Source organism: Mirounga angustirostris, unplaced genomic scaffold (assembly GCF_029215605.1).
Source record: "Mirounga angustirostris isolate CCGP_5_RB_7025 unplaced genomic scaffold, mMirAng1.0.hap1 SCAF_5, whole genome shotgun sequence".
Classification (NCBI taxonomy): domain Eukaryota; kingdom Metazoa; phylum Chordata; class Mammalia; order Carnivora; family Phocidae; genus Mirounga; species Mirounga angustirostris.
The window spans coordinates 96,317,488-96,378,435 of NW_026991713.1; the positions used below are offsets into that span (position 1 = coordinate 96,317,488).

General features: G+C 47.3%; 3 protein-coding genes across 16 annotated transcripts; 2 read left to right on the forward strand and 1 right to left on the reverse strand.

The window, feature by feature from the left end:
* Positions 1-1,703: 1,703 nt before the first annotated feature.
* COPS7A (COP9 signalosome subunit 7A) lies at positions 1,704-9,351 on the reverse strand. 3 transcript variants are annotated; one of them, XM_045873963.3, is made up of 8 exons: positions 9,197-9,351; positions 8,513-8,717; positions 6,538-6,613; positions 6,215-6,303; positions 4,794-4,996; positions 4,022-4,127; positions 3,707-3,858; positions 1,704-3,534 (listed from the first exon to the last, which is right to left on the reverse strand). In XM_045873963.3, exons 2-8 carry the CDS (start codon positions 8,672-8,674, stop codon positions 3,495-3,497), a joined length of 828 nt encoding a protein of 275 aa, XP_045729919.1. In that variant the 5' UTR covers positions 8,675-8,717; positions 9,197-9,351; the 3' UTR covers positions 1,704-3,494. The 3 variants fall into 3 exon arrangements, with proteins under 3 accessions (XP_045729919.1, XP_045729918.1, XP_064447711.1); XM_045873962.3 differs by having other exon boundaries at positions 9,170-9,329; XM_064591641.1 differs by having other exon boundaries at positions 9,084-9,324.
* A 20,613-nt stretch (positions 9,352-29,964) lies between these two features.
* PIANP (PILR alpha associated neural protein) lies at positions 29,965-36,905 on the forward strand. The gene is made up of 6 exons (XM_045871106.3): positions 29,965-30,087; positions 32,487-32,546; positions 32,825-33,336; positions 34,097-34,178; positions 35,001-35,222; positions 35,548-36,905. Exons 2-6 carry the CDS (start codon positions 32,530-32,532, stop codon positions 35,567-35,569), a joined length of 855 nt encoding a protein of 284 aa, XP_045727062.1. The 5' UTR covers positions 29,965-30,087; positions 32,487-32,529; the 3' UTR covers positions 35,570-36,905.
* A 4,196-nt stretch (positions 36,906-41,101) lies between these two features.
* Positions 41,102-60,652, forward strand: ZNF384 (zinc finger protein 384). 12 transcript variants are annotated; one of them, XM_045873964.3, is made up of 13 exons: positions 41,103-41,301; positions 41,513-41,574; positions 42,446-42,505; positions 48,372-48,442; positions 48,727-48,964; positions 49,200-49,247; positions 49,446-49,779; positions 50,642-50,734; positions 54,392-54,616; positions 55,321-55,503; positions 57,032-57,110; positions 58,590-58,748; positions 59,320-60,652. In XM_045873964.3, exons 4-13 carry the CDS (start codon positions 48,377-48,379, stop codon positions 59,683-59,685), a joined length of 1,791 nt encoding a protein of 596 aa, XP_045729920.1. In that variant the 5' UTR covers positions 41,103-41,301; positions 41,513-41,574; positions 42,446-42,505; positions 48,372-48,376; the 3' UTR covers positions 59,686-60,652. The 12 variants fall into 12 exon arrangements, with proteins under 12 accessions (XP_045729924.1, XP_045729920.1, XP_045729930.1 ...); XM_045873965.3 differs by lacking the exon at positions 41,513-41,574 and having other exon boundaries at positions 41,114-41,301; XM_064591642.1 differs by lacking the exon at positions 41,103-41,301 and having other exon boundaries at positions 41,310-41,574; positions 42,348-42,505.
* Positions 60,653-60,948: the final 296 nt, after the last annotated feature.

The following is a 60,948-nucleotide window of genomic DNA, read 5'->3' on the forward strand; positions in this document are numbered from 1 at the left end:
AGTCCTCTCTCTTGTCCTGTACTCAAAAGTTTCACCTTTGCACATCCTTCTCATCCAGATGGTGACCCTGGGCCTCTGTACCTGTCCTCCAAGGCCCTGCAGTAAGAAGCCTCCTCAGCTAGTCCAAGTTGGCACTAATCTGGGCAAGTCTGCTTATATAAATGGGACTTTTCAGCTCAGAGCTGAGTCAATGAGGACAATGAAGGCATATTTCTGGTCCACATCCTGGGGATTCTTATTCAGTAGGAACTGGGGGGTGGGGGTCCAGGAATATGCATTTTCAAAAGTTCCCCTGATGTTTCTGTTGCTGGTGGCGCACAGAAACACTGCCTGTGGTAAAGAACTTCCAATATGGCTTCCAACGATCCCTGCCTTCTGACAGTCACTAGGCTGGACCTGGTGATTGGTAAAAGTGATGGGATACTTCTTCTGTGATTAAGTTTCAAGACTGATTCTGCTTTCCTGATACGGTCTCTCTGGCTCTTGCTCTGATGGAGCGGGCTACCTGGGCTGCCTCTGACCAACAGCCAGCCCAGAAATGAGGTCCTCGGTCCAGCCACCTACGAGGTAGTGAACCCTGCTGATACACTGAATGTGGTTGGAAGGAGGTCCTTCCCATTGGAACCTTGAGATGACATGGCTCCAGCTAACTCTTTGATTGCAGCCTTGTGAGAGACCCTGAGGCAAAAAAGTGTGCCCACATTCCTGAACCACAGAAACTGAGATAATATACGTGTGTTGTTGTTGTTAAGATTTTATTTATTTGAGAGAGAGAATGAGTGAGAGAGAGCGCACACATGAGAGAGGGGAGGGTCAGAGGGAGAAGCAGACTCCCTGCTCAGCAGGGAGCCCGATGCAGGACTCGATCCCAGGACTCCAGGATCATGACCTGAGCCGAAGACAGTCGCTTAACCAACTGAGCCACCCAGGCGTCCCTATACGTGTGTTGTTTTAAGCCACTAAATTTTAGGGTAATTTGTTACACCATATTAGATAACTAATACATTGCCTAGACTGCCCAAAGCTCCCTTCTCTACCCATCCATGTTGGAAAACACACCTAAACAGAGAATTTCCAATCTCTCTTCAACAGGATTTCATGAATACTGACTGTAGACATTATCTTTGCTCTTGTGCATAAAGATTTACACCAGCCCAGTCGCTGATTTTAGCTTCAGACACTTTGGCTTAGTCTTTTAATTGTCACCGGTTTCATGGGCATGAACTGTGAATTCTCATAAAGGCAAGTCCTCTTGCTCCTTCTCTTACCATAGTGGTCCAGCTCTAAGACCACTTAAGACTGCTGTACATCAGGGGACCAGCGTGTGAGAGTGCATCAGTGGTGGCAAGATTCTTGGTCAGAAATATTCTGGTGCCCTGAGTTTGGTTATACATGGAATCTCTAAATCCTGAACCAAGTTTCAGGGTCAAAAAACTGAGCCCCCAAATCATCTGCTCCCCCTTCTTCATGCCTTGGTAGCCAAGAGCCCCACCTTTCTAAGGCAAAGACAAATTGAATTTGCGTGTCCTCAGGGACATGTCAATGGTCCCCCTCCCTCTCTGGGTGTTAACCAGGCAGTCCCAGCTCAGCCCACACTTAGACTTTGGAGTCATCCACTGAAGGCTGGAACTAGAGAGCTCAGAGAAGTTATGGAGCCATTAGCTGGAACTAGCTTACAAGAAAACAGGACACTAAGTTAAAAGTTGGGGCAGGGGCAGAGGGAGGGGGGGACAGGTTCTAAGTGCCAGGAATTAACAACTTCTACACATTGGAGGGTGTGGGAGGAAGAAGGGGTTTATTGCAGAGGTAGAGACTGAGAACCAAGACAAAACAGGCTCAACAAGCTCGTCGAGGACAAAGGTAACCAAGAAGCTAGAAGTGTCAACTCCCAAAGTAGGGCCCCAGTAAGTCTCCACGGCCCCCTCAAAACAAGAGGCTCGCCCAGCCCATTTTTAATCAAAACCTCAGGATCCCACCCCACTTTCTAGTTCTGTGACTGAGACCTTTAGCACCCGCAAAGAGTGGTCTGTGCTAAATCTCCACCTAGAGAAAAACACAATCCCTGGAGAGCAGCTCAGTCAACACTGGGGCCCTCAGGAGGCAACTGCTTCACGTGCAAGTTCGGGGGGCGGGGGGGTCAACTGCCCCTTACACTAGAGCTTCCCAATTCTAAAGAGTGCACAGCAGTGCACTAGACCAAGGACACCAATTGTCCCAACACAGGAAGCAGACAGGAGCCTGCTGCTGCTTACTGCAGATCTCTGAGTTCTGTGTGGTTCTGATGCAAAAGCCGAAGGTTATTATCAATTCTTCCCCCTTATAATTCTGTAAGAAGGAAGGCAACAAGCTGAAGCCCAGCTCCTTGGGAGCACAGCCAGCGACAGTCATTTTGCATGTCCAGTGCTCTGCACATGTTGGTGCTCAGGAAGTATCCGCTGCTTCTGAATGAGAGCTGGGATACTGAGCAATTTGTCCAAAGTCCCACGACTCAAGATCTAGGTCTCCTGGCTCCTAGGCCAGGACTCAGCACCTAGTATCTGGTTGTCTTCTTTTTCCAGCACTTTGCTTTAGAGTGGACGGACAGTGAGCCTTCTTCCCATCCACACATATCAAAGACAGAAGATACCCATTTCCGGGCATGTTTGTAGATAGACTTCTCATAGATTTATTTCGGTTTCATGTTATATATAGATATATGTATATATACTTTTTTTTTTTTAATACAATCTATATATCCCCTTCGCTTCCCCACCAAACTCACAAAAGGAAGTATAAATCCTTCCCGGATTGCCATCAGGCTTTCCAAGATAGCCAGGGGTAAGAAAGAGCCATCTCTCAACATCTCAAGAGACAGCTGCCCTTCTTCGGCTCTGGGGTCATTGAAGCAGCAGCATCCCCAGGACCCAAGGGGAGGAGAGAGGAAAGGAAACAACTCTGGTGTGACAGGATTCTAGGACGAAAGTGTCCAGTGACTCCCAGAACGGCAGACTGGCTCCCAGAATTCTCCGGGTGGGAACCAAGGTGGAAGGCCTATGGCTCTTCAGATGCTGCCCAGATAGGCTGGGGGTAAGCAGTACAAATCGGGGAGTAGGCATGCAGGGGCGCAGTGGTCCGAGAAGAAACACACGTGGGTTATGCTGGAGAAGCAGCAGCGCCCCCCCCAACTCCATGACGTATAATAAACAGGGATAGACGCTGGCCGCCCCCCCCCTTAAAGAAATAGGGAGAGAGCACGGCTGGGAGGGGGAGGGAGACAATGGGACACATAATAAAGTCACATAAAGCAGAAGTACCAACAAAAACATGACTTGTACTTGCCTCCTCCCTAGAGAAGGTGTGATCTACGCTTGGGGGTCAGGAGAGAAGAGGGAGGTTAAGGGTCATGAACCTAGGATTATCAGTTGACCAGGGGCACAGGAAGGCTCTTGGAGGACTCCTAAAGGACAGGCAGGAAGCTAGGACCCCGCATCCCCAGGGAAGAAACGACAGTCCCTTCAGTTCGACTTGGACCAAATCTTGGCGCTCCCTCGGAGCCTGGCAAGGGGAAGAGAGAGAGAGAGAGAGGCTGCAGGGAATCCCCTCACCCCTGCGGGCTCCCCCCACTGTCTACCCCCATGCAAATGACTACAGGGGGTGAGGACAGCCAGGTCTCTGAAGTAAAGGCAGGACACCCCGGAAGCAAGTGGTCCCTGCCACAGAGGCTCACCCCTTGCCCTTTGAGGCTTTCTTGCTGGGCTGGCGCTGGTTGGTGCCGGGGGCGGGTTCCCTCAGCTCAGTCAGGTGCTGCTCGGGGTCCTGAGATGTAGCTGCGGCGGCAGCTGCTGTTGTAACTTTAATGGTTTTTTTAAGGTTGGCGACCTACCCGGATGAAAGAAATGGGGGATAGTAAGGAAAGTCCCAGAATCGGACCGTCCCTGCCTACCTCGTCTGTTTGCTACAGCCACGGTCCCAACCCGTCTGCACAGGGCAACTGGCCCAGGCGGCGGGAGCTTGGGTCTGTCCCGATCCCTTGCCCGCTCACCTCACTCTCGATCTGCTGCTTCAGGCCTAGCTGCTGCTCCTTGTGCTGGTTGGCGCGGCTCACCTGCTCCTCGATGCCTGACAGCACCACCTCACAGCCCACACACCTGCGAGAATCAGGAGAGGAGACGCGTCAGCGGGAGGAGGCTGTGAGCACACACTCACGAAAACAGACTCAGAATAGCCTGCATACAAACCCCTTGTCTGAGTTAGGAACCCTCGCCAGGGCACCTGGAAACCACGTGCAACAGTAGTCCCAGGAGCCACAAAGACACTCAGGGTGGAGGGGGGGGATAAGAGAGGTGAAGTGCCTGGAGTAAAGTGCAACATGCGAGAGGAGGAACTAAAAACAGCACTGGGTAGATGCCGGAGAGAAGGAAAAAAAGGTATATTGAAGTCAGACAAGAACACAAAGAGAAAAACGGAAGTGGGAGAGACGCATGGCCTACAGACAGTGCCGCTTACGGACGGATGGGATGAATCCAGCTTAAAGACAAGTGAGGATCCAACACCCCGGTGAGGATCCTCTCAAGAGTACTGCTCCCCCGCCCCCCAAGGACTATGCCAAGGACACTGCTTCCGGCCTCTCGCCCCGCAGGCCCTCCTCTGCTCCCTTCTGCCCTCAGAAGCTTTTGGAGGAATGAGCTACCTCCCTTCATCCTCTGGGATTCCACCTCTGCAGCCCAGCCCAGCCCTCCCCCCCCCCCCTCCCAAGGGCCTCCCCCTTTCCCGGAGTGAGGAGGGAAGGAACAGGGCCAGGGCACCCGTCTCACCACTCCTGCAGGGTTCGAGCAATGGCACTGAGGTCCTGCCGCTGGATGTCCCGCCCAATGCTGTAGTCAACCTCCAGCCGCTGATTGCGCTGGTCCAGGGAGCCCCGAAGCACGTCGGCATACACCGCCTCGATGACAAGGTCTTCCAGCTGCCGCACGTTCCGCAGGGCAAGGGCCTCCAGCAACACTGCATATGGGATACACTGGGGTGCAGGGAGGTCGGGCAGGGATCTGTGAGGCTCTGCAGCACAGAAGGGCTTCCAAGATTCTTCCCTCCTTCCCCCCAGCCTCAGCTCCCCTGCCTAGTCTCCACTCCTACTCCTAAAGGATTTCCTCTAAAAGGCTGGTTCTAAGGCAAAATAAGTGAAAGTATTGCCCCCTGAAAAATAACACCCCGAGAAGGACAACTGCAAATAAGATAGAAGATTTACGTTCCCCTACCACCCTTTACCTCCCACCCCACAAGGGAAGAAAGTGACATCTGCCTGGGTGTCAATCCTCTGGCCATAGCTCAGGACAGCACACAGACCTTGGTCCAGATAAGCCTGACGTAGCGGGAACAGGTGGTGGGGGAGGGCTCTAAGTTACTATTTATCGTTTATACCCCACTTCCTTCCACAGAGGCACCTCATGACAGAGAGCCTGGTTTAGGTAAAATCAGGAGGACCACAGGAGAGTCAAGTAACAGCTGAGAGAATGCAGGTGGGTGGGAGAGGGATATTTAATAAAAAACTGAACCTAACTGGAACTACAGAGATACTTCTGGGTTATACACTTTTGACTTTAGGAAATAGAAGCCTCGCACTTCACCAGAAGAGAGAGAGCCTTATTCCCAGATCTGAAAATTGAGACCATTTAAGTGGGACTTTCTTTTTTTAAGATTTTTATTTATTTATTTGAGAGAGAGAGCATGCACACGTGAGCATGAGTGGGCACAAGCTGGTTGCGGGGGCCGTGTAGAGGGAGAGGGAGAAGCAGACTCCACGCTGAGCAGGGAGCCCGATGCGGGGCTCGATCCCAGGATCCCGGGACCATGACCTGAGCCAAAGGCAGACCCTTAACTGACTGAACCACTCAGGCGCCCCTGTGTGGGACTTTCTTTAGTGAGGAGGAAGGTGATTGCTAAACAAGTGAATGGCACCCTGGTTGCTATTTTGACCCAAGATGCAAAAAATGTTGAATGAAAAACAAAAACAAAACAGAAAACTAAGAGAATAATATTCAGCCCGAAAGGCTGCAGGTAGTGGAGTTCATATATAGACCCTGGAGGGACATGGTGGGGTGGGGAAGGCAGAAAAGCAACACTGCGGGCAAAGGCTGTCTGACTGCAAATTCCCTTCAGACAGGCCCTTCGAAGGGACATTCCCCTTTGGCTCAGGACTGTCACTGTCACTTTGGGGGGGGACGGGACTGTCACTCACCTTGACTTTGGCAGCCAGGGTGACCACTGATAGGTGTCGAAGCTTATTCTTCTGAGCCTCTGTGAGTGGGGGAAGATTTCGGGCTTCAGCTAGGAAAAAAGGACAAAGCATAGGAAATTCTGATTACACTTTTGTGGGAAGTCCTAGCCTCTCTCCCTTGCTACTGCTGCTGCTTTTTTTTTTTTTTTTAGTTTTCCATGCCAATTCAGGTCTTGACCCTGACCCTGTGTACCCCAGGAGCGTTTCCCAGGATTTCTTCTAGTCCTTCCAGAAACTGCCCTTCTCCCACCTCCACTACTCCAGAGCTCCAGCCCTCTGGTTACCTAAGTAATCAGCATATGTCCCGTAAGCAAACACTGTGAGCAGCCGGAACGTGGAAGCGAAGTCACTCTCAGCCAGCTGCAAGAATATGAAGGAAGAGGTGACAGGATGGGCCTCTCTCCAGCTTCCCAGCCCCACTCCGTTTTGAATTCCACTTTCTGGCCCCATCTTTCCCCTCTCCCATCGGCTCTCCCAGCTCACCAAAAGGACTTCTCTGCCTCTCTGATCACTCTCCCCATTGAAAGACCTGATTTCCACCTCCAGACCCTTATTTACACTACCCCCGCCCCAATCCACCATGCCCTCTTCTTCCATATGTCTTCATTCTTACCCTAAATTCAGAATTGAACAAATTCAGAGTGTTCAGTAGTGTGTGTGGGCATGTGCACACCCAGACATTGCAAATTGTGTTTTGGTCCTTAGAGTGTGTTTAGTATTTCTGAATCTGAGTATCATTAGGCAGTCTGCTGTCCTTGCCAATTCACCAAACACTCCTGCTTAGCCTCACTCATCTCTGACCGCTGCATGGCCTCAGCAGGTGCTGGAATTTGTGGCCTCTGCGTCAGACCTGTAACACCCAAGAGGCTTCATCACCCACGCCAGCTCACCCAGATCTCATCTCCTATCACTGATCACTCATTCTGGCACTTAATCGATCAAACCCTTCGGTTGTTACCCAAGAATATCTTTCTTTCCAATAAGATTACAGACCCAGGCCCTGGTATCCCAACCACTTAGGTCTAGCAAAGCTGGGCATGTATTCAGTTCTCAATAAATACTTGCTAAATAAGTAATTTACACATCCATATCCATTCATCTTATCTCTGCAACTGAATGTAAGTTTTGGAAGAGTAATAAGCACTGCGTCTTGTATTTTCTGGTATTCCCAGATGACTAGCAGAGAGATAAATAAGCACCCAATAAATGCTTCTTTTTCTTCACCCTAATGGACCCTCTTTAGTTCCACTGCAGAGGAAAGCAGGGAAAGAAGGCAGCCAAAGTGTTCTCCATATACCACAGAGTGATCCCAAAGGTAAATCCATTGACTCAGTCAATCACTGGCCCTCAAAACTTTACCATAGTTTGCCCACATACCAATAACATCTCAGGACTTGGGTTTATTTCATACATCTTAGTGATGCACCCACTCTACACTTTAAACTCTTTACTCTGCCACTTTTTTTTTTTTTAAAGATTTTATTTATTTATTTATTTATTTGACAGAGAGAGAGACACAGCAAGAGAGGGAACACAAGCCGGGGGTAGTGGGAGTGGGAGAAGAAGGCTTCCCACTGAGCAGGAAGCCCAATGTGGGGCTCGATCCCAGGACCCTGGGATCATGACCTGAGCTGAAGGTTGACGCTTAACGACTGAGCCACCCAGGTACCCCTTTACTCTGCCGCTTCTATGTGAACAGTTCTCTCTGCTGTGTTCCTAGCATCTTGCCACAGTCTTTGCGGGGAAACACACCTTCTAACACTTCTAGATTAAGTGAATTAACAAAGGGTACAAATTGGGGAGAGGAGGGTATGCCAATTTCAGGTTCGTTCTTTCCATTTGTACTGGACTTTACACTTCCCATAATCTGACCTGATTTCTATAATTGAGGATGAGGGACAGTATCAGCTCTGATTTTAAAAGAGAAAAACAGAGGCCCTAAAGTAAAAGTGACCTCATCAAGGTGACATAATTTTATTAAGAGCTACTACCTTGGCGGAGACAGGCTGGAATCAGGTCTCCTTTTCTGAATCACATGCTCTTTTGCTTAAAAAATGAAAAATAATGGGTTTTACAGATGATTCATCACCAAAAGAAAGAGGTTTACTTGTCTCCTTATTTTTGCAGCTGTTAATTAATCATCATCGTATTCTTGTTCAACTGAATGGTTATGGAGTTGCAAATGAGCCTTGCCCACCCATTCTCAAATTCAAACTTAGCCCCAAGCTTCCCTGTGGGCTCTCCAGGCCAGGAACCCACCTCTCTAACATTAGGCATATCCAGCAGTTCCCCAAACACGTAGACCCCAGGAGCCTCCAGCACCTGGTGGATGAGTGTGGCCAGCGCTGCCCCCTTGGCCGACTTGGCCAGGAGCAGAAATTGCTCCTGGTTCTGCCCTGTCACCTTCACCTCGGCACTCATGGCTGCACTGAGCTGGGGGGACCTGGGCTCAGGATATCTGGAGCTGCAAGGAAAGAGAATGTGAAGCTGGAGGCCCCTGAACACTGGGAGGGCGGGAAGCACAGGGAGGCTGGATTGCAGAGGCACTGAGTCACTTCTGCAAATGAGGAATGAGAGATGGAGCAGTCTAAAACTCGGATCTAGAAGTCCTAAAATCGGCCACTTTGATGGAAGCCTGGCTGAGACAGGGTTTGCCACGCCCCCTCCCCCATCCCTGGGCCTGATCCCAAGCCCCACCACGTGCACCCCATTGAACCCCAAGGCACAGGATGTAGTGGGGGAAGGGGTGTCACATGGTGTCCACCCCAACAACAACGCTCCCTCAAATTTCCGTGGTGCCCCGCAAGTGCTCTCAACCACGTGACCTCACCCTCACGATCCCTCCACGTGGCTCCGCCCCCTCCCTTAAAGAGGCCGCCCAGGGACCGTGGGCTCACGGCGACTGCCCCGTCGTACCCTGGGTCAGACTCTGCGGGCCGCTACCTGGAAGCTTCGTCTTCCAGCACACCGGGCGGGGCCGCCGCTCCGTCACCTCCGGCAGCCGTTCCGAGCCTTTCCTGCCACCTCCCTGCAGAGTCGCTCTGGCCGCTAAACTCTATGGCTGGCTTCCGCCTCGTACTTCCGCTCTTACGAGGCCGGTTTCGGGCGGGCCATGCCCCTCCCCCGCCTTCCGACGGCTGAAGCGCCTGCAAGCGCCTGTCATTCTACTCTCTGATTGGCTGTTGAGGAAGAATGACGGGCGCCTTTTTTTTTTTCCCTGCTCTGTTTCAATAAAACTTTATTGACAGATGAGCCCTGGAAGGTAAATGCAGAGGGAGAACCTGTCCTGCAGGTACCGGGTGGTTAGGTGTCGGCTCAGAGCTGCCCGAAATCTGGAGACTCGGGCTGCACAGGGTGCCTGAGGCGACAGGAAAGCTGTAATGGGAAAGAGAGAGGGAGGAGGGGAAAAGGGAGGGAAGGAAATGAGGAGAGATAGGAAAGAGACAAGAATCAATCAAAGAAGTTTAGCGTCAGGGATCTCCGGGCTATTTTAACCACTACTTTTTTTGAGGAGCAAGAGGAAAGAAGTAGAAAAAGTAAAGGAAGGGGCGCCTGGGTGGCTCAGTTGGTTAAGCGACTGCCTTCGGCTCAGGTCATGATCCTGGAGTCACTGGATCGAGTCCCGCATCGGGCTCCCTGCTCAGCAGGGAGTCTGCTTCTCCCTCTGACCCTCCCCCCTCTCATGTACTCTCTCTCTCTCAAATAAATAAATAAAATCTTTAAAAAAAAAAAAAAGAAAGAAAGAAAAAGTAAAGGAAGTAATAATAGATACCATGTATTGAGTGCTTACTATTGGTCAGGCATCTTTTGAAATTGTATCCCATTAAATCCTCATAACTATACTGCATCCCCAGTATGACTCCAGGACACGGTTTATCATGACTGCATATACTTGTAGAGCGAGGCTTTCCTGTATATTGCATCTCTTAATTCCTGGGAGACGAAAAATCCCTAGGTGTAAGGAAGGCATCTCTTATTATTTTCACTTTAGAGATAAAGAAATTGATGCTTATAAAAATTTAGAGATTTGCCTGGAACTCAGGTCTCTTCAAGCCCGAAGCCAACTTTCCATGTTACCATGATACTTTAGGGAAAATAGTAAAAGACTAACATTTCTATAGTGTTTTACACTTCATACTGGGCTGGCAGAAGGTCAAATAAGAATAAAGTTAATGACAGCTTGGAGGTCGTTGGGTTAGGCGCTGAACGAAGAGGTTTACTTAATTCATTTGACGCTTATAACAATCTATTATTATTTCTATTTTACAGATGGAAAAACTGAGGCCTAGGGAAATTAAGTAATTTATAAGCAATGGAAAGAGGAGACAGTGAGAAAAAAAAAGGGAACAAAGGAAGAGACTATCACAGGACTGGTAGACTGCTGGAGTGGAAGGGACTTTAAACTCAAAGTTTATGGTCCACATGGCTTGGTTTATGGTAGCAAATGAGAAGCAAAAACAGAAAGGAGATGGAGGCGGGGAGAAGGAGAAAAAAAGGAGAGGAAGAGGCAGAGAAAAAAGTAAAGAAGAAGAAAATAATGGAAGAGATGACACATAAAAGTGAGGAGAAGGAATCAAAAGCATAATAAAACATCCAAAGTTTGAAAGAACCAAAGAATTAATGAGTCCAATCTTATCAATTTAAAGAGGGAAGAAAAAGAAAAACATGAGGAACAAACAAGAGCCCACATATGTTCTATTATGTGCCATGTGTTTATCTGTTCAACTTTTCTTTAAGACTTTATTTTTTTTAAGAGCACTTTTAGGTTTACAATAATATTGACAGCAAGGTACAAATATTTCTCATAATAATTCCTGCTCCTACACATACACAATCTCCCCATTAACAACATCACTCACCAGAATGGTACTTTTTTTTTTTTTTTTACCAAGGATGAACCTATATTGACCACATCATAATCACCCAAAGTCCATAGTTTATCTAAGGGTTCAGTCTTGGTGGTGTACATTCAATGGGCTTGGATAATGTATAATGACATATATCCATCATTATCATAGAGTATTTTCGCTGCCCCAAAATTCTCTGTGCCCTACCTGTACATCTCCCCCCACCCCGGCCCCTTGTAACTACTGATCTTTTTTCATTGTCTCCACAGTTTTGCCTTTTCCAGAATGTCACAGAGTGGAAATCATACATATGTGGCCTTTTCATATTGGCTTTTTGTACTTTAAAATTCCTCTATGTCTTTTCATGGCTTAATAGCTCATTTCTTTTTAGCACCACTAGTCTTCCATTGTCTGCATGTACCACAGTTTATTTATCTGTTCACCTACTGAAGGACATCTTGGTTACTTCCAAGTTTTGGCAATTATGAATAAAGCTGCTATAAACATTCATGTGCAGGGTTTTGGTTAGACAAAATTTTTTACTCCTTTGGGTAAAAATCAAGGTGCGTGATTGCTGGATCATATGGTAAGAGTATGTTTCTTTTTTAAAAATTTTTATTTATTTATTTATTTATTTATTTATTTATTTGAGAAAGAGAGTGTGTGCACAAGAAGGGGGAGTGGCAGGCAGAGGGAGAAGCAGGCTCGCTGCTGAGCAGGGAGCCCGATGTGGGGCTTAATCCCAGACCCTGGGATCATAACCCGAGCAGAAGGCAGATGCTTAACAGACTGAGCCATCCAGGTGCCCAGAGTATGTTTCGTTTTGTAAGAAACCACCAAACTGTCTTCCAAAGTGGCTGTACTCAGCAGCAATGTATGAATGTTTCTTTTTGTTCATTTGTTTGCTTGCTTTTTTCTTTGTTTGTTAGGGAGAGAGAGGGAGAGAGCATGAGCGGGGGGGGGGGGGGGGTAGGGGGAGAGGGAGAGAGAGAATCCCAAGTAGGCTCCATGCTCAGTGTGGAGACGGACTCTGCCAGATCCCACAACTCTGAGATCATGACCTGAGCCAAAATCAAGAGTCGGATGCTTAACTGACTGAGCCCCCCAGGCGCCCCTGAAAGTTTCTATTGCTCCACATCCTGGCCAGCTTTTAGTATTGTCGTGTTCCAGATTTTGACCATTCTACTTAGATGTGTAGTGTTATCTGTTGTTTTCATTTGCATTTCCCTGATGATATATGATGTGGAACATCTGTTCATATGCTTGCTTGCCATCTGTGTCTTTGGTAGAGTATCTGTTAAGGTCTTTGACCCATTTTTTAATTGGGTTGTTTGTTTTCTTATTTTTTGAGTTTTAAGACTTCTTTGTATATTTTGGATAAAAGTCCTTTATCAAATGTGTCTTTTGCAAATATTATCTTCCAGTCTGTGGATTGTCTTCTAATTCTCTTCTTTTTTTTTTTTTAAAGATTTTAATTAATTTATTTATTTGTCAGAGACAGACAGAGAGAGAGAGAGAGCACAAGCAGGGGGAGCAGCAGGCAGAGGGAGAAGCAGACTCCCCACTGAGCAAGGAGCCCGATGTGGGTCTCCATCTGAGGACACTGGGATCATGACCTGAGCCGAAGGCAGACGCTTAACTGACTGAGCCACCCAGGCTTCCCTAATTCTCTTCTTCTAATTGTTCTATTGCAGAGCAGAAGTTTTTTTATATTAATTAAGTCCAGTTTATCAATTATTTCTTTAAGAGAGTGTGTCTTTGGTGTTGTAGCTAAAAGGCATTACTATACTCAAGGTCATCTAGGTTTTTTCCTATGCTATCTCCCAGGAGTTTTATAATTTTGCATTTTACTTTAGATCTGTGACCCATTTTGAGTTAAATTTTGTGAAGGGTATAAACTCTGTGTCTAAATTCTTTCTTTCTTTCTTTCTTTTTTTCTTTCTTTCTTTTTTTCTTTTCTTTCTTTCTTCTTTTCTTCCTGCATGTGAATGTACAGTTGTTCCGGCATCATTTGTTGAAGAGATTGTCTTTTTTGGGCGGGGGAGGGGGTGAATCCAACCATTTTATTGAGGGGCTTCAGATAAAGGTTGAAGAGCTAGGAGGACAGTGAGATCTGACATCCTCAGCCAGGCCAGGATATCCCCAGCTTCACAGTCGCTGAAAGTGAAGAGATTATCTTTGATCCATCTTTTTGCCTTTGCTCTTTTATCAAAAGTTACTTGACCATATATATGGGGGTCTATTTCTGGGCTCTTTATTCTGGTCCATTGATCTGTTTGTCTGTTCTTCCACCAATACTCCACTGCCTATAGCTTTATAGTAACTCTTGAAATCAGACAGTGTCACTCTTCCAACTTTGTTTTTCCCCTTCAGTACTGTATGAGCTATTCTGGGCCTTTTGCCTCTCCATATACAATTTAGAATCAGTTTGTTAATATCCATGAAATAACATGCTGGGATTGGGATTGCATTGAATCTATAGGTCAAGTTGGGAAGAACTGATATCTTGATAATATTGAGTCTTCCTAGCCATACACATGGATTATCTCTCCATTTATTTAATTCTCCTTTGATTTTGTTCATCAGAATTTTATAGTTTCTCTCATATAGATCTTATGTGTATTTTGTTAGATTTATACCTAAATATTTCACGTTTGGGGGGTGCTAATGTAAATGTTATGTTTTAAATTTCAAATTCCCCTTGTTCATTGTTGGTATATAGAAAAGCAACTGACTTGTTTTTTTTGGTTTTCTGTTTTAAGATTTTATTTTTAAGCAATCTCTATGCCCAACTTGGGGCTCAAACTTACAAACCCCAAGATCAAGAACCCCTTGCTACACCCAGTGAGCCAGCCAGGTGCCCCAAACCTTGCTATACTTGTTTATTAATTCCAGGAGGGATTTTTTTTTTTGTCAATTCTTTCAGATTCCCTACATAAATGATTATGTCATCTGCAAACAAAGACATATTGATGTCTTTGTTCCCAATCTGTATGTTTTATTGCCTTTTTAAAAATTCTATTTTATTTAAATTCAATTAATTAACATATAATGTGTTAATAGTTTCAGAGTAGAGGTCAGTGATTCATGAGTTGTGTATAACACCCAGTGCTCATTATATCACATGCCCTTCTTAATGCCCATCACCCACTTACCCCCTCCCCCCACCCCCTCCCCTCCGGCAACCCTCAGTTTGTTTCCTATGATTAAGAGTTTCTTGGGATGCCTGGGTGGCTCAGTCGTTAAGCGTCTGCCTTCGGCTCAGGTCATGGGTCCCAGGGTCCTGGGATCGAGCCCCGCATCAGGCTTCCTGCTCAGCGGGAAGCCTGCTTCTCCCTCTCCCACTCCCCCTGCTTGTGTTCCTGCTCCCTATCTCTCTCTCTCTTTCAAATAAATAAATAAAAAATCTTAAAAAAAAAAAAAAAGAGTCTCTTGGGGCACCTGGGTGGCTTAGTCGTTAAGCATCTGCATTCGGCTCAGGTCATAATCCCAGGGTCCTGGGATCCAGCCCCGCATCGGGCTCCCTGCTCGGCAGGAAGCCTGCTTCTCCCTCTCCCACTCCTCCTGCTTGTGTTTCCTCTCTTGCTGTGTCTCTCTCTGTCAAATAAATAAATGAAAAATCTTAAAAAAAAAAAAAAAGAGTCTCTTACGGTTTGTTTCCCTCTCTGATTTCATCATTTTATTTTTCCCTCCCTTCCCCTATGGTCCTCTGTTTTGTTTCTTAAATTCCATATATCAGTGAGGTCATATGATAATTGTCTTTCTCTGATTGACTTATTTCACTTAGCATAATATCCATCCACGTTGTTGCAAATGGCAAGATTTCATTTTTTGATGGCTGCATAATATTCCATTATATATATATGTATATATATGTATATACACCCACCCCACATTTTCTTTATCCATTCATCTCTTGATGGACATCTAGGCTCTTTCCATAGTTTGACTATTGTAGACATTGCTGCAATAAACATTGCGGTGCAGGTGCCCCTTCAGATCACTACATTTTTATGTTAGGGGTAAGTACCTAGTAGTGCAATTGCTGGGTCATAGGGTAGTCCTTTTTTTTTTTTTAACCTTAATATAGTAGCAAGGATTTCCAGTATAGTGTTGAAGAGGAGTGGTGAGAAGGGACATCCTTATCTTGTACCTGATCTTAGTGAGAAAGCTTCTAGTTTCTCACCACTAAGCATGATGTTAGCTGTAGGGTGTTGTTGTTGATATTCAATCTTTAAAACAACTCTTTGAGGTGTTTACTAATATCTTAGCTAACCTGTGAGGACACTGAGTATCACAGAAGTTAAGTAATTTATTGAAGGTCAGTATAAGTGGTGGAGCTGAGATCCAGATGCAAGTTTGTCTGATTTCGACACTGTGTTAAGAAAGAGAAGAGAAAGGGGTGCCATCTGGCTCAGCCATTGGAGCATGCAACTCCTGATCTCCGGATTTGAACCCCACATTGGGTATAGAGATTATTTTTAAAAATAAAATCTTAAAAAAAAGAAAGAGGGGGCGCCTGGGTGGCTCAGTTGTTAAGCGTCTGCCTTCAGCTCAGGTCACGATCCCAGGGTCCTGGGATCGAGCCCCACATCGGGCTCCCTGCTCCGCGGGAAGCCTGCTTCTCCCTCTCCCACTCCCCCTGCTTGTGTTCCCTCTCTTGCTGTGTTTCTCTCTGTCAAATAAATAAATAAAAATCTTAAAAAAAAAAAAAGAAAGAGAAGGAAAAGCAGAAAGGAAAGAGAGAAGGGGGAGAAAGAGATAACCTGAGATCTAGTCCTGATTCAGCCTTAAACCAGCTGTGACCTTAAAGCATATTGTGCTATCCTTTTCTGTATCTACAAAGTGAGAGAATAGACAACAGAATTTTTAAAAGATTTTATTTTTTTTAAAGATTTTATTTATTTGTGAGAGAGAGAGAGAGAGCACAAGCAGGGGGAGTGGGAGAGGGAGAAGCAGGCTTCCTGTGGAGCAGGGAGCCCTATGTGGGGCTCAATCCCAGGACCCTGGGATCATGACCTGAGCTGAAGGCAGATGCTTAACCAGGCATCCCAAGATTTTATACTTTTTAAAGTAATCTCTACACCCAACGTGGGACTTGAACCAAAAACCCCAAGATCAAAAATCGCACACTCCAGAGACTGAGCCAGCCAGGTGCCCCTAGACAACAGAATTTTTTTTTTTTTTTAAGAGAGAGAGGAGAGCGTGTGAGTGAATTTTTGTGGGGGGGAAGGACAAAGGGAGAGAGAGAATCCCAAGCAGGCTTCATGCTCAGTGTGGAGCCTGACAGGGGGCTCCATCCCACAACCCCCAAGATCATGACCTGAGCCATAATCAAGAGTTGGTCACCTAACTAACTGAGCCACCCAGACACCACTAGACAACAGACTTTCTAAAGCCAATTCTGATTTTTATGTTTTATGAAACAGAGTAAGAGGAGTAAGGAGATAAGATGAGAGAACAATAAGTAGAAAAGGAAAATTTGGAGAAAGAAAGGAGAGGGGATGGACTTAAGAAGTGAGATTAGAAAGAGCAGAGCTCCTGGGTGGCTCTGTCCATTGAGCATCCAGACTCTTGGTTTCAGCTCAGGTCATGATCTTAGGGTCCTCAGTGAGGAGTCTGTTTGAAGATTCTCTCCCTCTGCCCCTCTTCCCCCACTCTGTCTCTGTCTAAAAATAAATGAAGAAATCTTTTTAGAAAAAGAGCAGAGAAGGGGAGGAGGAGATGTGAAAAAGAAACGAAAGAAATAGAGTTGAGGGAAAGTGCAGAAAACTAAAGATGCTCTCCAACAGGAGGAGGGGAGCTCATTAAACAAGCAAAGCCTAGGGGCGCCTGGGTGGCTCAGTTGTTAAGTGTCTGCCTTCGGCTCAGGTCATGGTCCCAGGGTCCTGGGATCGAGCCCTGCATCAGGCTCCCTGCTCGGTGGGAAGCCTGCTTCTCCCTCTCCCACTCCCCCTGCTTGTGTTTCCTCTCTTGTTGTGTCTCTCTCTGTCAAATAAATAAATAAAATCTTTCAACCTAAGCAAAGCCTAGGATGTGACATTCATTCATTCACTTGTTACTAAGTGACAGTTATGTACAAGGCTATGTGCCAGGTGCTCTGTTTTTAATGCAAAGGATAGAAAACAAAACACACGGAAATAAAACTAGAGAAACTGACTGACAGCAAGGAGTCAGACACAGAATAAAATATTCACTGTTGATTCAAAAGGTATATATTGAGCACCTCTTATTGCCAGGCATTGTTCTAGCTACTAGGCACATAGATAAACTACCTGCCTTCTTGGTATTTACATTCTTGTGGTGAGACTCAGGTAATACATACATACGTACATTAATGGTCAGAAGGTAATAAATATTATGAAGAATAACAAAGCCAGGAGAAGGGGAGGGAGAATGCAGGAGACATTTTCTATTTTATATATAGTATAGCAAGGTAAGGATAAGGAGAAAATGGAGCAGAGATGTTAAAAAGAAAAAGGAGTAGGGGCACCTGGGTGGTTCAGTCGGTTAAGCATCTGCCTTTGGCTCAGGTTATGATCCCAGGGTCCTGGGGTTGAGCCCTGCCTCAGGCTCCCTGATCAGCAGGGAGTCTGCTTCTCCCTCTCATCTGCCCCCCCCCCGCCCCCGCTCATGCTCTCTGTCTCTCTCTCTCTCAAATAAATAAAATCTTTAAAAAAGAAAAAGGAGCAAGTCATGTGGATTTCTGTGGGGACAGTGTTCCAGGCAGAGCAAACTACAAACGCAAAGGCTCTGAGATGAGAACATACTTGATGTGTTTGAGGAACATCAAGGGGGCCTGTATGGCTAGAGCAGAGTGAGAAAGAGGAGAGGTGTAGGGGAGGTCAGAGAGAGAACAAAGTGGCCAAATCCTATCAGGCCTCGTGGGCCATTGTAAGGACTTTGCTTCTTACTCAGAGTGAGATGGGCAGCCAATGGAGGATTTGAGCAGACAAGGGACTGGATCTGACCTCTATGTTTACAGTAGCATGGCTGCAGCGCACCTGAGGGGCATGTGATTCTTGATCCTGGGCTTGTGAGCTTGAGGCCCATATTGGGTGTAGAGATTACTTAAAAAAAATTATTTTTTCATTTGATGGCGGCACGGACTGAAGCAGATGAGTCCAGTTAGGAGACCACAGCAATTATCCAAGGGAGAGATGGCGGTGGTTTAGGTGAGGGTGGTGGCAGTGGAGGTGAGAAGTACTTGGATTTAGAATTTAACTGAAAGCTAGAATAAACAATTGCAAATGGATTAGATGTGAGGTATGAACGAAAAAGAAAGAGTTAAGAACAACATCCTACAGGCAAGTTGCCCCACACTGCTGAAATGCAGATCATTTTAATTTTATATAAGCTTTTGCAGAAAATAGGAAAAGAAAGGACTCTCCTCAATTCATTATATGGGGCCAGAATTGCTCTCATAACCATACCAGAAAAGGGCAATAATAGAAAAGAAAATTATGGGCCAATCTCACTTACTAACTGAGATGCAAAAATCTTTAGTAAAACACTAGGAAACTGAATCCAGCGATGTGCAAAAAGATAATACACCAAGACTCACTTGAATTTATGTAAGGAATTTAAGGGGAGCTTAATATTAGAAAATACATTCATTTTATTCATCATATTGATAGATCAAAGGAATAAGTCACACAATCATCTCAATAAATACAGAAAAAGCATGTGATGAAATCAACATCCATTTGTGATAAAAAAAATTTTTTTTAGAAAACTGGAGGGGAACTTGTTAATCTGATAAAGGAATGCCTGGTATCACTAATTCTATTCAGTTTTGTAATGGGGATCCACAACACTAAGGCAAGGAAAAAAAATGGTAAAAAGGTTAGATAAAAAAGAAACAAAGCTGTTACCATGTATGGAAAATATAAAAATGTGATAGCATATGTAGAAAATTCAAAAGAATCCACAAATAAATTATTAGCATAAAAGCTTAACAAGTTTGCTTGACCAAAAATATACAAAATCAATATATATCCATATATGAACAACAGTTAGATGATAAATAATTTTTTAAATTACCACCAGTAATAGTATGAAAAATACCAAGTACCAATGTATAAATATAATAAAATGTGTAAGACCTGTGTGCAGCAAATTATAATTTATTATGAGACACTGAAGAAGACTAACATAAATGAAGAGATATTATCATGTTCGTGGATTAGAGATCTCAATATCATGAAGATGTCAATTCTCCCTAAAGTGATTTATAGATTCTAGTGCAATACTAATCAAAATCCCAGCAGGCTTTTTGTGAGTGTATGGAACTGACAAACTGATTCTAAAATTTGCATGGATGGGGCACCTGGGTGGCTCAGTCGGTTGGCTGTCTGCCTTCGGCTTGGGTGGTGATCCCGGGGTCCTGGGATCAAGCCCCGCATTGGGCTCCCTGCTCCGCGGGAAGCCTGCTTCTCCCTCTCCCACTCCCCCTGCTTGTGTTCCCTCTCTCGCTGTGTCTCTCTCTTTCAAATAAATAAATAAATAAATAAATAAATAAATAAATAAATAAATAAATAAATAAAATTTACATGGACAAACAAAAGCCCAAGAACAGCCTCTTGAAGATTAACAAGGTGGAGAGACTTGCCTTACCAGATACCAGGACATAATTATAAAGCCATAATAATTAAGATAGTGTAGTATTGACGCGAGATAGATAAATTGACCACCGGGACACAATACAAGCCAAAACAGATGCACACATATATAGACATTTGATTTGATTTATGATAGACATATATAGACATTTGATTTTATTTATGATAGAGTTTGCACTTTTGAGCAGGAGAAAAAGGACACTTTTCGATGTTGCTGTCACAATTGGGTATCTATATGAAAGAATAAAACCAAACCCCTACCTTAAGCCATACACAAAAATCATTCCCAACTGTACTATAAGCTAAATGTAAAAGGCAGATTAAAAACCTTGTGGAAGATAATATAGAAGATATTCATGAATTCAGGGTAAGGAAGCATTTTTTTTAAGATTTTATTTATTTATTTGACAGAGAGAGACACAGCAAGAGAGGGAACACAAGCAGGGAGAGTGGGAGAGGGAGAAGCAGGCCTCCCGCTGAGCAGAGAGCCCGATGCGGGGCTCAATCCCAGGACCCCGGGATCATGACCTGAGCTGAAGGTAGATACCCAATGACTGAGCCACCCAGGCGCCCCAAGGAAGCATTTTCTAAGATTCAAATATGCTATAAAGAAAAAGATTGATCCATTTGACTATATTAAAATCAAAACCATCTATTCATCAAGACAGGCTACAGAATAGAAGGAGGTATTTATAACATATAACTGACAAAGGCTATATCCAGGACGTGTAAAGAACTGCTACAAATTAATAGAAAAAATAAAACCTTCCTAACAATAGAAATTATAAGCATGAACTAAAGATTTCAATTAGCACTTCACAAGAGGAAATTCACAAGGTCAACGAACATATGAAAAGGTGCTCAACTTCATCAGTAATCAAACCAATGCAAATTAAAGCCATAATGAAATATTACTGTACGCACCAGAATAGCTAAATTTAAAGTCTGAAAATAACAAGTGTTAGCAAGACTACGGAGTAAAAACAACTCTCATATACAGTTAATGAGAGCACAAGTGGTTAAACCACTTTGGAAAAGGGGTTAGCATTATCTAATAAAGTGGAAGATGCCCTATGATGCATTGATTCCACTTCTACATACATAGCAAATACATACAGCATTATTATACATGTATCTTCAAAAGCAGACCAAAGAAACTATATTGTTAAGGAACGCACACACATATGAAGAAACTATTCAGAAAAGCAAATAAGAGATTACCATATAAGTCAGAATACTGTTTACCTATGGTGAGGAGGGAATGATGTTTGAGCAAGTAGGGACACACAAGTCCTTTTCAAATACCGGTAAGGTTCTTTTAGTTAGCCTGGTTGGCAGTCACATGAGTATTCCCTCTGTAAGTATTCCCTTTATACGTATTCAATATATTTTACATTTATGTTTTATTGCATGTGTCTTTATGTGTGTTGTATTTCACAATAAAAATGAGCTTTAAAGAGCATCTAATTCAACACCCATACTTGACAATCTCTTAGCAAACTTGGAATGAAAGGGATTTTCCTTAACTTCATAAAAGTTATTTAAAACAAACAAACAAACAAACAGCAAACATTATTCTTATTGGGGAAACATTGGAAGCATTTCCTTTAAAACCAGGAACAAAAGAAACATGCCACCTATCCCTGCTTGTATTCAACATTGTGCTAAAGGTTCTGGCCAGCACAAGAAAAGGAAATTATAGGCATAGTATTGGAAAGGAAAAAGCAAAATGCCAACATTTGGAGATGACATGGTTGTCTTTGTAGAAAATTCAAAAAGTCTATAGAAAAATTATACAGAAGGGAGAGCTTATCAAAATGGTTGGCTCTAAAACCAATATTGAAAATCAATTGCATTTCTATATACCAGCAAAAACCCAATTTGAAATGTCATCTTAAGGATACCATTAACCATAAACAGAAAAGCAATAAAGTGCCTAGGAACAAATAAAACAGATGTGCATAATCTGTATGCAGAAAATGATACAACATCACTGAAAGGCATTAAAGACCTAAATAAATGAAGAGATATCCCAAGTCCATGGTAGGAAATTTCAATATCAAAAGGATGTCAATTTGACTCAAATTGAACTTTGCTTCTCCCTCTCCTGCCACTCCGCCTGCTTGTGCACTCTCTCTGTGTCAAATAAATAAATAAAATTTTTTTTAAAAAGCTATAGGACAGGGTGTCTGGGTGGCTCAGTTGGTTAAGCAACTGCCTTCAGCTCAGGTCATGATCCCGGGGTTCTGGGATCAAGTCCCACATCAGGCATCCCCCTGCTCTGAGGGGGGCCTGCTTCTCCCTCTGCCTCTGCCTGCTACTCCCCCTGCTTGTGCTCTCTCTCTGTCAAATAAATAAAATCTTAAAAAAAAAAAAAAGCTATAGAACAATGTGTTATTGGTGCAGGTTTTAAAAGTTGACTAATGGAATAGAATAGTGTCCAGAAACAGATCCATGTATATATAGAAATGTGATACATAACTGAGTTAGCAAAGCAGATCAGGCAGAAAAGAGGGACTATTTAATAAATGAGGTTGGGATAATTCATTTCCCATACTAAAAAAATATAAAATAGACTGTTATAAAACGCCATACACAAAAAATCAGTTCTAGGTAGACTTAGGACTTAAATATAAAGAGCAAAAGTTTAAAATCTTTTGAAGAATACGTAAGAAAATATTTTTCTGACCAGGAGGGTAGGGAGTGATTTTTAAAAATATTTTATTTATTTATTTGACAGTGAGAGAGAGAGAACAAGCAGGAGTTGTGGCAGAGGGAGAAGGAGAAGCAGGCTCCCCATTGAGCAGGGAGCCTGACAACGTGGGACTCTATCTGGGAACTCTAGGATCATGACCTGAGCTGAGGGCAGACACTTAATGACTGAGCCACCCAGACACCCCGAGAGTGATTTTTTTATACAAGATACAAAAGGCATGATCATAAATGATAAAGATGCCTGTGTTAAAATAAAGAACTTCTGATAATCAAAATACATCATGAGAAAAGTAAAGTACAAGTCACAAATACCTCACAAAAGAGAAGATATTTGCAACATATAAAGCTGACAAAAGATTAATATCCAGAATATATAAAGAACTCCTACAAATCAATAAGAAAAATACAAACAACGTAAATGATTAGGCATTTCCCAGAAGAGGACATTCAAAAGACATTCATAAGAATATGAAAAGATTCTCAATGGTATTAGTAATTACAGAAATGCCAAATAAAACCACAATGAAATACTATTACACACCTACTGGATTGGCAAAAATTAAGAAGTCTAAAAATACAAGTGTTAGAATGTAAATCAACGGGAACTCAAATATTAATGGTAGGAGTGTAAGTTGAAAAAACAATTTGGCATTCTCGCTCAAAGATTATTATTCTTATGCCTCACAACCTAGCAGTTTCACTAGTAGGTATACACTCCAGAGAAATTCTTGCATATATACAGGAGACAAATACAGTAATTCTCATAGCAACAATGTTTATAAGAGAGAAAAAAAAGAAAGAATTCATAAATCCATCAACAGGAGAATAGACAATGATTTATTTGACATATTCACACAGTGGCCCATTACATTCCAGTGAAAGTGTATGAACTCCAGCTACCTGCAACAATATGGATAAATCTTGGAAACACCATATTGAATGAAAAAACAAACGTACCAGAAGACAACATACCATACCATTTTTTATAAAGCTTGAAAATAAACAAGACTAACAAGTATATTTAAGCTTACATCCATTTGTGAGAAAACTATATTTAAAAAATAATAATAAAATGGGGGGCACCTGGGTGGCTCAGTCGTTAAGCGTCTGCCTTGGCTTAGGTCATGATCCCAGGGTCCTGGGATCAAGCCCCGCATCAGGCTCCCTGCTCGGCAGGAAGCCTGCTTCTCCCTCTCCCACTCCCCCTGCTTGTGTTCCCTCTCTCGCTGTGTCTCTCTCTGTCAAATAAATAAATAAAATCTTTTAAAATAATAATAATAATAAAATGGGATGCTTGGGTGTCTCAGTCGGTTAAGCTTCTGCCTTCGGCTCAGGTCATGATCCCAGAGTCCTGGGATCGAGTCCCACATAGGGCTCCCTGATCTGTGGGGAGCCTGCTTCTCCCTCTGTCTGCTGCTCCCCCTGCTTCTGCGCAGGTGCTCTCTCTTTCTCTGACAAATTAAATAAATAAAATCCTTAGAAAAAATAAAAAACAATGGAATAATAAAAAATTCAGGAGATAGTGATTATAGGGAGGAGACGGGAATGAGAAGATAGGGGAATCCCATAGATGCAAGTTATTGGCAACTTTCTAGTCCTCGGGTTGGGTCGTGGGTTTATAGATATTCATTTTATTTTCCTATATCTATCATACATATAATATCTTGTGTGTCAAGCTTTATATATATGTAAAGTTATATTTATATGTAAATATTTTGTATAATTTTTTAAACTTTTAAATATTTATATTATAAATATGTGTATAAATTTTTCATTTATTTATTTGAGAGAGAGAGAGAGCACAAGTAGGGGGGAGGGGCAGAGAGAGAGGGAGAAACCCACTTCCCACTGAGCAGGGAGCCAGACATGGGGCTCGATCCCAGGACCGTGAGATCATGACCTGAGCGGAAGGTAGACGCTTCACTGACTGAGACACCCAGGCGCCACATAAATATGTATTATATTTGTATATCTATATACTTAGATAATAAAGTTAAATAAAAGAAAATACTAGCCAGCTCTACAGACATTAAAAAAAAAAAAGGATGACTCCAACATTTTTGTCCTGATCAACTGGAAGAATAAAGATGCCATTTAAAAGAGAGTAAGTGTGGGGGTGCTGGGTGGCTCAGTCATTAAGCGTCTGCCTTCAGCTCAGGTCATGATCCTGGGGTCCAGGGATGGAGCCCCGCATCAGGCTCTCTGCTCGGCAGGAAGCCTGCTTCTCCCTCTCCCATTCCCCCTGCTTGTGTTCCCGCTCTCACTCTCTCTCTGTTAATAAATAAATAAAATCTTAAAAAAGAGAGAGAGAGAAGTGCTAAGGGAGAGGCAGATTTGTGACTGAAAAGTCTGGAAGGAGGGAAGAGGCTGGATTGGAGACAAAAATTTAGGAGTCATCAGGGGAAAAAATGATATCTATCTATCTATTTTAGAAAAAAAATGATATTAAAGCCCAGAGACTGAATAACCCCTGGGGTATGACCATAGAGAAGAGAGCCAAGGTGTGGCTGTCAGGGAGATGAGCTAGCAAAGCGGGCTGAGACCGAGAAATCAGTGTGGTAGAACAAAAATCAGGACAGTGTAGTATCTTAAAAGTCAGGTGAGGACTGGATGGCTCAGTTGGTTAATCAGTTAATCGTCCAACTCTTGATTTCAGCTCATGTCATGATCTCAGGGTCCTGAGATGGAGCCCCGCATCAGACTCTGGGCTCAACGAGGTTTCTGCTTATCCCTCTCTCTCTGCTCCTCCCCCCCTCATGCTCTCTCTCTCTCTCTAAAATAGGTAAATAAATCTTTAAAAAAAAAAAGGGGGGGGGGTGGCTCAGTTGTTAAGCGTCTGCCTTCAGCTCAGGTCATGATCTCAGGGTCCTGGGATCGAGCCCCGCATCGGGCTCCCTGCTCAGCGGGGAGCCTGCTTCTCCTTCTCCCTCTGCCCCTCCCCCTGCTCATGCTCACTCTCTCTCTCTCTAATAAATGAAAATAAAATCTTCATAAAAAGGGGTGACGAAGATCTCTATTCATTGATACAGCAAAATAACAAAGATACTTTGTTAAGTCAAAAGGAAAGATGTAGAACAGTATACACAGTACACCAACTTTTATGTAAAATACATGGGGGAGGGACGCCTGGGTGGCTCAGTCAGTTAAGTGGCTACCTTCGGCTCAGGTCATGATCCCAGGATTGAGTCCCACATCGGGCTCCTTGCTCAGCGGGGAGCCTGCTTCTCCCTCTCCCTGCAGTTCCCCCTGCTTGTGCTCTCTCTGACAAATAAATAAATAAAATCTTAAAAAAAACACACACACACCTGGGGGAATAAGGGATTTATACTACTATTTGCTTGTGCATGCATAAACTGGAAGAATGCATAGAAATTGGTCATAGTGATTGGATGGGATCGGAACTGGAAAGATGGTAGAGAGGGGAAAGAATGAGAACTTTCACTATATACCTTTTTATATATTGGAAACTTCCCTTGCACATGTGAATGTATTACCAATTTGAAATAATGAATTGTAGGGGCACCTGGGTGACTCAGTGAGTTAAGCATCTGACTCTTGATTTTGGCTCAGGTCATGATCTCAGGGTCCTGAGATCAAGCCACGTGTTGGGCTCCGAGCTGGGCCTGGAGTCTGCTTAAGATTCTCTCTCTCCCTCTCCCTCTGCTCCTCCCATCCCTAAAAAAAGAAAAAGAAAAAAAACCACTAATGAAATGCAAAAATTAAAGAGTTTAATTTAAATTAATAAAAGAGAAAGAGAAGGCATGAAGTGGAAGAGATGGTGAATAGAGACCATCTTTTGAGAGGCTTTGCTGTAAAGGGAAGCAGAGAAGGGCAGACACTGGAGGGAAAGGTGGAGCTAGGGAAGGCTTGTTCTAGGCTATAAGAAATTACAGTGTGCTCACATGCTTCTGGGATAAGCAAGTAGAGAGGAGAGTGATGCCACAGAAGAGGGAGGACAGCCACTGGAGTGACGACTTCGGGTGGTTGAGAAGGCCAGCGATCCCCCACAGAAGGAGAGATGGGCTGCGATGCAGTGGCAGTGGGGGGGAGAGTTCTCTTCTGTCTGCTTCTCTTCTCTCGGAGAAGCAGCAAGCGGGATCATCAGCTGTGAGTGAGAAGAGTTTGGAAGGACGCTGGACATTTGAGGACAGGAAAGAGACAGAAATTTACCCTGACAAATACTGGGAAACCTCAATGAGCACAGAGATAATGATAAAGATACCAGCAGAGCCAGACACAGGGAGAGAATTTCTAGATTGTGGAGTGTGGGAAGCTTTTCAAATTCATCTGAAGACACATTTATCACTCTGTATTTCACTGTCTCCTTCACTAGATTCTAAGTTCCATGAGGACATTGATGACTTTGTTCTTGCTCTCTGCTGTATCTCCAGCCAGCAGCACCAGTGCCCAGCATGTTCCAAAAAGAGTTGTCGAAAGAATGAATGAATCAAGAATACAAGAAATAGGGGTGCCTGGGTGGCTCAGTTGGTTAAGTGTCTGCCTTCGGCTCAGGTCATGATCCCAGGGTCCTGGGATCGAGCCCTGCATTGGGCTCCTTGCTCAGTGGGGAGCCTGCTTCTCCCTCTCCCTCTGCCACTCCCCCTGCTTGTGCTCTCTCTCTCTCTCTGTGTCCAATAAAGAAATGAAATCTTTATTTAAAAAAGAATACTAGAAATAATTGGTAATGATCCAAAGTCCTCAGTGTAAAAGGCACTTACACGGGGAGTGAATATTCACTTGGTAAATCTCACCCACACCCATCACATAATGAGTCCTCTTAGAGCATGTCCTCAGGATATGGGGCTTACTGTGCCAGCCCAGGATATGGCATGATTTGCACACCCTGCCTCGCATGGCCTGCTTCGCATTCAATGTGTACCGTCTTTCTCCGGCCACCGGGAAACACTAGGAGGGTGGTACAGTCACTGCTGTGCTGACTTCTGAATGAAGGGCTGTCAGGGAAGGACAAACAGGAGGGCAACCGCTGCAGATGCTGGTCAGAATAGCAGGCTTCCTTCCGGGAGGCAGGAGTGCCAGGCTAATGACAGTAATAATGCAGAGGATGAAGGGCAAGAGTCTGGAGGGGCGTGGGTGTGAGCAGAGACTCAACCTACAGCATTCAGCACAGGGCAGAGATCAGGGAGGGCAGGCAGAGAGGGAGGAAAGGCAGGGGGAGAGCAGAGAAGAGAATGGGCAGGGGTCCCAGGTAAAGTTTACCAAGCAATAAATATTGAACATCTACTATGTGCCAGGCTCTGAGGATACAAGGTGAACAAGACAAAGGAGATCTTTGTTCTCTGGTGTATGGCAGCTGGGGGTGGGGCAGGGGCAGGGGGAGGCAATAAACAGTAAACAAATATAAGATCACTTTAGAGAGTGATGAGTTGGAAAGACAATGAAACATATTGAAGAAACAGAGTGGGTGACTGAATGACAAGAGGGAGCCAACCAGGTGAAGAAGAGGGTGAGGGGTGGGCAAAGGATTTCGGGAAGAGGTAGTCAAAAGTGCCGGGGTGCTAAGGGAATCATTTCAGATGTTCTAGAACATCAAGAGATTTGATCTGGCAGGAGCATTGTTTGAACATCGAGGAAGAGTACAAGTTGGAGGGCCTCTCCTAACAATGAGCTCAGATTTATACCAAGTACAATGAAAAGCCACTCAAATATTTTAAGCAGGGAAGAGCATAATATGATTTGGTTATAAAAATATTACTGGATATTGTGAAGACTGGTTTGTATAGGGCAACGGCAGAAGCAAACAACCAGCTAAGAATCTATTGCGCTATTCCAGATGAGAGATGATGGCTTGAACCAGGACAGAAGTAACAAAGGTGGAGAGAAGTGGGTGGATCCAGGATGTATTTTGCATGCAGAGGTCACAGACCTTGCTGGTGAATTAGATACAGGGCAAGAATTAGAGAGAAAGGGGAAAGGAGGAAAAAGATGTTCCCTAGGTTTTCAGCCCAAACAACTAGTTGTCATGTCCCAGGATGGGACACAAAGAGAGAAATGGATTGGTGGGGGAAGAATTCAAGCCATTTATTTTAGCCACATTAGCTTCACATGGCCATTAGACATCCAAGTGGAGATGTCAAGCAGGTTGTTGGATAAATGAGTCTAGAGCTTTGGATATAAATTTAGGACTTGCTGACATTTACATAGTATTTAAGCCCTGGGACTGGATGACATCACTGGACAGAGAATGTGGAAAGAGAAGAGAACCAAGGACTGAGGCATAGTGAGCGCTAACATTTAGAGGTCGAGCAGAAGACTGAGAAGGGAAAGCCAGTGAAGTTGAAGGGAAACTAAGAAGAGCGTGGTGTCCTACAAGTGCAATCAGAATAAAACATGATTGGGACACCTGGGTGGCTCATTCAGTTAAGCATCTGCCTTTTGTTCAGGTCATGATCCCAGGGTCCTGGGATTGAGTCCTACATCAGGCTCCTTGCCCAGCGAGGAGCCTGCTTCTCCCTCTGCCTGCCGCTCCCCCTGCTTGTGCTCTCTCCCTCTCTCTCTCTTTGACAAATAAATAAATAAAATCTTAAAATAAATAAATAAATAAATAAATAAATAAAACATGATTGAGAAGGATGGGGTAGAATGGAGTGAGAGTGGGGATAGGGGAAGCTACTTTTGCTAGAGAAGTTAGGGAAGGCCTCTCAGAGGAAGTGACATTGGATCTCAGTGAAATTTTAACGAAAAAAAAAATGTGAGTCATTGTGAAAAGCCAGGGGAAAACATTCCAGGCAGAGGGAAGAGTAAGTGCCAAGGCCCAGTGGCAGGTTAAGATCCTCTAGTTCTAGGAACGTAGATCATGTCCAATGTGGCTGGGGCATAGAGTGTGAGGAGGGGAAATCAGAAAGCAACCTAGTGGACAGGTCATATAGGGCCTTGTAAGTCACAATGAGGAGTCTGAATATTCTGAGTGCTAGAAAAGCTGAGTAATGAGACTTGATCTACTTATTTTAAAGATCATTTGAGTAGCTTCCAGGAGAATGCACTGTAGCAGGGCCAGAGTGAAATGCGGGATCAAGCCTTTGGGATAATCCAAGGATGGTTCGAGGTCTTTACCCCCACCCCCAGCCCCACCTAGATCCCCGGCGCTCTGCAATGTCCACCAGGGGCGAAACGGCCTTGGGGATGCAGAGCCTTAGGTGACTCAGAATCTCAGAAAGTGACTGGAATGACCATGGGTATCCATGGAGTTGGGTGAAAGGGGTGGAGAAGCCCGCTCCCTGGACCCCGGGAATCAGACTGTCGGTCCCGCTCCGCTGCCCGCTCCAACCCTCCACCTGGGACCCAGCTGGGCGCCAGTCCTGCGGCGCGGCAGCGGGAGGGTTAAACCGCGCGTGGCCCACCGCGGGAGGGGGAGAGGCGGAGACCTCGCGCTCGGAGCTGCCGCGCCGAGCCCAGCCGAGCCGAGCGCAGCCCGAGCCCAGCCGAGCCGAGCCGAGCCGAGCCGAGCATCTCCCGCCGCCGCCGCCGCCGCCGCCGCCCCGCGCCCCGGGCGCCCACCCCCCACCCTCTCCAGCGCCCCGGCTGCCGGCCAAACCCCCCGACCATGCCCCGTGCCCCACAAGCTCCCGCGACCCCCCAGCCCCGCGCCGCCCCGAGCGCCCGCAGCTGTCGCGCCGCCGCGCCAGGCATGCAGGTGAGCGAGAGGGACCCCCCAGGCCCCCGCCCGCGGGAGCCCGGCCCTGCCCTTCCCGACTCGGCGCCCTCGGCCCCCCGCCCCTCCCGGCGCGGTCCCAGGCCCGGGCTCGAGCCGCCGGCCCCGAGGCGCGCCTTCCCCGCCGCGCTCTCCATCCCTCCGCGGGTCCCGACTCCATCCTGCCCTCCTGGCGCAGCGGTCACAGTCCCCGCGGCTGCCTCCATCCCGCCTTCGGCTCAGCCCTCGGCTCCGTGTATCCTCCTGCCTCGGGTTCCCTTTCTGCCCTCGGCGCTGCCTGCCTCGCAGTCCCTTCGCTGACCTCCTGGTCCTCTCTTTCCTCCCCACTCCCGCCCTTTCCAGCCTGCCCGGGGAGCGCGGGCCGGTGGGAGGGGTGGGCCCGGGGCAGCGCTGGGGATGGGGCCCGGTTCCCCCACCCCAAGGCTCCCGCCCCACCCCCAGCTCGTCTCCTGCGCACAACAGGTCGGTGAGAAGCGAGGAGAGGGTGGGGGTGGCGCGCCAGGCTGGGGACTGCGGGCTTCCTGGAGGGGGTGGCTAAAGGGGATGCGGGGCTCAGGGACTGGAGTTGACGTTGGTTTGGGGGGGGATGCATAAGGCTGAGAGGCAAATGAGTCCTGGAGTCAGCTGGCCACAGATGTCCCCGTGAGCCCTTCTCCGCTTCACTGGTTCGCTCTAACCTCCTTCCTCCCTCCCTCGATCCCTCCCTCCAGCTTCCTTCTCTTCGCGTCCCTCTCTCCCTTCAGCCCACCAGGCTCCCATCCCCATATCTTTCCAGAGCTCCATATCCCTTTACATTTGAAGAAACACTTTCCAACTCCTCCATCTTTGCTGCTCCGTTTTCAGTCCCCCGTCCCTTCCTCTTCTCATCTGGTCCTCGGTATGATGTTCTCTCCTTTTCCATTTCCTTTCTCCGCGTCCCTGGTCTTTTCCACCCCTTTTCTCTCTTCCCCTTCCACTCTCTCCACTTCCCGTCCTGCCTAGACCTTTCTTTCCCTGTCCTCCTGCCCTTGCCTCTTCTTCCCCTGATCCTGCGACCCCTTCGCTTTCCGTTTCCCTCTCTCACCTGTACTCCTAGCTTGTTCTCCCTTCAGCATCCTCCAGGCTTCCAATCTTCCATACCCACACCCTTCCCAGTCCATCCTCTTTCAGGCGGACTCCTCTCCCTCCTGCTGTGCTCTGTACCCAGTTCTTCACCTTTCTTTCACCTTTCTCCTCTCCTCAGACTCTTACCATTCACCTCTCTCCCCACAGCCCACTTCCCCTTGCCCTTCCCCAGACTTTCCCATCATATTCTCCTGTTATTTTCTGAGAGCACTTAGTGTGCAGATTTAGACCCAGAATCCAGAGGACCCAGGGTGTCATATCCTCATCCACTCTGGGGAGCCTGGCCCCCCTGGATCCACCCCCTTCAGCTCTGAGAACATGTCCTTCCTCTTTCAAAACCCAACTATCCAGATTCTCCCAGGACTCTACCCAGGAGAGCTACATTTGAGGGGGTGGCCTCTCCCCAGCTCCACCTCCCTTCAGAGAGCACCTATGCATTTGGATGATTTAACATTGAGCAAAAATTATACTCTGTAGTTTCTCTCCCACCCACCTCTGTCTTTCTCTGTTTCTTCTTCTTCTTTTTTAAAGATTTTATTTATTTGACAGAGAGAGACACAGCGAGAGAGGGAACACAAGCAGAGGGAGTGGGAGAGTGGGAGAGGGAGAAGCAGGCTTCCCAGAGAGCAGGGAGCCCGATGTGGGGCTCGATCCCAGGACCCTGGGATCACGACCTGAGCCCAAGGCAGACGCTTAACGACTGAGCCACCCAGGCGCCCCTCTTTCTCTGTTTCTTTCTTTCCATCCCTCCATCCCCTATTTCCCTTCTCCTGAAGATGTAGATTCCCCGGGGCCCATCAGAAGAGAACCGCTTGGGACTCCAAGCAGGCTGGGCAGGCTGGAGTGCTCCCCTTGTGCACTCGCCACCACACACACATTCACGCACTCACTCAGATTGACTTCCTCTTCCCTCCCCCACTCTCAGACTCCCTCCCTAGCAGTAGGTGCTCAAGGAATCACAAGGTTCTTGGCTCTAAATTAAGCTCCAACAAGAGCTTGGAGCTGTGGGCAGAGGAAGTGAGAAGGCAGGAAGCCAGAGAAGTAAGAGTAGACCCCGACATGGGGAAGTTACAAGGATCTCTGGGCAGTAGTAGATAGGGGCTGGGGGCTAGACAGGAACCACTCTGGGAGATCCCCCTACTCCCCAGAAGGATGCTAAGCGGCAGCTGACAGCCTCGGAGGATCTGGAGGGTTGATCCGGGTAGGACTGGTGGCTGAACGAGCTGGGGAAGCGCTCAGGGCAGGGTTGGGATGTGACGACCCCCTCTCTCCTCCAGTAAAGGCTGAAAATCTGGGTCACAGCTGAGGAAGAGCTCAGACATGAAGTCCAAAATGTGGTAAGTTTGGCACAGCAGAGGGAGCCTGGAGTCCACTTCTCCTGGGGTCCCGGCCTCTTCCCTCCTAGGTCCACCCTGGGCCTTCCTTCCTGAGGGCCAGACCCTAGAAAGGGAGGGAATGAGGCCAATCTTCCCAAAGCGCACCTGCTTTTCCTGAGAAAGCTGGAGGGAGGCAGCCCGGGACCTCTGGTATGAGCCTGTGCTCCGCACACAATAAGCCTCACACAATAAGCCTAAGACGGACGGGCTTTGTCTCACCCTTCTCTCCCTTCTTGCAGGCCCGCACTGCTCCTGTCCCACCTCCTCCCTCTTTGGCCACTGCTGTTGCTGCCCCTCCCACCACCTGCTCAAGGTTCCTCCTCCTCCCCTCGAACCCCACCAGCCCCAGCCCGGCCCCCCTGTGCCCGGGGAGGCCCCTCTGCCCCACGCCACGTGTGCGTGTGGGAGCGGGCACCCCCACCAAGCCGATCCCCTCGGGTCCCAAGATCGCGTCGGCAGGTCCTGCCAGGCACTGCACCCCCTGCCACCCCATCTGGCTTTGAGGAGGGGCCACCCTCATCCCAGTACCCCTGGGCTATTGTATGGGGCCCTACAGTGTCTCGAGAGGATGGGGGGGACTCCAACTCTGCCAATCCTGGATTTCTGCCCCTGGACTATGGTTTTGCAGCCCCCCATGGGCTGGCAACCCCACACCCCAACTCAGATTCCATGCGGGGTGATGGAGATGGGCTCATCCTTGGAGAGGCACCTGCCACCCTGCGGCCGTTCCTTTTTGGGACCCATGGGGAAGGTGAGTGCGAGTGGGAGAGCCTGGTAGGGGGCATCTAGGGGTGGGGAGGCTGGATGAAGGCTCTACGGGCAGCAACAGAGATCTTGTCTGTTAGCTCCTCCCACAAATGTGTCAGGCTCTGTCCCGGCACAGGGGCAGAGATGAAACACCCTCTGAGCCCTGGAGGGACTCAGGTCCACTGGACAAGACAGACGTGTGAACACTCAGGGATGAGTCAATGTACTAAGTGCTCTAATAGAGGCACACACAGCATGTTTTTAGGAAAATAAGGGAGGGAGAGATTACTTTTGCCTGGGCATCAGGACACCTTCCAAGAATTGACATTGGAGCTGGACCTTGAAAATGGAGTGGGAGTATTCCATGCAGAAGAACACCTTGAATGAAAGGGACCTTCAGGGTGACATTTCTGCTCAAGGAATGCTAAGATAGGGCCAGTTTGGGGGTGGGGCTAGTGCAGAGATGGACATTTCCACCCCTAGTTTCTATGCAGAGAGAGGGGTTCTCTCTGACCTTGGAGCCTCCTCTTCATCACATGTACACAGAAGATTTGGGACTGTGGAGGAAAAGAACTAAAAACTTCAGGGAAAGTTGATGCTAAGAATGAAGGGTGGGGGGTCAGGAAAGCAGAAAGAGTTGGACATTGTGGATTCAAACGGCAACACTCCGCAAGCTTATTGAACCTGAAGCCTAATCCCATACCCCACCCCCTCTTGGCTCCTACCACCTCAGGCCTCCCTAAAACTTTCTCCCCCCCAATCAGGTGTGGACCCCCAGCTCTATGTCACAATTACCATCTCCATCATTATTGTTCTTGTGGCCACTGGCATCATCTTCAAGTTCTGGTAAGCTGCAGGGAGGAGGGTGCTGGCAGATTGGGGACCTAAGTTTGGCAATGTTTGGCTGGAAGGAGGGCAGGAGCAAGGGCAGCATTTTTGCTGGAGGTGGGCTAGGAAGTGGTGGATTTAAGTAAGAAAAACCTTGGGAAACGGTGGTAAGGATTTGGGTGGGGGAGATGGTGAAGAATCAGGGCAAATTCCTTTTCCCAGAGAAATACAAGGATAATGGGAAAGGGAGGAGAATTATTTATGTGCGCTGGGGGCTTGCAAGGGATGCCTTGGTGGGCATGCCTTGTCCCCATCTCCTCCAAGACAGAGAAAACTGACCCATTCTGCAGAGCCCCTTCTTGGGGCTGCCTGGGGAGGAGGGAGAAAGTCTGGAGGTTTCTCTGCACGCATTTGGGTCACTCAGTCCTTCACACTTTGCTGAGAGAATCATTAGACTCAGGTGTCCAGGTCATTAGCTGATTTTGAACTAGAACTAAACCTTCCAGGCGCCTGCTGAGGAGAGAAATGGCTCTTCCGGGTATGTATGGGGGAGGGGGCAATTCTGGGGGACTCTGTGTTGATGGGGAGGAGGTACTGATTCTGCGGGTCTGGACCAGGTCCGGAGGATGGTTTACATCCCTGAACCCCCTGGGGGATAGGGAAAGTAGCTTTATGGACACTCAGTCTCCAGATATTTGATATAGGGAACTGTTAAGAGGCCAGTTTCTCTGCTGTAGGATGTTGGGGTGCCTGAGGGAGGCTGGGCGTCACCAGCACTGCAGGCCCAGGATGGGGGCTTCTTAAATGTGTGAGAGAACCTCTTTCCTTCCTGTGTACCAGCTGGGACCGAAGCCAGAAGCGGCGCAGGCCCTCTGGGCAGCAAGGTGCCCTGAGGCAGGAAGAGAGCCAGCAGCCGCTGACAGACCTGTCCCCAGCTGGGGTCACTGTGCTGGGGGCCTTCGGGGACTCGCCTACCCCCACCCCTGACCATGAGGAGCCCCGAGGGGGACCCCGGTCTGGGATGCCCCAGCCCAAGGGGGCTCCAGCCTTCCAGTTGAACCGGTGAGGGCAGGGGCAAAGGGCTGGGAGGGCTGGGAGGTAAGGCAACTTTGGTCCAGAGCCTTGGTTGGGGGTGTTCCCTCCTGGGTGGGTGGGAAGGAGGTAGACCTAGACCCCACACAGCCCCTGGCCCTCCCTAGGACTGGACCAGGTCCTCTCTAGGGGACCCTTCCTTCTCCCACTCTCTGTGGATCTCTGTCCTGTTCTCACGCTGTCATTTAACTCAACTCTGCCCTCTTATCCTGGAGTCCCTTTTTTGCCTTGGACTTCCCTTTGATTCTGGCTTACCCAGTGGTTCCTGACTGTGCCCTCTCCCTCTTCCTCTCAGGATTCCCCTGGTGAATCTGTGATGCCCCCCAATGTTGGGGTGCCGCCAAGCAGGAGGCCAAGGGGCCGGCATAGCCCCCATCCCACTGAGGGTGGGGCAGCTGTGGGAGCTGGGGCCACAGGGGCTCCTGGCTCCTGCCCTTGCAAACCACCCTGGAACCCTCACTGGCCCCATAGGCAATCCTACCTGCTCACCCTCCTTTAGGTGGGGGGCCTCACATATTTGTGGCTTCTGGTCCCCCATCCCCTCCCTTGCACACTCACATGAAAGCCTTGCACACTCACCTCCACCCTCCCGGGCCATCGCACACATTTGTGCTCTTGTACAGCCAGTCTGCACCCTCTCTCCACCCACACCGCCCCTCCCCATCCCTCACATTCACCCTTTGTTTCACACTCTTCGCTCTCTTCCTCCCACATTCCAGGCTCAGCTCAGTCACTCAGTGGTCAGTGGGTGACTCTCTCGTTACCTCTCACTCGCATTTCCTGGCCCCATGTTGTGGTGTTGTGTGTTGTGCTCACACTCTCCCTCATGAACACCCACTGATCTAGTTTCTGTGGCCCCTGCATGCTGCCCCAGAGGTGGGTGGGAGGTGAGCTGGGGGCTCCTCGTGCCCCCATCTGTCATGGTCCCATCCCATTCCATGTCATGTGTTTCATCATCTCCCCCATCCCACTCCAAGGGCGTGCTCATTACCCTGAGGGCTCCCCCATGGGAATGGGGTAGTGAGGCTCCAAAATTCCCCCAGCTGCTAAATTCTGTTGTCTGGGAGATGGGTATTGGGGAGTCACCTGTTGCACTACATGAGAAAGGGGCTCCCATTTGCCCTTCCCTTCCTCCTAAGTCCCTTTTGTCTTGTCTATCCTGGCTGTCCGTGTGTGGGTCACTCTCTGGAATTCAGAGTCCCTGAGCCAGTCCTCCACTTCCAGGCCTCCCTGAGGGTCTCCCTAACTTCATCTGGGCTGCCAGGGACTGGGACTGGGCCAGCTGGTTCAAGGCCATCGGGAGCTCTGCCTCCCAATCTATCCCTCCCCTTCCTGGCCTCCCTCACACTCCTCCTCCCTGCCCTCCTTGGTTTTTTCACTTCTCCCTCCTTTTGCCTGTCCCCCCCCGCCTTCCCCTCACATTTGTCCCTACGTCTCACCATTTTTCCACCTTCTTCCTTTCTTCTTCTCTTACCTGGCTCCTATGCTGTGATATATATTTTTGTATTATCTCTTTCTTCTTGTGGTGATAATCTTGAATTCTTGTGGGATGTAAGTTTCAAAATTTTCAAATAAAGACTTTGCAAGATACTGGAGTGCCCTGGTTCTGCTTATGAACCCTAAAGAGAGGAGAGGGAGGCGGCAACAGGCAACCAAGAAGGGAGGAAAAGAAGGATGGGAGGTTGGAGGGAAACCTTTAAGATTCAGTGTGAACTGGCCTGCTCTGACCTGGAGTTAGGGTTCCTGGGCTTCTTTTTAAGGGGGGTAGGAGCAGAGGGAGAGGGAGAAAGAGAATCTTAAGCAGGCTCCCAGCCCAGTGGGGAGCCCGACGTGGGGCTTGATCTCATGACCCTGGGATCATGACCTGAGTCGAAATCAAGAGTCAGGCGCTTAACTGACTGAGCGACCCAGGTGCCCCTTGGGCTTTAACTTGGGAGAGAATGGAAGGGAGAAACTGAAGGGAGCAGCCAGAGCAAGAGAAACTAGAGTGGCTTGCTTGTTACTTGCCAGTGAAGGTCAAGAGAGACCATGAGAAAGGAGACAGAGAAAAGGGACAGGCAATGAAGCAAGCAAGAAAAGGAGGAGAGAGCTGATAAGACATATGGAGGGCAAGGAGTGAAAGGAGGAGAGAAAAATGGAGTAAAGAGGAAGAGGTGAGAGGGGCCACAAGAAAGAGGCTGCCCTGCTTGGTTTATTTTCTGCCTTGCTCCTAACTCACCCCCATCTACAGCTGCCCCCCCAAAAGCTGTGCAGCATTAGAACCCCTGTGGTTAACTCTCCCTAGCTTTCCCCACTCTGCCCTCTCTGAAGGAGAGGCGCTGCTAGGGTGTGGGGGTGGAATCAAGGGGTATGTCTGGGGGAGGGAACACAGGCTGCCCAGCTGGGATCAATCACCTCTGAGCCCCCCATTCTAGGTTTGGCTCTAGTGACAGCCTTGCAAGAGCCCCCACATCAGCCTCTCAGCTGCTGCTAGGCTCTGTTGCCACGGTAACCACCCAGGTCCCATTTCTCCCCCACCCCCATCTGTGCCCCACTTGCTCCCTGGAAATGGGGAGCTCCAGGGAGGAGACTGTAGTGAGCGAGTCTGGGCTGCCCCAGACTCTGAATGCCTCCATGTATTTATCTTTGCAGCTAGAATTAGGAGTGTATAGGTGTTGGTAGGTGTGTGTTTTAGGTGTTGGGGAGCTTTACTGTCTACTCAAGGAAGTGTGGCTGAATCCATATAGCACACAATGGTGAGTGGGGAGGAGGGAGCATATTTCTCAGGACCAGAGCAGTATATACTTTCAGGGCATCAGTCTCCCTAAGAAAAACAGAGTGCTACAGAGGAAAAAGGCAGAGCAGGGGCAGAAGGAGTCATGAACCAACTAAAAGCAGAGGTGCAAAGCCAACAGCTGCTGAGGAGGGCTCCTGGTCAACCCAGTGGGGCCTGTAGAGATCCCAGCAGCAGCTGGTGGAGGGAGAGGGCTGGATGGAACATGAGGGTGCAGGAAGAGGTGCCGAGCACATGGGTCGGGGGCAGTAAGAGTGAGATCTGAGGTGGATGGGAGAAGAAGCCTCACTAACCTTTCCCTTCTTTCCCCCCAAGAATCTAGTCTCTGTCAGGTCAGGGTGGGGGGGCGAAAAGGAGCACTGGCTTAGAAGGGGAAGGAGCTCAAGTGCCTGGAGAGCACACTGGGGCTCTATCACCCTCTGCCAACTGTAGTTCTTCTGAGGGACAGTGTGACCCCGAGGCTCATCCATATGCAAAAGGCATGCATGAAGGCCCCTAATGAAGAGGGAATTAATTATTGCCTGATTAGCCTGCTGTTTCTCTAAATTTAAATAAATTAAAATACACCAGCAAGACACTGGGAAATCCTACCTGTTCCTTCTCCCTAAATGCCCTCCTTCCCCATGGAAAGTCATATGGCAGGGAAAGACAGGAGAAAGGAGATGTCCTAGTCTTCCCAGTTGTCCTAAAGGAAATATCCCAAACTACCTCACATCGTCAGGATAACCACAAAGAGTTGGGAGGCCCTGGGGAACAGATCCTAACCTCTATCTCTCATGAAACTGAAACAGACTATGGGGCCTTTGGAGGTCCTTGAAGGTTGCAAGTGGTTGAGCAGAGAGTCACTGCTTAGTGAGAGACCAAAAATACAAAAAAATGGTCATACTACCCTTTTGGTTCTTGGAGGCCACACATCACAAGCACCACTGGGACCAGCATCTCTCATCACTATACTTTCTTTGCCTCCTGAGCTGTGCGTCAGATGACTCAGCCAGGCTTCTCTTAAGCATTTTTCTGGAATGCTTACCATTATGGCTCAGACCAAACCAGGAAATGGGGAAGCCCCCAGGAGGAGGGATCTCCCAGGCAGAGCTCAGGGTGTGGAAGTGATTCAAGATGGAAACAGTGTGCCAGCTGGAAAACCCCAGGCTAAAATTAACAGCCCTCCTCCCCCTACGCCCCACATTTAACTCTAAAGCTCTTCTGTAAAGAGTTCAAAGCACTTAAAAAACTGGCTTCTTATAGCAAGGGCAGGAGCAGGGCTGACAGTTGGAGACACTGAGGCTCAGGGAGTACCAGTTAATGAAAATAGGAAAAGAATAAGAGGACCACCGGGACTTAGAGTGATTACTACGATTTTGCTCCCACTTCTTTACCTCAGTCCCCAAAGTCAACGTTTCTGGAATTAGCCATTTCTAACCCATGCAGCAACTAGGTCTGGTCACATCTGAGCCCTTAAGATCTTATCCTGCCAACTGTTGCTATTCAGTTAACACAGACTGAGTGCAGAGCCCAAAAAATATGGTTGAGAGAGGAGACATTTTCAAAAGGATATAAACTATAATTACAAACCAAGGATACGTATCTCCTATTTAAACCTTTAACTTAAATGTTTATTTTTAGGTGTTTTTTTGCTACTTTCTTGCTGTGAAAAAAAAAATCACTTAAATCTTCAGTCTTATTTTCATTATCTGTAAAGAGAACATTACAATTATTTTTATTTGCGTTGTTTTGCTTTCTAAGCAAGGGGCTATTACTGTTAGTAGGAAGGACTTCAATTCTGCTTCAGCCAAAATAGAGCTCAGCTCAAGGGGATTCTGGCCAGATCAGGGTGCAGACAGCATTCATTTACTCAAATAGCATATATTTATTCAGCATCTGCTTCGTATTCAGCAAAGCAGTGGGAAGGATACCATGTACGAGACCGTTTCTTCCGTGAGAAACGGACAATCTTGCTGAAGAGTCATGTATATGAAATAGTTAAAAGAGCAACAAAAGGTACAGACTAAATGCTGTGGAAATTCAGAGAACGGAACCGTTATGTGTTCGAGCAATCCCGTAAGGCTTCCTGAAAGACTTTACAGTGTTCATTTATGCGACAGACGTTTACTGACCACTCACTAAATGCCTGGCTCTGAGGATACGGCGGTATCAAAGCCCTTGCCCTCATGAAGCCGATATTCCAGCAGGAAGAGGTGGACAGCAAACAATATAATATCAGGGGGTGATGAGTGCTCTATTTAAAAGTAGAGCAGGGGGGCGCCTGGGTGGCTCAGTCGTTAAGTGTCTGCCTTCCGCTCAGGTCATGATCCCAGGATCCCGAGATCGAGCCCCACATCGGGCTCCCTACTCAGCGGGAAGCCTGCTTCTCCCTCTCCCACTCCTCCTGCTTGTGTTCCCTCTCTCGCTGTCTCTCTCTCTGTCAAATAAATAAAATCTTAAAAAAATAAAATAAAAAATAAAAGTGGAGCAGGGTGAGGAGATAGAGATGTGGATGGGGGCAACAAGAACATAGAGACTCAAAGCCAAGAGTACGTGGTGTGGTCAGGGAGAGGTTATCAGTTACTCTTGGGGCCTAAGTAGGGACCTCAGAAAACAACTGACATATCCTCATCCCTTCCCGCAATTCAAAGCACTGAGATATTGAGAGTATAACGAAAAATAATGGTAACTTCCTACATCAGTTTATTCTACGCTGAGGGAAGGGAAACGGATCCATAGTCTTTTAAGAATCCCTACCTGAAAAAAAAAAAAAAGAATCCCTACCTGCCTTCCCCCCCCCCCAACACACCCCACCCCCGGCCCCGTACCTGATGCATAATTCATAAACCTGTCGGCTTTCACCCTCCCACTTCCCCAGAAGTCCCTTCCGGAAAGCCGGGACCGCAATTCTGAAGGTTCAGCTTCTGCCCTTAGCGGAATCCGCCTTCGCTTCCGTTGTGGCGTCACATCCACACAGGACTCTATCGCGTCCCTGGGCAGAAGCCACTTCCGCCCCTACTTGTCGTAACTTCTGCCCTGAATATCCCGGAGCGCTGGCAGCGCCGGATATGCTCTGCCGCTCCCGGAAGTGACTCGACCTTTGCATTCCCCCCCCCTTTCCCCTTTACCGCCCCCCCTGCATTGCCGTTTCCCTCCCTCCCCCCTTTTCGTTTCCGGCGCTCCCGCCTTCTCTCCGCCGCAGCTCTACTCCGAGTCTGTTGGGGGGAGGGAGGGAAGGAGGGGGCGTGGAGGAATCGGGGTTCTCGGAAGCACGAGCTGCAGCACCACTTCCGGGTGAGTGTTAGGGGAGGAGGGCCGGAGGGAGGGGGCCACCCACTGCCTCGCGCCCCCGCCCTGCGGGTGTCTCGCGCGCATTCCGTGCGTGTGAGTGTGTGGGTCTGTCTCGCGCCGAAAGTGCGTGCCCGCGCGCTCCGCCTCGCGCTCTTCCCCCCTCCCTTCGCCCCCTGCTGGTCCTCCCGCCCCACTCGGCTCCCTCCTTTCCCAGCAAACGCCGCCCCTCCCGCGCTCTGGCTCAGGCTCTGGCGCCGCCGCAGCCGTCGCCGCCGGGTGAGTCTCGCGCCGCTGCAGTTGGCGCGCGCCAAGCTCTCTGCTCCTCCCCCCTCCCCTTTTCCTTGGGGGGGCGTGGAAGGGGGGGTCCACGGTGTGACTGTATGTGTGTCCGTCCCGGAACCGGAAGTGGTTGTTGGAGGAGCGGGCGATGGGGAGGAATGGGGGGGTTTAGGGGGCGGGTGTCTGTCTGGTGGGTGGCAGAGTTCAGCTCCCTGGAGGGGAAGGAGGGACGTCCCAAAGAAGGGTCTTTGAGGAAGGGGTGGGGGGTGACATCAGGAGAAGGCTCCCAGGGGCTGTCTCAGGGGAGCGAAGGTGTTTTGGGGACAGCTGGGGTGTCCAATAGGTAGACCCCTGTGCAGGCTGAGGGAGGTACTTCTTGGCGCAAGGCCTTGGGTAGGCAGGGGCGAAGTCCTCGAAGAAGTGGGGGGGAGGCCAGAGGAAGTGGCTGGGCCTGAACTGGCACTGTGCCTGACACAAGGGCTTGTGCATCCCCCTAGTCTTCAGCTTTGCCTTCTGAGGCAATCCTCAGGGGGCAGGGGCCCATCTCTTCCTCCAACTCCTCTGTTCTCTGACTCCTGCTTACCCGTGGCCCTGGGGAATGAAGAAGAGCCAGTGTCTGAGCCCAGGAGTGGAACCCAAACACTGGTGATAGAGTTCATCTTAGTTCCTGGGAATTGGATTTATTTCCCTTGTATCCACATCGTGGGTGGCACTACACTCCTTATTATCCCATTGCATCTTTGGATTTTGGGGGTCTGCCTGCCTTCCAGACTGACTGCTGACAGTCAGAAGAATTCCTGAGGTTCTCCACAGTTCCCTGGTGGCTGCACCCTTACTGGCCCCTGTAACTCAGACAATTTGTTTACAGAAAGTTCAGGAGCCCTGGAAAGGAGAAGGAATAAGACGACAGGAGGAAGAGAGAGAGAGGGTAAGACAATTTTGGGTTAATGGCTTTTCTGGTTTGGGGGGAGAAGGGGTCATAATTAAATGGGCTTCTTGGGGACAATGTGACAGAATTCTTCTAGTAATAGCAATTTTAATACTGTGAGAGAAAAATGATCTCTTGAAGATACCCAGGAAGTTTTTGTGTAAAAAGTTAGCGCCGTACCCCATCACTTTCTATTCCCACCAGTATTCAGAAATGATTTATGAAATGTCCAAGTGAAATCACTGAGTAGGGTTGCATTGTGTCCAAAGGAGAAATTTATTCTGCTTTAGGGACAAATGGGCCCCAGTCGCCAGTATAGTCCTTGTGGTAGAGCTTATGGAATTGCTTTCCTGGATTTGGAACAAGCAGAGTTGAGTTTAGAGTGGAGTTCATAATCTTAATGTCACAGAGGAGTGCTTCAGGTGGACCTGTTCAGTGATTAGTATCTGTGACACAGGGTTATTTCAGTTTGGTGTGTCAGGGTGAAGTTTTCAGAAAAAAAAAACAACAAAAAACCAACACCTGGTTCGTGGTAGTTTGAAGTAAAGTGGATAAAATTGTATGGAGTGAACTTCAGAAGTAGGTCTGGAAGAATTCAAAATAATGAGGTTTGATGGTAGAGTTTTAGGTAGTCTGAAAATGACAATGTGAGACCCAAAAGAGTTTGAGTTCAGAGCTTATAATCCTAGAGATGTCTTCTAAGGACCAATTCCAGTCTGGTTTATAAAATTTATTCCCCATAGGCTCCTGAGCCAAGTTGATAATTAAATATTAAGTGCATATTTCCTTTTCTCCAACTGCCCCGCCCCCTTTTCCCTGCCCACTTTTTTTTTTTTTTTTGCCTCATATTTCCTAGATCCATCATTTATAGTGAAGTAGGCAGGACAGGGGGAACCACTGTGCTCTTCTTCCCACAGGGTACTGGGTACCATAGTCCAGCGGTACCCAGGGTAGACATTGCTGGCTCAGATTGCCAACTTTGTGGTGGTAGTGGTCCTGTTGCTGTGTTTGGGCATGGTGTGATGGTCTTTCCCAGTAGAATTGGGATAAACCTATTCTGGGTTATTTTGGACTTGGAAGAGTTCACAGATGGTAGGAAGGCCCCCAGATTCTATTGGGATGGCCCTTGCTGAGTGCCCTTAGAACCTGAGGAAAAAGATTTTGTTTCCTTACTGAGAGAAAAATGGTTCTCTGTGTTTCTTCGTTTCAAGTCCTTAGCTAATATTGCAGCCTTCCTGCAGCTGTGCATTTTGGAGCAGCTTTTCTCTTTAGAGTGTCTGAGGTCCGTGGGTCAAGTTCTTTCTGCAGTTGAGTTTGGGTTGATTGTTCTTCGCATCTCTATTTATGGTTGGTGCTTCTAGTTGATGATTACTGAGCTGGAGGCTATAGACCTGATACTCTTGGGTAGTACCTTTGTAATTATGTGGTCTTTATGTAATTGTCAGTAATTGTCACTAGTAGTCCTCGGTACGTGGAAGTATTTCCCTAACTCTCTTCCTTTTGGGAGCACTTGAAGCATTTTATTTCTTTCTCTTTTTTGAGCTGCCTCCCATCACCATATGCCTTATGAATTTGTTTTAAGGGGTTTATTCTCCTCCATCCTCTACCCAAATAGAAACTTAGTAGAATAGTAAATTATTCAGAGTCAACCACTGATGTGGGACCTAGAATTAGATTCCAGAAGTCTTGATTTCTAGGTTCATTCTCCAGCTCCTACACTTGGTTGGAGCAAGTCTTTCATGATTTTCTCAAGACTTGTTGTGTTAAGAGAATACTGCTTTCCTGAGGAAAAATCGGGCTTTATTTGAAAAACAACAATTTTTTTAAATGTAGTAAGTACCAGGAAAGAGACTGTAGTCTTTTTACCATGTCTACCAAAACCACATGCTGCAGGCGGTGGCATCTTTGTTCCTGAGTGGCTGGTTGCGCTGTGGAAGGATGGACAGATGGACAAAGCTCTGGTGCAAGAGTTCAAGACTTACTAAATGTTTCGTGGGTGTTACTTAATAATTGTCTTTTTTCTTCACCTCCTCAGTGCTTCCAAGATTTTTTTTGAGATTGGAAAGGAAATGTGTAGTTCTTTGACCCTCTTGAAAGAAAAATACTGTTCAACTTAATTATAGTAAACCTTCCTTTTTGTTAACAGAATGCTTCAGGTATGCTGCAATAGTAAAGTTGAAATTAGAACCCAGATTTTCAATCTGCAACATTCTTCTTTCTACTTACTATGTTTTCTTTCTTTCCTGCTCTTTGGGTCTGTAATAAAAGCCTTCTACTTCCTTCCTAATCTAGGGTAAACCAGTTCTTTTTATTATCATTGATATGTTGGCATAATCATCAAAACTGGCACTCTGTGTAGAAATGGGGTTTCCTCATAATATCATTGGGCTTCTTCAGGTTTTAAGAATGTTGGTATATGCCTGCTTGGATGTCGGGATGGTTTGGGGAGGAGAATTATTCCATGAAACATAGAAAGTTAAGAGGTTAATGGACAGTAAAAAGGTATCGAGTGATCTGGCACCAGGAGCGCCCTTTTACACAACTCCAGGGGGTGCCATTTACATTGTATTCTGGCAAGAGCCTTCCTTCTTGGCTCTCCATTTGATCTCCTTTCAGGGATATAGAGATTGAAGTCAGCCTTTTCAGAACAGTAGTATAGCATATAGGTGTCATTTTATAGGCAAATATTACTTCTAGTTGGGTGAGCAGAACTCTCCGTGTACCCCCCTCTTTGGGGCAGACATGTTTATCGGAAGCCCACAAGGCACATTTATCATTGTGTCCTAGGACCAGCTGTGGTTCTGATCTTCAGCTTTGTTCTCTTAACCAAAGCAGAGGGATAGCCTGGGTATCCAGGGAAGTGGAGAGGCCATTTATTCAGTTAACCCCTCCGGATGGTCTGGCCCTTTTACTCAGATTCCATTATTCTAAAATCAGTTAACCTTGGTGGCCAAGTGAGGTCTCCCAGGTTGTGGACAGAGAATATCCTCTTTTAACTGCATTTTTGCTGTTATCAAAAATTTCATTTTTGGAAACATTTATAGAGAACTATCTCAAAAATGCATAGTCCATTCCTGGAAATGCTGTAAATTTTAGTTGATGTATCAAGTCACAATATCAGAGTGTATATACTTCAGTTGTAGGGTTCGGGTCTCTTGTAGAACCCACATTCTTAACTTGCTCTTTGGTATCGGCATTCAGATCCCCGCTCTAATATTTACTGTTTGACTCTGTGACTCCAGTTTCCTTATTTGAAACGTGGAGATCCCAGTACCTACTTCATGGAGTTGCTGTGGGGATTAAATGATGCAGTCGTTGTGAAGTACTTCGAAGGGCTTAGAACAGTGCCCTGAACACAACGAGCAGTTAATAGATGTTAATGGTGATGGTGGTGGTGACATTGTCCTGTCCTCCACGTCACTTTGTGTGCCCCCTTTGTAAGAACCCACAGGGGCTCTTTCTCTCAGAAAGTGTTTCACCTGAGCCACTTGTAGGACAATATGAATGGATCTAATCTTTATTGGCAGGGAGGAACATTGTGCTTCGGAAGACATTCTTATTTTCAGGCTTTTGGTTCCTCCCTTCTAAATTTTCACATCCCTAATGTGTTTACTTGCTTGACTCTTTTTTTTTTTTAAAGATTTTATTTATTTATTTATTTGAGAGAGAATGAGAGCACATGAGAGGGGGGAGGGTCAGAGGGAGAAGCAGACTCCCTGCCGAGCAGGGAGCCCGATGCAGGACTCCATCCAGGGACTCCAGGATCATGACCTGAGCTGAAAGCAGTCGCTTAACCAACTGAGCCATCCAGGCGCCCTACGTGCTTGACTCTTTAGGGGGAGATTATAATTAGACCCTCCTTTCTTTACTCTGCAGCCTAATTCTCTACTTCATTGCCACCATATGCCACCACTCTTGTCTGTGTCATTTCTTTCAACTAGAAGGTTAGAGAGATGGGGGTTATGAGTTATGGTTTGAGCCCCCTAGCATTGTTTTCAAAATCTGTATGTATAGAGTCCACTGTCATTCAGTCCATTAAATGTGGACTTGCATACTGGGTGAGGAGTTCTGTGTTGGAGACCGTGGGGAGGTCCAAGATGGGATCCCAGCTTCCCAAAAGGCTTGGCAAGATTGGATCGCCTTAAACTGTGATCTGATCATTTCTTGATTTCTGTCGCCTAAGGAGGACCTGAGACCCCTTTATAAAGTTAGTCCTAGAAGGAAAAGGTTAGCACCAATGTTGGAGACTGTTCTGATGTATTTTATAAGTTGGGGAGCAGGATGTGCCTGTGGTTGATTTCTCGAGTCAGTTAATTATTGAGTCTTATTTGTGTGAAGTTGTAGTCACAGGTTTGGTGCATTCCTCTCCTCTCCTTTGCTACTTTTTAGGAAAGAGTAGGCTGCAATTCAGTTCTGCTTCCCTTTATAGGTTTTATGAAAATCGAGAATGCTGTTTAATAGAGCAAAAAAATGTGATGAGATTTCTGGAGAAGGAGAAGGAACAGGGTTACGTTTAGAGTGATGTCCCTTCTGTTTCTCCTCCTTTGTTACAGATTTTCCTAGTTTTCTTAATCTACTTCAAACCTGGTTTCTGTGCCCAGTGTACCCTCAGTACTTAGCAGCTCTGGTATCTGCCTCCAGCACATCCTCAGTGGGACCCACTCGTGGCTGTAAGTCACAGGTCCTTCTTCCCCACCTAAATCTTGGTGACTTCTGGTTCAGAGTAGCAGCATGATGATAATGTTTATTTCCTGCTGTTCATCATTTCCCCATTCCAGCAGTTTCATACTCCCTCTTCACCTGCCTTCTGCTGGGCTGGATCTTTCTAGGTCCCAGATTTGGGGAAACTACTCTTGAATAACTGTCACTAACATACCACCTTGCTAGGAGAAGTGATCAGAGTGGGAAAATGGCGGGATTTCTAGATTCTGTACCCATCTGTGACTTGCAACATGATTCTGAAGGATTGCTCATCTTGCTTATTCCTCCCTCCCAAAGTTTTAAGCTTAATTATCATCCACACACAGAGAAGAACTTGAACTCTCAGAAGCATCGTGTTTGAGAATTACAAAGCAGGAGTCTAGTACTGTGTTAATGTGTTCTGGTCCACTATTGTCCCTTTTCTGAATCCCTGTAAGTAGGAATCTGGGTGCTACTGCTACTCCTGGTGCTAGAACGTTCTTTTAAACTGGTGATTCCAGGTTCTCACTGCTCCGTTCAGCATGTGTAGTACCCAGTGCAGCACCATGAATGTTCTTAGACCTTGGTGGGTTTGGGGGGGCATGGTCCCCAGGTATCATCTGGCACTGATTGTGATTCCTGCCAGTTTCACTCTTTAATTCCCTTGGGCATTTTGTGTTCTGGCCTAGAACCTTTTCAAGCTGCATAGAACTACAAATGTGTCATTTGGAAGTCTTAAAATGTTTTATTTCAAGGAAGGTGGATTTGTGGGATAAAGGAAAAGAAGAGCAGGGATAGGTACCCTGGCTGTTATTAAGTCAGTCAGTGATTTACTTCGTGTGACTGTGGGTATATCCCTTCCCTGCTAATGACTTGACTTTCTCTTTTTGTCACCAAAGGAAAGTATTACCAGGTTTGTTTCTTTGGGTTATGGGAGACATTCTGTAGGTGAGATGTGTATACAAGTTCTTTCATTCGCATCTTACATAGGATAGGCTCTGTTGGATTTCATGCTAAGTGGCTCTCTGGGACTAATATGGCAGATCCTGAGATCTTCACTCTGAATTCCCAGCTGTATGGTCAGGTGCCAAAGAAGGGGCCAGGAATTCCTCAACTGCCCTTCTCCGTTGCTGCGTTTCTTCAGATTTAGTCCTGAGTGTGATGTGGTTTCTCTTTCTCTCTTCAGGTAGAATGGAAGAATCTCACTTCAATTCTAACCCGTACTTCTGGCCTTCTATCCCCACAGTCTCAGGACAGGTAGGTGGTGTTTGGTTTTTGCTCCTTCCCTTTCACGTACTTTTTTCAACTCTGAGCAGTAAGTTCTATTACTGTGGAGACTGAAGCAATATAAATCATGTGCTGTTTCACCAGGTCCCCCATCACTGAGAATTCTAATTTCTGTCCTGGCTTCTCTCTGGAAGCACAAAGATATTATACTTCTTGATCTCCAAGGAGGACAGACCATGCAAAGTGCTTAGGGAGCAGACAAAATCGGGCTCTTTTTGAGGAGACCGCTTGCCTCCCCTTTCCTTTTCTTTTAGATTGAGAACACGATGTTCATCAACAAGATGAAGGATCAGCTGCTGCCAGAGAAGGGCTGTGGGCTGGCTCCACCCCACTACCCCACCCTGCTGACAGTGCCTGCCTCAGTGTCCCTGCCCTCAGGCATCAGTATGGACACAGAGTCCAAGTCAGACCAGCTGACCCCACATAGCCAGGCGTCCGTTACCCAGAATATCACCGTGGTCCCTGTGCCGTCTACAGGACTGATGACTGCTGGTGAGCCACTCTGCTCTTCTCCAATCTGAGGTGTTGATCTTCCATGATCAGTACCCCAGGCTGGAGGGCTCCAAGGACATGGGGAGTGGGATATGTGTTTGATTACTCAATCACATTTTTATTAAGTGCCTACTGTGTGCCTAGCAATGCGCTAGGCATTGTGGGGGATACAAAGAAGTAGAAGATGCGGTCCCTGCCTTTGAGGAGGTGACATTCTTTCCTTCTCTGAATCAAGGAGTCTCCTGTTCTCAGAGGTGGAGAAGAGAAGGGAGTCAATCAAGGGGTAAATCTCACTGTTAACCGGGGGTGGGGTGGGGACAGGGGTTAGGAGACCATTATTTTTCTATAGGGTTTGGGGTTTCCTATATACTCTGGGCTGGGAGGGCGGTGGTGAGGGGTTGGTTAGACAATGATCTGGGGGAAATTAAATAGGATCAGGACTGGACAACATGACACCATCTCCTTTTTCTCCCAATCCTAGGTCCTGGTTTGGTAATCACGTCCCCCTCAGGCTCCCTTGTGACCACAGCATCATCAGCTCAGACCTTCCCCATTTCGGCTCCCATGATTGTCTCAGCTCTTCCCCCCGGCTCACAAGCCCTGCAGGTGGTCCCTGACCTCTCCAAGAAGGTAGCATCAACCCTAACAGAGGAAGGAGGCGGAGGTGGTGGTGGAGGTGGCAGTGTGGCCCCTAAGCCCCCTCGGGGCCGGAAGAAGAAGCGGATGCTGGAATCAGGCCTACCTGAGATGAATGACCCTTATGTCCTCTCCCCCGAGGATGATGATGACCATCAGAAAGACGGCAAGACCTATAGGTAAGGATCAGAGCCAGGGCAGCAAGGGGTGAGGATCACTGTCTCAGCTTACCTACCCCCTTTGTGTCTTGCCCCTAATCGGGCTCTACACAGACAGCTTTCCACCTCAGATCCACTTGCATGTCAGGTGTTCTGTTGTGGGGCAGGAATGTAGAGCTTCCAACTAGCATTTCTCTAGTGACTCTTCCCCAGGACGCAGACCCATTGTATGCCTTCCTTTTTGGGGTTGTCAGCATTGACTAATTTTTGAATGACTTAGCGGAGTTTCTTCCTTATGATAAGGCTTTAGATTGGATTTCAGACTCCGTCTCCAGCTCCTTTGTGCTTTCTACACCTTCCATTCCTATTTTTCTAAGAAACTGTTCTGATAAGCCCCTAACCTTAACCTGCGTGCCATCCACTGGTTCTTGGGCCATATTTGAGCACTGACTGCCTGACCCTGCATGGTTGGGATGATGGGAGGGGTCTGTATAAAAAGATGGGAGGAACAGGATATCGCCCTTCCCCCTCCGCCTTGGACTATATGCTTATAAAATGCCTGTTTGCTCACTTTCTAATTCATGAAAGTCATTTTGATTCTCTACTTCCTTTAAGTTGTCCATTGCCAAATAGTCTTATATTTGCATGTGGCGCTATACAAAAAGAATTTCAGAAGCAAACTCCCTGCCCTTTGAAAGTTGGACGTCTTTTAATCCCCTTGAAAACTATCAAGGGCCCTAGTGGGTTTGGGAAGTCTGGTCCCAGGTTACAGAGTGGGATAACCACTGTCACATCTTTGATGCAGACAGGGGCAGATGTGCATGGCTGGGAGACTGGGTCTGTCCTTAGTGTACCGAGATGGGCAATGTTGTTCCCATTTTAGGAGCGAAGGGAACTGCGGCACAGGAAATGGACAGAGCCTTGGGCTCATGGATTCAGTTCCCGGCTCCACCACGAACTTGCTGTGTGACCCTGGGCAAGTCCTTTTCCCCTCTCTGGGCCTCAGTTTCCTCATCTGTAAAATGGGGAGAATTCTGTTTATGCCTCCCATTTGTTGGGAGTATATATATCAGCTAAGATTTGAAATGTTGGGAACTTCAAAAGAAAGAGAGAAGCAGTAGTTGTCATTTAGCATTTATTTGTATTTGTGTTGTACACATCTACTCTGGAGAGTAGCCACGACTACAGAGTGTTTAAATTCCTCTTTGTAAGTGAAAATGAGGGGAGTGTTGCTATGCAGAAAGTATTGAGCACTGCAGAATCCCAGCTCCTAATCCAAAAGTTCACTGCAGCTTTATTATTACAGGTGTATCCCACTTTATACAATAAAAGTGTTCCTGGAAAATGTTTACATCATATTTTATAAAGGTACCTGACAAGTTTGATTCATTTAAAAGCATCTTTTATATATTATTTTATAAAGTGAAAATCCCTTTTATTTTGTAGAAATCTGGATTTTTATGTATTTGCTTCAAGTGAGGTCATTGTGACATGGAGATACACCTCTAGCAAATGTGTTGTTGTAAGAGTAATGGGCTAGGTCTCTGACACTCTTTGGAGCTTTGCACGTGGATCAGGGTACTCTGATTCTGCCAAGGGTTTGTTTTTGTTTTTGCTTGTTCATTTTTTGGGCCCACATTAAAGCTATCTCTGGACTTCCTAAACTGTGTCTATGGGAAGAAATGTGAATATACAATTGGAAGGAAACCCTGGTAGCATTTTCTACACCCTTAGTGTTTTTGGAATTCTTGACCAGCCCCACACCCAGGTGACTAAGGAGAACTCTGAAATTAAGGGCGCCTAATTATATTCTAGGTGACTGGAATTTCTTTAGAAACTCAGAACTCTGAAGTTCCAAAGGAATCTTTTTAATCCACACACAACACACACACAAAAATAAATAAATCCCTATTTTCGTGCATGTGTGGGTCAACCACATTCATTCCTGTGGTCAGTGGCATTTGACTGGGTATTGTTGGACTTGGGTTCTATTAGTCTGGACAAGTCACCTTCTTTCTAGCTCTTTGTTCCCATCTGTAAAATGGGAAGATCAGTCACAGCCCCCCATTTGTCATGTGGAAATGTTTTGAGGGAAAATCAGAGTATCTGAAATTGGTTTTGAATATCTTAGGGAAAAAATGGGGTGACTCAAAGTTGTTATTGTAAACAGGGTCATTGCATTGCATGCCTTAAAAGGGGCCCCATTCTTGTGTTGGATGTGACTGCTGCCCACTGCCACAGTGCTCCTAAATCAGATTTCTTTCCATCCACCCAACACCTTGCATTAAAGGACTTGTGCTCTTTTATCTGGCTTCATAGGATTTCAGAGTTGGAAATAACTTTAATGGTCACCTAAGCCAGCCCCTTCTCTGTAGTTTTAGTCTTCTAAACATTCCTGACAGATGATAGGCTACCTCTCCTTGAATATGTCTAATGTGAGGAATCTCAGATTAGGTTAGAATCATAGCTTTGTGTAGTGAATAACTGTTTGCCCTTTGGCAAATTACTTAACCTCTCTGAGCCTTCAGTGTTCCTTTCTGTAAAACAGGGATAATACTTGCCAGGTTGTTGTGAGGAGCGAAAACAGTGTGTCTCAAGTGCCTAACTGGTGTGGGGCCCTGGCAATATCTGGCACAACAAATGGCAACTATTATTATGGTTATTATGATCGTCATTTGAGACTGCTTATTTTGTTGCCAGTCCATTGTCTATGGATTTAAGTTTTGCAGATTCTTCTCTAGTTGGAAACTTGGATAAAGAGGGTTATTTTCTCATTTGTAGTTAATTTCATACTAAGGGTGCAGTTGTGTGTTCAACACTCACACATAAACTATGAGCTTTTGTTTGAGTTAAAATGAATGTGTAGTTCCACCTGTCTGAGAAATTTTAGCAACCAAGGGAAATTATGGTGTAACATTAGTACTGTTTCCCCTCCAAGTGACAATGTGTCCAGTTTCTAACCTCAGTGGAAGATTAGTAGCATGAGCTCATCCATGGGCACTGGTACTGTTAACATTTGTGCAGTTTTATTATTAGAGAGCACTTGGCTTAGCTTTGACTGTTCTGCGGGTTTGCCGACCCTTCTAGGGGAAGATATTTATCTCTCCATTTTACAGACCAGAAAATTGAGGTCTAGATTGATGAGCAAGCCTATAACTGAGCCCTGAGTAGAGCCCAGGTGTCCAGACTTGCATTGGCTATGTCCTTTGGACTGTACTAACTATAAACAGAACCTGTGCGCCTCCCATATAATGGTTGGGCATGCCCAACGATAGCCAGGGATTGGCGAACTGGGAACCAGATTTCCTTCAGAGTTTTCAAGTGACCAGAGATGTAGAAATTGACCTTAATGATCGGAATTTCAGTAGAAACATTAATAATAGAGACCATACCCCCAAATAATGTAATATTTTTTCCTCTGAGGAGCGCAGAGTTCTTTTTAGTCTTGATCTCAGTTATTCTCTAAAAATTCTCCTGGGATCAGAAGAAAGCAGAAGTCATCACCCCACACCATCCTGAGGCCAGATTATAGAAAGAAGTTGGGGAGGAACCAGAGCAGAGGGACTTTGTCCCCAGTTGCCTGGCTTCCAGGTGCTGCCCTTCCTACCAGCTCACACTGTGCACTGCAGAGTTGTTGAGGAATGAGAGCATTCCAGCTCACACACAGATAACTCTTACTCGATAAAGTCTGAATAGTTGTGGCTTATCTTGCTCAGAGGCCTCCTTATTTGATACTGTTGGGCAATGTCAGAACAGGAAGGATTACCCACTCAGGTGATGGGTGAAAGTATATCAGCTGCTTATTGATGTCAGCCCAAAGTACTGACTTTGGGTCCATGTGGTAGGAAAGAGGAAAGGTTTAGCATGGAAGCTCAGTGTTTCACAAATCTTTTCCTCCTAAGTGTTTGAGGGGAGACAGCCCACTCCCAACAGTTACCTCAGCTCTTTGCAAAAGTAGTTCTCACTTGATGGCCAAGGGATTTGGGGGTGGAGGCGGCCGGTGGAACACCAGATCCAGGGTGCAGGCCAGACATACATGATTTGGAAAACCCCCCCCAAATAATTCCGATCCTTCCCCACCCCCATCCCTCTAGGAATCACTGGCAAAAAGGAAGTAGGAGAGAATCTGAGAGAAGGCAATTATGTGAGGAGACAGGAGAGAAGTCCTTCTGGGGAGTATAGTCGACTAGTTTGTCCTCATTAGCATCTCGGGAACTTGAGAAATACCCAAGGCATGTCCTTTATAGATTGGAAGTTGGGGAAGGGAGCCCTTTAAAAGTCTGAAATCAAGTTATAGGCAGAAGAAAAACAGAAGTAAGTCGATAAACCTGGCCCAACGGAATCCACATCAGCCTAGAGCCCATGATAAGATTTACCTGTCTTTTCTGGTTGAATTTTTGTTTCTCGACACACTTAGGGAGTCAGATCCTTCGAACATTTATTGAATATTTGTATTGTGTGGGTCTGTATGAGAAGCTTAGACTATAAAGATCAGAACAGCTCCTCCTCTCAGGGCCTTACAGCAGAGGTACAGTAAGTGGGAGATCAGATAGGCTGGTTTCTGTGGAAGCGGAGGGAGGGTGCAGCGCCCTGCCGGTGGGAAGGCTCTAACCACTGCCCTCGCTTGGCCCAGGTGCCGGATGTGCTCACTGACATTCTACTCAAAGTCGGAGATGCAGATCCACTCCAAGTCCCACACCGAGACCAAGCCCCACAAGTGCCCGCACTGCTCCAAGACCTTCGCCAACAGCTCCTACCTGGCCCAGCACATCCGTATACACTCAGGGGCCAAGCCCTACAGTTGTAACTTCTGTGAGAAATCCTTCCGCCAGCTGTCCCACCTCCAGCAGCACACCCGGTAAGGCTGCTCTTGGTTTTACCCTGCCGCCTGGCTGCGAGCCCCTGCCCCTAAGGCCACGTTGCCTGAGCCTACTCTTCTCTCCTCGTGGTTTCTCTTTTCCCTTTTGACTTGGCCCTTCGGGAGCCTCGCTTTGCTCTCATGACTGTCTGTGAAAAATAAACTCTGTATTTTAGCAGTTTGCGGGGGCCTGGGCAATGGTGGTCTCCAATCCCAAAGTCTGGAACGGTTTTTGTGGTTTCTCTCTGTGTCTGTGTTTGGAAATCTTCTGCAGAGCAGGCCCTGCTTATACTATATGCTTCAGTTCAGAGCCAAGGTGTGCATTCAACTTCAGGTCCATGGGGAGCAGGCGGTATTGGTCTTTGTTCAAATTACTATTTGGAAGCAGGGTATCTGTGGTGAGTTGCTAACCTTAGAACGAAGCAGAGGGTTGACAAGACTGAAATCGTTAAGGTGACCAGGAGCCAGGGGTCGCAGCTCTTCATCATCTCACTGCCATTCTAGCCACCGACGTAAGATCAGCAGCAACCTAGATCCGGGTGTCCTCGTCATTAGCCTCTCCAGGCCGGAGTGTGTTTGGGAGGAGGGAGGAGGGGGTGCTGTCATCCGTCAAGCAACATCATTTCACCCAGCAGAGAGCTGAGCCCGTGGTGTCGAACCGCTTCCTCCTCCCCCCTTCCCTCCTCTCCTCTCCTCTCCGGCAGGATCCACTCCAAGATGCACACGGAGACCATCAAGCCCCACAAGTGCCCGCACTGCTCCAAGACCTTCGCCAACACCTCCTACCTGGCCCAGCACCTCCGAATCCACTCGGGGGCCAAGCCCTACAACTGTTCCTACTGCCAGAAGGCCTTCCGCCAGCTCTCCCACCTCCAGCAGCACACACGGTAAGGGAGAGTGGCGGGCTACTGCCCCCGCCCCCGCTGGCATGCCCTCCCCACCCCCGCCCCGGACACACACAACAACCCGCATGCGGGGGGCGGGGGACAGACCTGGCTGGAGGAGAATACGACCGGCGTCTGGGAGAAGAAGCAGCCACGACCCTGGAGACAAAAGCGGACTCTCGGAGAGAACCTTTTTGGGGCACAAGCGGCGTGGGGGAGATGCAGTGACTGTGTGGCATTCCCTGATGCATGGGAGGAAGAGATGAACCCGGGGCAGAGACAGCTTCTGCCTTCATTTCTCTTGCTGCAAACACCAGTGCACACATCTCGCAAGATTTTTTTGTCCTTTGTGCCAAAGCAAGGGCATTTGATTGGAGAAGACCGTACTGCTAGCCCTTAGGGCACCAGTTGTGAGCAGGAGACATCATTGGCCTTGAGCTGGGTACCAGCCTCGTGACCCCTACAGCAACCAGCAAGGTTCCAAGGATGCCAGGAGTAGAGAACAAACCAAAACATGTCCAAAATAGTCACAGAGAACTAACTGGCCAACAAAATGAAAACGCTCATACTTCATAAGAATGCCCACCGTTTGTCCTGTGAATCTGGAGTGACTAGGAGGAAGTGAACCTGCCAACTGGAAGAGTTGATGTCCTTCAAGGGTATCTCAAGTTGAACTGGAGTCCAGACTTATTGCTCAGAAGCCTTCTCACCTGGCTGCTTCTGGATGCGGTGATTCCCCCTCAAAGGGGTCAGACATCTTGCTTTGCGAAGAGGAGGAGTTGGGCTTTCCTCACAAAGAGACACGTCTTGTGACGTTTCCAACATTTTATCCTGGAGGTCCAGAAAAGCACCTGGTCACAAAAGATGGCTCTGAAGTCTCTGATGAGGAGCAGGTGTCCGCAGACCCTCAAGTCCTTGGCTCATCTCAGTGGAGGGCCCTGTAGTGTTTGGGAAAGAGATTGAATTGGTACTAAACTAGGCATTTCTGCCCTTAGGGGGCCAGACTGGGAAAAGCCCCACGGAGTTTCCATGAGTGTTAATATCGCTGCTACTCTCCATAATTAGCATAACTCTGCTTTTCTTTGATACCAAAGCTTTTTCTGGGAGCAGTGTTCAAGGCTGAGGGAATAGGTTTTGGTTGTATGGTGGGGGCCAAGGAAGAAGTGTTCTATGTTTCTTTTTCCTTACCAATGTGTTTACATTATGTTTCTGAACATTCATTAGGGACAGCTACTGTAGGAGCTGACTTGTATGTCAAGTTGTGGACTGCCTGTGTCTTGGCTGCTAAGCCACCAGTCCCTCCTCCCCCATCAGAGGAGCCCAGCTTGAGCTGAGTGACGGAGGCAGTGAGCAGAAATCAGGCACCATGGCATGATCCGTGTCAGAGAGGAGCTGAGGCTGGGATCTCCTGGAACCCAGCTTGTACTCTCATAGGAGGGCAGGCGTGGCCTTGAGGAGGTTGGTTAAGGAGCCAATCCCTGAGTGGCCTTACTGACATCCTTTCCCTTTCTTCTTTTCTCATCCCATGCAGAATCCACACCGGTGACAGACCATACAAATGTGCACATCCGGGCTGTGAGAAAGCCTTCACACAGCTGTCCAATCTGCAGGTAAATGTTACCCACTCCACACGGGGCCTTGCGTCTAAGACTTGGGTCAAAGTGCCATTTGACTAGTACAGTGGTTCCCGAACTTTTTCAGGACCCCTTTACGCCCTTAATTACTGGGAAACCCAAAGAGTTTTTGTTGATGTGAGTAATACCTGTCTACACAGAGAACGTGAAACTGAAAAACTTGAAAAAATACTTAGTAATTCATTAAAAAATAACAAACCTGGGCACCTGGGTGGCTCAGTTGGTTAAGCATCTGCCTTTGGCTCGGTTCATGATCTCAGGGTCCTGGGATCGAGCCCTGCGTTGGGCTCCCTGCTCCACAGGGAGTCTGCTTCTCCCTCTGCCCCTCCTCCTCCCACCCATTTGCTCAATTTCTCTCTCAAATAATAAAATAAAATCTTTTAAAAAAGTAATAAACCCATTGCATGTTAACGTATATGACGTATTTCCAAACATACACACCCGAAAAATGGAAAGATTGGCTTTTTTTTTTTTTTTTTTTTTTTTTTTTTTAAGAGAGAGAGAGTGAGTGTGTGCACAAGCAGGGCTGGGGGGGGCAGAGAGAGACTCTTAAGCAGGCTCCATGCTCAGTGTGGAGCTGAAAGCAGGGCTGAATCTCATGACCCTGAGATCATGACCTGAGCCGAAATCAAGAGTCAGACGTTCAACTGACTGAGCCCCTATAGAGAAAGATTGCTAAGCAATGATTCTTAATTTTACTTAAACATAAGGCAAAATAGGGGCGCCTGGGTGGCTCAGTTGGTTAAGCGACTGCCTTCGGCTCAGGTCATGATCCTGGAGTCCCGGGATCGAGTCCTGCATCGGGCTCCCTGCTCGGCGGGGAGCCTGCTTCTCCCTCTGACCCTCCCCCCTCTCATGTACTCTCTGACTCTCTCATTCTCTCTGTCTCAAATAAATAAATAAAATCTTTAAAAAAAAAAAAAATAATAAGGCAAAATAACCTGCAGTGTGGGGAGAAAGATTTCATTTAGATGTTTTCCATTAGACTCCAGCACGTTTTTAATGTTTAGCTTACCAGAAGATGGCTAGATGTTCCTACCTGCTGTGCTCAGTCTTTGCTACACTATATGTTAGGTAATCTCTGTACAGTCATGAGAGAATGAAAAGGCAAACGTGGTCTTACTATTATTTTGAAAATAGTTTTGAGTTTGGGGGCCCTGTGGAAAGCTCTTGGTATTCCCTAGCATCCCCCCATGCTTCACTTTGGGAACTACTGGGCTAGTGGGGCCAGCATAGCCGTCCTCCCTTTTCAGGCTCCTTGGATGTCCTGCAGGAGCTATGCCTCTTCCCTTAGCCTGTAACTCCTCAAGTTTTACTGAAAGCAGTTCCTGCTGCCTTCAGATGGAAGGAGAACCTGGGAGGCTGACACCCCAGCTCAGGGCTCTGGCATTAAGGTCAAGGAGGCAGGAAGGATGAGTCTGATGCACTCATCCTGATTTCTCCTCATTTTCCCAGTCCCACAGACGGCAGCACAACAAAGATAAACCCTTCAAGTGCCACAACTGTCATCGGGCGTACACAGACGCAGCCTCCCTAGAGGTACACCTATCTACGCACACGGTGAAGCACGCCAAGGTGTACACCTGCACGATCTGTAGTCGGGCATACACGTCGGTGAGTGCTCATGCCAGTGTCTGCCCTTCACTTCCCCATAGGCCTGCGGGACCACACAGTCCACCTCACCCCATCTTCCCGGAGAGAGCTCCCTAGCTCCAGCTCGTCAGAATCTGTAAAGAGAGGCGAAATTAAACAGATCTATAGCTAAGGAATTTAGGGGGTGCCTGATCCCTTAAGCCTATAGAGAAAGATTGCTAAGCAATGATTCTTAATTTCACTTAAACATAAGGCAAAATAACTCGCAATCTGGGGAGAAAGATTTCAGTTAGATGTTTTCCACTGGACTCCAGGAAGAGGTGGTAAAGTTGTTCCACTCAAAGATCTTTGGGGAAATGACAGTTTTCCCTGTGCCGGTTGAATGCCTACCGTGACTCTGAGGGTCTCCCTCTCCTTCCTGCCCGATAGTGAGCACTGACGGAGGCTCCTGGGGAGAACTTGCCCATGGCTCCAGAATGTCTCTGTTGAAGTATGGCTCTATTTAAAGTAAAGTAAGAGCCCAGGATGCTAGTTAGAAGTAACCTCTTTCCTTCTCTTTCATCCCTTAACTCTTTTTCTCTATCTCCTTCAGGAAACGTACCTTATGAAACATATGCGCAAACACAACCCTCCTGATCTCCAGCAACAAGTGCAGGCGGCAGCAGCGGCGGCGGCAGTGGCCCAGGCTCAGGCCCAGGCTCAGGCTCAGGCTCAGGCTCAGGCCCAGGCCCAGGCCCAGGCCTCCCAGGCATCCCAGCAGCAGCAGCAGCCACAGCCACCACACTTCCAGTCCCCTGGGGCAGCCCCCCAGGGTGGGGGCGGCGGGGACAGCAACCCCAACCCTCCACCCCAGTGTTCCTTTGACCTGACACCCTATAAGACGGCGGAGCATCATAAGGACATCTGCCTCACTGTCACCACCAGCACCATCCAGGTGGAGCACCTGGCCAGCTCGTAGAGACCTGTGCTGCCACCCACTGGGAAGAGGGGAAAGAAGTTCTGGTCCCTTCTTTCTCCAACTTCTCTTGGTGGGAAAAGTCTTCTTCCTTGACAGGCCTTGGCTCCATCTCCTTGGGCCTCAGGCACGGCCTTCCTACACAGGATACCATGCTTATTCTCAACTCCTCTTCAAAAGGAACATCAGCCCTCCTGATTGGCAAAGGAATAATGAGCTGGTAGTGTAATCCAGCAGCCTCCCCTTCTAAGCATAGCTTTTCACAATTGGGGGTTGGTGCTCAAGGGAGGGATTTGCTATGACCTCATAGAAACTTTTCCAGTGTGGGCACTTACCCTCTCGTTACCCTCATAATCCTCAAAGTTGGGGCTGATGGAAGACTAGAGGCTGGTGCTCCCGGATCTCTGAGAGAAGGGAGCCCTAAATGCAACCAGCCTCCTGTTCTATTCTTGCCTGCAAAAGAACAGAGGTTTCTCACATGCCCCGATCCCCGGGAGCCGTCTTCCCCTCATGGTCTCACTTCACTTCTACCTAATGCTGGAAGAGGGAGATCTGGGTGGGGGTCAGACCCCCTTTATTTGTAAAGGGGCAAGGGCTGAGATGTGGTCCCCAAGGGGCCGGAGATCCCCATAATGGTCAAGGGTGGCTTAGAAGTGTGGGTTATGGTTTTCCTTGGAGCCTCTCCCCTTCTCTGCCAGCCAAGGCCCCATACTCAGTCTCCCAATCCCAAAGCCAGAGGAGCTGTGGGAGCTTTGTGTTCTTTATGAAAGCCCAAAACAAGGGGTGTTGCAGAGAAGGGAGAGTTCAGGGCAAACACAAGGACTGGACTTAGCTCCCTAGGTGCCACGGTCAGTTGCCGGACACGGATTTATATATAAATATATATATAAATATATATATATATACCCACTCATCATGGCCATTTTTGTTGTAACCATTTCTGTGTTTATAAATGCATTATCTCTGAGAATTTTCATATTTGATGTTTTGTTTATTTTTGTCCTTATTGTTTCTCTCCACCCACCCTGTCTTCTGGCCAACGGCATTTTTATTTCCTTTTGTCCTTTTTTGTTTGTTTTTAAATCATGGCAGATTTCAGAGAAAAGAGAAAATGAAAAAAATCAGGAAACCAGTTGTTATAAAGCAATTTAAAATGAAGAAAAAAAAAAACTTATGTACAAACCAAGGGGTGTTTTTAGAACCTTGTATAGAAATAAATTCGTGTAAAAGGATCAGAGGCAGTGGAGCTGCTGATATGAGCGAGCA

Excerpts from the sequence above, each read along its gene's own strand:
- COPS7A (XM_045873963.3), bottom strand. The coding sequence starts at position 8,674 with ATGAGTGCCGAGGTGAAGGTGACAGGGCAGAACCAGGAGCAATTTCTG. Across the intron at positions 6,304-6,537 it reads GACATATGCTGATTACTTAG|CTGAAGCCCGAAATCTTCCC; the intron begins GTAACCAGAGGG and ends CTTTTTTCCTAG. Across the intron at positions 3,859-4,021 it reads AGCAGCAGATCGAGAGTGAG|GTCGCCAACCTTAAAAAAAC; the intron begins GTGAGCGGGCAA and ends TCATCCGGGTAG.
- PIANP (XM_045871106.3), top strand. Across the intron at positions 34,179-35,000 it reads GGCATCATCTTCAAGTTCTG|CTGGGACCGAAGCCAGAAGC; the intron begins GTAAGCTGCAGG and ends CCTGTGTACCAG. Across the intron at positions 35,223-35,547 it reads CCAGCCTTCCAGTTGAACCG|GATTCCCCTGGTGAATCTGT; the intron begins GTGAGGGCAGGG and ends TCTTCCTCTCAG.
- ZNF384 (XM_045873964.3), top strand. The coding sequence starts at position 48,377 with ATGGAAGAATCTCACTTCAATTCTAACCCGTACTTCTGGCCTTCTATC. Across the intron at positions 48,443-48,726 it reads TCCCCACAGTCTCAGGACAG|ATTGAGAACACGATGTTCAT; the intron begins GTAGGTGGTGTT and ends CTTTTCTTTTAG. Across the intron at positions 50,735-54,391 it reads AACTTGCTGTGTGACCCTGG|GTGCCGGATGTGCTCACTGA; the intron begins GCAAGTCCTTTT and ends CGCTTGGCCCAG.